Raw genomic sequence first — 72,089 nt, 5'->3', positions numbered from 1 at the left:
ACCCGAATGCTCAGCCACCACACTAGGTACAATAACTCAGCCAAAACATACGAGTCGGACACAATACCCACACGAGACAAATATACTTTAGAGTTAAGACCACCACCAATGTCACTTGCACATAAACGGGATGTCAGGACAACAGGTTCGATCCCAACAACACCAGGATCCACCTGAGGAGACATAAACGAAGGAGAAACAACACCCACCACCTCACCAGAAGCCACCAACTCCCAGAACAACGGTTAGTAGGGGATAGATCAGAATTAAGAACACCCAAATCACTTGCATTAATAGATTAGGTGGGACAAACCAAACCAACATTCGATCAACCAAAACAGGAGATGCCCCAACACCCTGAGACCAATACCCACCAAAGCCAAAGACTGCCCCACAGGCTCAGTAAAAGCTAAATCATCCCGAATAGACACAGGCACAATAGGATCAAAAATAGCATCAGCTAAAACAACAATACCATTATCCAACACTACAGGTCCTGTAGGGGGCAAGGAAATATGTAATTCGCTAACCAGCGACAAGAGAAACAACCACACGAGTCAACAAGGGATGAAGAAGAGGGCATTCATGCTTTGAATGACCCAAAGATTTACAGTGAGAGGAGAAGAATGGAAAAGGGTCCATAAAAACTAATTAATTGGATATAGCCTAAGCCCTCGGAGCCAACCCAAATCTTATCAGGATACGCTTTGGTTATATCCAATTCTACTAGCACACGTGCAATCGACGGCCGCCTCTCAGAGGAAGTAGCATGATAAAAAATTTTAAGGGGTCTACCAAACATGGAACCGAGATCATGGAGAACCCTCGGGGCAAAGAGATGCGGTCTCATATTAGAAAAAGAAACCCAAATAGAAATAATAGGAGATTCAAAATCAACATCAAAGGAAGGGGACCATTTGAAAATTTTCATGAAACAATTGTTCACAAAGTAGGAGCGATGGGAAAAAACACGGCAGTAATCCATATCATTCTCAAGCTTGACAAAAACATGCTTAGGGTTAGGAACAGTGACCGAAAATAAACCATTGAGTTTGAGATTAAAGAAAAATTTGCGAATCACCTCAAGCGAAGGCCTATGAGAAAAATTCACCAACAAGTGCAAGCTCGAAGGGAGCAGCAAGAGCCATAACTTCCTCATCCGAAATCCAAAGCAATGGCACGCCCGAAAAGACGAAATTTTAAGATCAGGAAAATTAGAGATCTAACAAGGAGAAGAACCTACTAAAGCCTCTCAAAAAGACCGAGATGAGGGATTGCCCGTCAAAAAACCAGGATCCCGAAGTCGTTTACCCTCCATAAAAATAAAAAACCAACAAAAACCACAAGATTTAGGGCACGAAACTTCCCTGATAGAATCAATTGGATCAGCTGATTGAATCAAAATTTCAAATATTTTAGTTAATTTGTTTAGGTAAGTTCAGTTTCTTAAAAATTACATTAGAATCAAACAATCAAATTAAGAAAAGTATATTTTCATTTTCGTCCATTCCTTCAAACAAAACGCCCTGATGCACTGATTGGTTTGAAGAAATTAAAAGAAGGGCAATACGTACGAACATTGAAATGAAAATGGTAGAGAAAATTAATTTGAATTAGGTTTTATTTGGGATGACTTTCTTACTATTTTTTGAAGTATTGTTTTAGTACAAAAAATTTAATTTTTGTACTAGAATGTTGCTTTAAGAAGAAGTAAGAAAACCATAAAAATGAAGACTTAGGTTTTGTTTGGGAAGGCTTTTTTGTTGCTTCTTAAAGCAGTTTTCTAGTACAAAAATTTTAAAAATTTATTTTAAGAAGCAGTAAAAAAGAAGAGAAATTGAGTGAGAAATTAAATTTTTTAACAGAAGTCTGCAAAAAAATTAAAAATTTCTCAAACGAAGCCTTAATTTCCACCCACTTATTTAATAGAAGAGAAATTGAGTGATCTTTTTTTATCATTTGGTCTGCAAAAAAATTAAAAGAAAAATTAATTTTTTGTACTAAAAACTGTTTTAAGAAGCAGTAAAAAAGCCGTCCAAACGAAGCCTTTCTTCCGCCCACTTATTTAATAGAAGAGAAATTGAGTGATCTTTTTTTCTCATTTGACAGCAAAAAATTAAAAAAAAAAAGTAAATAATTTATCTTTTAACTTAATTTTCATCAATGTTGTATATGAAATTATAGATAAAAATTATTTTTATTTATATTTTTAAATAAATTTAATTAACTTTTACTAATTACACTAAAACCACACACCTAATTTACAGTAATAAAATAAAAAAATGTATTTATATTCTCAATCTTTCATATTCTATTCTTTTGAGAATTGATGATTTGCTTATCATTTGTGTTTGTGTCGATAAATCCAAATTAATTAAGTCAGCATGCCAAATTTGATAATTTCATTTTTGGTAGGCTAACCTAAACAAACACATCTTGACATTTTTTTTAATGTAATCACATAGTCTTAGCACTCTTTTTCAAGCTTGATTTATATTGAAATATTCTACCATATTATTAAATGAACCAATTAAATGTATATTTATCAATCCAACTAAAACATTATAGACACTTATTGACCAAATTACTTTCTCATAGAAACACTAATGATATTGTTGTTCTTGGTTGCACGGCCATAAATAATATATATAATCATTCTTCTCACAAAAAATACGGGATATAATATGGAACTAAAAATTATCTAATTTATATATTTCACATATAAATTTTATTATTTACATCATCCGATCACACTATAGCTCATAGGCAAGAGCATTGATGAGACGGAGATAGGGGTGGATTTAGGGGAGGCCCAAGGGGGCAAGCACCCCCCATTTGGAGGAACAGTTATTAGGTCAAGTGACCTGACGTAGCTCTACGTTCGGACACCAATAACATGTCGCCACGTGGTCTTACTCAATACCGCGCGACCTGACGACTTGACCCGGGATTGCTGTTCGCGTATTGCTCGGTATTTCTCTAGGTATTGCTCATTATTGCTAAGTATTGCTCGATATTGCTATGCATTGCTTGGCAATAATGAAAAATATCGCTTTGTGAAGACCAATACCGAGAAGTATCGAGCAATACCGTAGGGATTTCTCGGTATTGCTCAGTATTGGTCTTCAAAGAATGATATTTCTCGTTATTGCAGAGCAAAATCGACCAATACCGAGCAAATACCGAGCAATAACTAGCAACACGCGAACATAGCAATCCCGTCTCTGTTTCGGGTCGGGGTTGTCGGGCCGTACGGTAAATAGTGAGAACACGTGGCACTATTTTACTGACGTCCGAACGTAGAGCTACGTCAGGTGACCGAACCAAATAAAAGTTCCATTTGGAGACAGGTTTTATGCAGGATTTGGTGACAAAAAAAAAAGAAGTGCGCGAATGAAAAAAAAAAAAAGGATGGCTACCTTCGCAACGAGCAAGCTCATGCCATCATCATTACTTCCAATCGAACAAACAAAAGGGGAGGAGGTGGGATTTTAGATCCACCAGGAAGGAATGTCGTCGAAGGAGGCGAAGAAGTTATTTAGCGACTAGTTCGGCGAAGGAGAAGAGCAACGAAACAATGGAGAATGAAAAAAGCAAACCTAGCCTATTCCTTTATTATTATTATTTTTTGAGAAAAACTTAATTTTTTATTCAAATAAATTAAAGTATTCATATTAGAATTATTATTTATTTTATAAATATATTACTGTATTATTAAAATATATTTATTTTATTTAATCATACTAGACGCTCTTGATTAATTTTTTCTATATAATTTAAAATTTTTTATATAAACATCTCTAATTTTCTTAAAGTGTTCATGTCAATTCGAAGTCTGAATAAAAAATGTTGAAAATATCTTTCAAATCAATAATTTGTGCCTCTCTTAAAAAAATTCTGACTTCACTGGATAGAGAGGAGTGGGAAGCTTGCAATTAGGTGGTAGAGAGCTTCATAGATAGACAATGCGAAGAGCCAGCAAGTAGACAGGAAAACCTCTTAAACAAATAGTGATACAGCTTGCAGGCGGGTGATGACGAGCTCCCTGGCAAATTATTAGGTTCGGTCACCAGACGTCTAGACATTCAATTCTGATGTGCCACATCACCCAAATACACTGGCCATGGGGCCCAATGTATTTGAGTGACGTGGCGCATCTGAATTGGTATCCGGAAGAATTCAAACACTGGACGTAATAATTTGCCCTGACGAGGACATAGACATCTCTGGCAACACGCACAACAAGATCGATGGCTAGTTGATAAGGTTATGGCTTTTAATAGAAGAGGAGTTATTTGAGTTTATTTTGATATTTTGAGTGTTATATATATAAATAGTGAAATTTATATGAGTAAAATATACAAATTAGATCATTTTGAGTGTTTTCTATATAAATCATACCCTTAAAAAATATTGAACTATAAATATGATGTGATTAATCTTAAATATGATTCTCATATAGTACATGCAATTTTATTCATTGATTTTAGAAAGAAAAGACATAAGATATCCCAAATTTAAAACAAAATTACAATAAAGACCCGACGACAAACGGCTTAGAAAATTAAAATGATCCCATCTAGTTTAGCTGAGTTGGTGGGTGAGTGTGGCTAGGAACCACCAAACTTATGTTTGATTCATCTCTCATGCGGCACGACTTCATAAATGGAGAGAAAATAATGTATTTGTGGGGCTGGTTGGTGGTAGGCTTATCGAGAAATTGACTATGCCGCAAAGTGCATCCTTTGAGAATGACAGCGGGTAGATACCCCTCTAAAAAAATAGAGAAATTAATATATTTCATGTGAGAAGGCGTGATTCATTATTTAAATAAATAATTGATCCAACCTGTGGGCAACCTATTGGCCTGAATATTAAAGTGACACAACTCTCCTTGGCCTATTGGTTGAGAGCTAAGGCTTTCAACTAAGAGGTCTAAGGTTCGAGTCTATGTGTATGCGTTGTATGTATGAGTTTGCCTTAAATGGCCTAAATGTCCCAAAAAAAAAAAATATATTAAAGTGTGCTAAATAAAAGTCATGGCCGCATTATTTTGTCCTCATTTGATTACATTATTTCCTGCGTTAATTTTTTTTTGGGTTCATCTGAATTATTTCAACGTGTAAGAATAGGTGCACTGCTAAATGCATCTACTATTTAGTCTAACTAAAAGACAATTAAGTAAAAAGGATTTCAGTTAAAAAAATTATAATAAGGAGAAAATACAGAATATTAATTTCTGTATTCATGAATACAAAAAATAATTTTCTGTATTTCATTATATATATTTATTTAGTTTTAACATATGAGTACATAATTTAGCTACTGTTATATTTTAATTAAAAGTTAATTAATTTTAATTAAACTTTAAAAAAACCTGTCATGCTTATATATTGCAAATAAAAATTTTATTCCATAACAAGTAAAAGGTAGTACAAGAAGCGCTAAAAATAAAAGTACATCCGATTAGACCTAGAAATCAGAAGAAGAACAAGAAACAACTGATAAGGAAGCAAGAGGCGATCCAAAAGCGGACTCAGGTTAGCAGCTCCCCGCAATGACCCCACAGCCATGCTCGGATCATCCATTGGTGGCAAACACAAAAGAAGAGCAGTCAAGGCAACCACCAAGCAACGGCTTACCACCAAGGTTGCCAACAAGCAATGGCCAACAAGGTGAAAAGCAAAAGGTTGGTTCATCATAGTCCAAAGAGCACAAAAGCTCATGGCAACTGAAACGAAGATGACAATCATATCCAAATGTTATTTCTTCTTAACTTTACTTTTACATTTTTTTACCCCCACCAACGAGAATAAATTCATCACCCACGTTGTCACCCATATCATCCGCAACAAACTCACAAGAAGTGGAATAATCCTCCTCCAAATCCCGCCAATTGTTTTGAACCAAAACGACTTATTTGAGGACCAATTTAGATGAGCATTTAATACAACACTAGGCAGCACAGTAATATGAATGTCCACACAATTTACAGCGATTCGAGCCAGGCAAACCCGAGAAAGTCACAGCCACACCAAAAGGACTACCAACCCCAGAACTAGATCCTGAATTTGCCTCAACATCCGCACAAAAATATCCTTTAGAAAGATCCTTACCACTATTATTAACATCACAAGCACCTAACACTAAGTCAGGCAACACCTGACCAGTCGGTTCAACAGCCAAGATATGAACCAGATTATTAGCAGCAAATGTCAGATCAACATTAGGACTACTCGTAACCTTAACCACAGGTAAGGAAGGGGAAGGCAAAGCATCAACATGTAAATTCACAACAAATAGGGGCGTCGGAGAGGCAAGCGGAACCACGACATAACCATTATCTAGACAATTAAAAGAAGGGGAGAGTGGAGCAACATGAGGAATAATACCCCCAACACAGAGGTCAACCCCATCCCCGACAATAGCATCATAAACTGATTGATTTTGCTAAATAGGTAAGGCAGTCGCAATAGGGTCCCCACCAAGAGCAGAAGAGCTACAGTTATTGGAGACAAGATTAGCATCACGTGGAAGTTGTGCAAATTCTCGGCGTTTCCTGAAAATCCGGCAGAGTTCCGGCGTCTTCAGGCGGCAGGAAGAGCTCCGGCGGTGGTCGAGGAGGTGAGGAATCTCCTTTTCCCCTTTCTCCTCTTCTTGTTCTCTCTCTTCACTTGAGCCTCTTTGGTGTAGAATGAAGGCTCTATTTATAGTTTTTCTGGAGTGGCATAGCCCGTAAATAGGATTGAGATCAAGAGCGAATTGGGAGTGTTTTGAATGGACGGCCGATATTAAATCCTTTGATCATGCACCGTTCGTTGGGCATTTGAAGGCCTTAATATGTCGGAATTCAGCGATCTTGGGATCGTTGGATTCGTCTCGTCGAGCCGTTCGATTCGAGTAAAAGATCGTCAAAATTGGAACCGTTTGGTAACTCAAATTGCGGTTTGAACCTTCCAACAGCGCTTTGAGCCCTTGATTCAGACTCATTTGGGTTCGGATTGGGTTGATATTGGTTTCGTTGGGTTCATATTTCCGAGACGCTCAGTTTGAATGTAAGTTTGCTGAAATCGGAGTTCATGTGTTCTCGAATTTAATTTTTGAAGTTTTCGAACTGATTTTGTCTCGAGATTCGTGCCCGATCAAGCTAATTTTGTGATGACGTATCAACTAAAAACATATTTTTTTATCTTCAAACAGCTTCCAAGAGTAGAATATCAAATTCAAATACCAAAAAAAGTAAATAAATATAAAAAAACATTATAATTAAGGCAAAGCTACAAACAAAAAAGTGATCAACTATTGATTAAAGGTCAAATGACCAAGCCCTCCCACTAATCTCTCCATTAACCGCAATGAATTATAAACACTCTCGGCCATAAATTCTCAGCATAACGCAATCATCAACACCATAACGACAATGGGCAAGCACGTCATGGATAAGGAAGACGACGAGACCATCTCCTTCGCCGGCATGGCATGCCACGTATCTCCCTCGCCGGAGACCAGCCGGAATCCTTCCCCACCGGGCGACCCCTTGTTCGAGTTCCGCCCCTCCCCTGAACTCTCCTACCCCTCATCGCCGGCAGATCTCCTCTTCTCAAATGGTCTCCTTCTTCCCCGTTCTCTACCGCCTGAAACCGGCGCGAACGACCGCCCGCGATGCCTCAAAGATCCCGCCGGCCACCGCGGTGGCAGTCGGAAGCTGACGATGTCTGCGTCGAAGAGAGTTTCTTTCCAACTGGTGATCACTACAACAATTTTATCTATAATCGCACTTTTGTTTTCTAAATTATGATTAAAGTTAATATATTAAAGTGGGATCTTTTCATCGAATACCTAAAGTATAATTTCGTAATGATGCAGGTGGATGCAGGATCGCCGCCGGCGATCACCGGAAGGTCAATCCAACAAGCTAGGAACGGTGGACGACATGTCCGGCCGGTGGCTCGACGACCAGGGAGGAAGGAAGCTGGGCGGCGGCGGGGTATGTTTGGGTTTCTTAGGACAGCTTGCAGGGAGTGTCAAGCATGTGAGCCTTCAAGCCAAGTCAGGGAGATGAAGCCATTACAGGCCTGCAGTATTAGCAGTTATAGTTATAATGGGCAAATAAATCGTATCGCTCGCCCGACCCTTATTACCATCCAGCGAGGAAATTCCAAAAAATAGTAAGGCATTAATCTCTTGGAACTTAAAGTAAGTTAAATTATGAGTTTCTCATTTAAAAAAAAAAGGTGCAGTATTATTATTTATAATTTTGTATCAGCGTGGAGATTAATACTTAGCTAGTTTTTTTGCTGATTTATTTTTTAAGAAGTAATCACAATATTATTTGGCTATTATTTTCTTGTCACTTTTTCATTATTTTTCACAATTATTTTGTGAAGGAAAGCTGATTTTTGCAAGTAGAGTAAGGCTTCGTTTGGGACGACTTTTTTATTGATTTTTTTTAAATATAGTTTTAGTACAAAAATAAAAAAATTTGTACTAAAACTTCGTTTTAGAAAGCAATAAAAAAGCCATCCCAAACGAAGCCTAAGATTTCCTTTGGGACGGCTTTCTAACTACTTATTAAAGCAGTTTTTAGTACAAAATTTTTAACTTTTTACTAGAAACTTGATATAAGTACTAAGAAAGCTATCTCAAATGAAACCTAATTAAAATTATTCTTCTAACATTAACTTTGTAATAAATTTATAAAATGATCTAGTAGTCCCAACAAATCCTAAATATTGTCTTCCTATTATGAATTGATTTTAGGAATGACTTGTAGTTAGGGATGTCAATATTTGACATGACCTGAAAATCTGACCCGAATCCAACTAAAAAATTTTGAGTTCGAGTTGACCTAGAAACCAGAAATCAAACCGGTTCGACCCGTTTTTAACTAATTTAGGAGGATTTTAAAAGATTGTTATGAAATAAATAAATACTATTTTCAAAAATAGTAAATAATGTTGCCCAAATTGAATCAAGCTTGATTTATTTTAAATTGATTGAAGTAATTAATCTTATCTTAATTTTATTTATGTTTAAATAAATTGAATTAAATAAAAAGAAAAAGTAAAACATACCCAAAGCGGGTCGGGTTTGTGTCCGAAAAACTGACTCGTTTGTAAAAACGGATCGGGTTCAGATCAGGTCGAACAGTGCCAGATCAGTTCCGGTTTGGACCCGAACCCGATCCGTTATCGGATTTTGATAGCCCTACTTGTAGTTCACATAACTATCTTATTTTTATGAATAATTTTTGCAAAAATGCCCTAATTTTTTTTTATGAGGAGCTCTTGATTTATTATTATTATTATCATTTTCATCATGAAATCATTTAAAAATATTAACTTTGCAATTAATGCTATTCTAATCTAATTAAAATTGACCAAATAGATTACAAATGGACCTTGCATGTTTCCAACTATACATCCCAATTGTGATTTATTTGACACAGTCAATTTCGAGCAGGAAATATTTTTCTTCAACTATGGCTTCAGAAATGTTATGAAACTTGCTGTGATTTCTAATATAAATATCAGGTTTTCTATTGTAAATTTATATTTTACTTCGTCATAATTTCTTAGAAAAAATTTTAAATGATTTATTTGCTCAAATGATGTCCAAATGGGCTAATTAAATTACTCAATTAATATTATTTTTTCGTTAAATTGAAATCAAAATAATATCGATCTATTTTATTTTTGTATCAATCCATTTGGCTGCTCATGAAAAAATATAAAATGATATTTATTTATTTATTTATTTATTTTGTGTTTGTTGGCTTGGTCCCTTTCATTGAAATGATATTGTACGATAGTTATTAAGAGCAATGGGGCCATAAATATTTGTTTTATTTTTTTCATTGTGCTTAAAAATCAAATAAATGTAGACGGTTGAAGGAAAGGGCAATTTTCTAGTCAGCAAAGTTAGCCACGTGGCTGGCCGAGTCAAAATATTACTTAATAGTTCTTGTTAGTAACGAAAATATATAATAATTAAATTTCTATTTATTTACGATTAAATTTTTATGTGATGAGTTTTTTTTAACTCTAATAGAGGCTTAGCTGGTTTTCAGAATATATATCATTTAAAGATAAATTTTAAAATACTGCTTCTTAAAGTGGCTTTCTAGTCATTCTTAGCTCGCCTCAGCTCTGGGTTTTTAGGGCTTCGCCCTAAAACCTCCTGTCGGCGCCTCCGGCGTTGTTTCTGCTCGGCTTCCGTCTGGCTGGAAAGTAATTTCTTCCCTTTTGTTTGTGGTTTTTCATTTTGATGGCTTCTTCTCGTCTCCGAGATCCTGGTTTTTTACCAGTTGCTTCGCCTCTGTCTTTTAAAGAAGCGCTTTTTGGTTCTTCTTCTGGTTCTGCGTGTTTTCCTGATCTTAAGGTTTCTTCTTTTAGAGGCATGCCTTCTTTGTGGATTTATGAGTTGGAAATTGAATTTTTAGCTGCTTCTTTTGAGTTTACCCTGGTCGGAAAGTTCCCTACGAATCGTCCTTCGCTGGAAGCCATTAGGAATTTTTTTTTTCAACCTAAAATTGAAAGGGAGGTGTCTGTCACAGTTCTAAACCAAAGGAATGTTCTGATTAAATTTTTCAATGAGTTGGACTATTGCCGGGTTTTTGCCCATCGATCGTATTTTGTTAATAACTGTTTCATGAAAATGATTAAGTGGTCTCATACATTAGATGTGGAACTCGAATCTCCTGTAGTTCCTGTTTGGATCTCCTTTCCTAATCTTAGGCCACATTTGTTTGCTTCACGGATCCTTGATGGTCTGGGTAGGATTTTTGGGAACCCTTTAAAAACTGATAACGCGACTTCTACTGGTTCGCGCCCCTCTGTAGCGAGAGTTTTGGTTGAAATGGATGTGTCTAAAAAGTTTCCTGAGAAAATCTGGGTTGGCCCGGAAGTTTCAGGCTATGTTCAGTCGGTTGTCTTTGAAGATTTGCTGGAATATTGTATTCATTGTTCTTCTTTAGGTCATTCGAAAACTGGTTGCAAAATTCTTCACCCTCATCTTTTTTCTTCCTCTGCTTTGGGGGTTGGAGGGATTTCGGGTGTTAGGAAGTTTGTTATTTGCGGTAATGAAGCTGGTGTTATTTTTGCCCCTTCTGTTCCTCTGGTTTTACCTGAGAATAATGTTGATTCTCTAATTGTTCCTCCTTCTAATTCTTGTGTGAATGTTGGGGGGATTCTGTTCTTGCGATTCATACCGATGCTTTGGTTATCGAGCGATCGGCATCCCCTGTTGCTAAGGTTGTTGATGTTACTTTGGATGGTGTTATCCCAAATGTTGCTGTGAATGATGGTACTGGGGCGGTCGTTGGGAGAAGTTCTGGTGGTGTCACTATGGTTTTGTCTCCTAATGCTATTCCTTTTACTCCTCTTGAGGTTTTGCCGGTGAACTCGTTGGTTGGTAATTGTATTTCGGAAGAGGTTGCTGGGCTTCCGTTTGTGGTTGTTCTGATTCATGTTCCTGCTTCCGATTCTGTTTCGCCGGGTGTGTTGGGTGCCTGTAATCCGGTTGCGAATGTGAATATTTCTGCTGATTGTGAGGATAGTGTGAAAATTAATTTGGTTTGCTCAAACAATTTTGTTAGTGTTCCTGTTAATGTGGTGAGTTCACAAACTATGCTTAATCGTTTGGGGGAATTTTCTGGTAGCGACTTGCGTTGCTAGATGAAATGGCTAGAAGCTTCATCTGATTATAAATCGGGATCTGAATTTTCGGACGCTGGTGTTGTTTCCCAAAATTTCTGTGGTGGGTCGGATCCTGGAAATGATTTTTCTTTGGTTACTGTTAGGCCGACTTCTGTGGCCTCTCGCGGTAGGGGAAGGCGTAGAAGATAATTTCTATTTTCTCTCTGTGATGGTGTTGTTTGATTTTATTGGTTTTGGTCGATTGCTGGTTGTTTTGGGAGGTGATGTGTCTAGGGCTCGCATCCCTTTGGTCTGCATGTGGCAACCATTGGTTCAGTCGCTGTTTCCTTTTGGATAGTCCGTGCCAGATTTCTGGGGTGCTGGTAGTCTCGGCAATTCTTATACTGAGCCCCGTATTTGGCTGTATTTTGTCTTCTCCTTTCTCTGTTGGGTTTTGTTATGTCATTTATTGTGTCTGTAACCGTGGACTTTTTATTAATATATTTTCAATTTATGTTAAAAAAAGAAGAAGATAAATTTAATAATTTTGAGACTCATCCTACTAAAAATTTTACTAAAATATTATAATATTATTATTTTTTTCTAATTACTATTTGTGATATTAAATTATGGATAATTTATTAAAAGATTGTTTTGGCTGAAAAAAAAAAATATAACAGCGCAAAGAAATGCAATGTAAAAGTAATGCAGTGTATTTGAAATTTTTGGAGTTGATTGAGTGAGTGTAAAATAAATACGATGAGTTATTTCTTTTATTTTGCTTGAAATAAAATAAATGCAATGTAAATTTGAAAGATAGTGGACGATGATAGTGGCAGCCAATGGCAATTGCTGGCAACGGGGGCTGCCAACGATGGGGGTTGCGGTGGTGGTGGTGGAGTCTGATAGAGGCACTGGCTGATGATATGTTTGAAGGTGGTGGTGATAAATGGTGGAACTTTAAATACACAAAAAATGAACCAGGAGATGAATTCCAAATACACCAAAATTTACAATGCATTTGGTTGCTTCAAACCTGATAAATTAGCTTGATCGGGCACGAATCTCGAGGCAAAAGCTAGTTGGAAACTTCAAAAATTAATTCCAGGGGCACCCGAACTCCGATTTCAGCGAGCTTATAGTCAAACAGAGCGTCTAGGAAATACGAACCCAACGGCATCAAGATCAACCCAATCCGAGCCCAAATGAGTCTGAATCAAGCACCCGAAGCGCTGTTGGAAGGTTCATACCGCAATTTGAGTTACCAAACGGTCTCTGATTTTAACAAGCTTATACTCGAATCGAGCGCCTCAACGATATGAATCCAACGAGCCCAAGATAGCCGAATTCCGATTTCATTAAGGCTTCCAAATGTCCAACGAACGGTGCACGATCGAAGGGTTCAATATCGGCCGCCTGAAGACGCCGGAACTCTGCAGGAATTTCGGGAAACGCCGGGAATTTGCAGAACTTTGTAAATTTGCTTCAAGTTGTAATCTGATCGTCCCGATTTGTGGGACGAATTAGTTTCTTGTAATTTATATAAACACTAGTAGAATTTTACAACTGGGCGAGGCCCCGTAGTATTTTCTCTTTTTGGGTTTTCCACGTAAATACTCTGGTGTTCATTCTCTTTTCGGTTTGCTTGCTGAATACTCGTGCAACGCTAAGACGAATTTACAAACTCTACCGCCGCGTATATTCTAGCACGCAACAAAACCAAACACAAATATTCTCCAAATCTTATATTTAGAATACTTTACACCCCTTTAACTTCAAACTAAACAACCTATTAGTTAAAACTAACAACCCTTTTCCCACCATTAGCCTGATATGTCTATTATTAATTTTCTTTGAAAACTACACTAAAATTATAGAATAAAACAAAATTAAGAGAGAATGTTTATTTTCGTTAAACTCATCTACTCATTTGCAAGCTTAGATCTAAAGAGATTTTACAAGAAATGAGGTATAACAGCCCAATGGTTAAATGGCCTGTCAGGGCCCGATATTCTTACCTAGAATTTTTTTTTTTTTGTTTAGAAGATTATTGGGCCCTAACAACCTTGAGTGATTCAGGATGCAGTGAGCTGAAATCCCAAGGCTAAGATTTTATTTTTGATAATTTTTTAACTAATTTTCGTTTAGATCATAATAAAGTTTTTATTTGAACATTATTTTTTATTACTTTTAAAAACAAAATTATGTTTGAAAGTTATTTTTTACAACAGCTTTCAAACAACTTAGGCTTCGCCTGAGATGACTTTCTTTTTGCTTCTTAAACCAGCTTATTGCTTCCAAACGAAGCCTTAGACTTCATTTGAGACAGTTTTCTTACTATTTTATAAAATAGCTTTTTAGGACAAAAATTTGTAATTCAAGAATTTTTTTAACTATAAAACAACTTTAAAATGCAGTAAGAAAGCTGTCCCAAATGAAGCCTTATTTTCTCCATAACAATTTTACAACGATATTTATAAAAAGTTGCAGTTGTCCTAAACGAGTTCTAAGACTTTGTTTAATATAATTGCAATGAAGTCATACTTTTATTGTGTTGAATCAATAAAAATAGCCATACTAAAAAATAGAAGAGTTACACAACTCTCCTTGACCTATTGGTTGAGAGCTTAGTCTTCCAACTAAGAGGTTCGGGGTTCGAGTCTATGTGTATGTGTTGTGTGTGTGAGTTTGCCTTAAATGGCCTAAATGTCCCAAAAAATAATAATAATAATAATAATTTAGTAAAAAACTTTTTAATTCAAAATTTTTGTACTAAAAATTATTTTAGAAAATAATAAGAAAGCTGTCCGAATCAAAATCTAAATTTAAGTCACAACGTGGCCTTCATAATAAGGAAATGCTTTCATTAATGGATTTTATAAACGAGAGTTTTCATGCAAGTATCATGGCATGTGGCAAACTATACCCCTAAAAGGCAACGCAAGCGATCAACTCGCTTTACAAACGTACGTTATAAACATTTAAAATTGGAAGGTTTTAAACGCAGCTTTTTAGCCACAAAGCGTTATAATATATTCTTCGTTTCATCGTCATTTGTTTCTGTTCTAAGTAGAAGAGTCCAGAACAAAAACTGCTGACTTTATCATAATTATCATTTACAGTTTTAGTATTATAACTCCTTGATAGTTAAGTCCTGCTATTGTGTTCAGTTTATTTGGTGGACAGTTTTTTAGGTGAGAAAACCTTAATACATGAGCTGCTTCTTATCTCAGCCAGAGAAAGTTGCCAGCTGAAAGAGAGCAAAAATAAAGTTACTTAGCTTAATCAAAGGTTTAAGTATAAATTTGCAAGAGAAATGATATTGGGGGAGGTCACTTCCCTCACTAATAGATATGAGTTTTAAGGAAAGGTCATGTATGTAATATTTCATTTAGGTTTATAGACAAATTGTTTTTGTATAATTCAAATATTTGAACTTCAAATCATGAAAAAGATAACTTTAATAATAGTTTATATATATACAATAGTCAACAAAAGAATACAAAATAGCATATGAAATCAAAAGCGAGAAATACAAACCTAAACTATAACCCACTGACATGCCTTACTCTGCATGATTTGGATCTCCTTGTTTACATGCAAATACATTCATACATCATTCTTATCATTTTCTCTATGAAGTTCAACATTCAATTTTATGTATAAAATACAATGTTCTATGAAATACAAGAAAAATTGTACATCACTCATTTACTTAAGAAAATTATAACTATCATTTTGCCCAATAAAAAAATTAATATTATAATCAAAATGCACATAAGAGATATATCTATCATATACCAAAATTTATACGGTGAAAGTTCAATAAATCAAAAAATAATATAGTTTTGATTTATTTAAGAGGAAGAGAAATCAAAGAGATTCAAATCATAAAAAACATGAGTAAGAGTATAACCACTGAAAACAATCAGAATAACTTTCGTAACAGGAGCGACTGATGCAAAAGCTCCGAAGAGCTCCCTCCCTCCCTCCCTCCCTCCCTCCTTTATTTTCTTTCCCGGCAAGCCAAATGAGATTGAGGGAGGGGTGGAGTGGCAAGGATATTTAAAGGAAAAATATTAAAATATCAATTTTAGTGCCTAGTGTCATGGCACACAAGATTCAATGTCGTTGCGTTGCATGCTGCCCCCAAGGTTATTGTATAACATAGATCTCAACGTCGTGGTGGTGCCGCTGCTCAAGCCTGCCCAACTCTGCCTATTGGATTAGATTTTCAAATTTTCAAATAAATTCATTTTAAACTTTTAGATTATTACATCTCCATAATTACTAGTGAGTGACTAAGAATATATTCTATTAATCTATTGGTAACAAATGAAATTGATCAATTCTACGTGTTATCAATGAATTCTTAACTTCATTATGAATGTCAACCAAACACTTTAGAAATGATTAGGAGCACGTGCCCAAAGTGTTGTATTTATAGATTTTATTAAAAAAATAAAGTGGATTACTCCCATTTTATTAAGGAGGATGAAAAATCAAAGTTGGGCTAAATGTTAGGCTTAATATCTCAGTGTTCATACAAATGTCAAACCAAAGGCTTATGCTTATAGGAGAGAGTTAATCACTTTTGGTATTGCTACAACATTTTTTTTTTAATTTGATGGTGTTCAAGAAATGGAGAAAGAGTGAGCTTTTAGTCAAAGAAAGTTCTTAGATATATGACAGAAAGAGACGGGAGACACAATAGAGGAGGAGCATATCACTTTATTTCATGCTATTTACATATCTAACATCTAAAATATTAATATTACATGCCTATCATCCAAAGAACAAATATTGGTGCATGGAATGCAATATTAAAGTTTATAGAATGGTATGAGTAGTAGAAATGAAATATATGAGTGTTATATTTGATATTAAAGTTATATATGATGGTAGATATGTAATATTAATAATTTTGGTATTAGATATGTAAATAACATGAAATAAAGTGGTACGTATGTAAATCCCCCAAAATATAATAAAAGTTGTTTATGTGGTTCATTTTTGAATCATACTATATTATGTTATGAAGCTAAAGGCATGACATCTCAAATTTGGAAAGAGCAGCTCCATAGGGGGGCAGAAATGATTGTCAAGACCATAGGTTGTACAATGAATGACTTCTTACAAACTTCTACGATGACACTCCTAAGATGAAAAAGGGAAAGAATGAACTAAATCCCACATATTAAGAAAATAAAATGCTATCGAGCTACAAAAGTAATGGTTAAATCAAAGTATATTGTACAATGAATAACTTCATAAAACAGTCCCAAAAAGGGTGGGTTGGCATTTTGAAGAATTATACAAAGAAGTATAAAATCTTGACACTATCAAAAAGTTAATATTTTTGCATCAATTTATAGTAGTTGTTTTAAAACCATTGCTATAGATAGATATAGACAACAATTTTACTCGCTGCTAAATTCACCGTAAAAAAATTGGAATTACCACAATATTTTGTAGCTGCAGTTTGCAAACCGTCAGCTAAGACATAGCTTCTCATATGCCATATTATAGATCCACTCCTTTCGTGCCTTAGCCGGCTCATTCTCCAACAACTTCGATAATCATCCACGCCGAAACAGCCAGCCTGATGCCAGTGACTTCGACGTTGAATACTACAATCCTGATTCCGAATCCACCCACCCCGATGCCCAATCTTGTCGTCCTGATGCCTAATCTAGCAAGTTTGAAATGACCATAAGAATGTTCTATTTTCGGATTTTGAGGAGGAGAAGAGGCGGTGGAGGGGGAGGAAAATGAGATGGAGAGGCTAACTACGAAATATTTCTTCTCTATTAATGTTTTAGATTCCTTGCTATTTATGCCCAATATTTTACATAAAATTACAAATTATTCTTTTAGATCTTCTTCTCATTTTTCCTTCCTACATTAGCACTCATAAAACCGTTGCTAAAGTCTTTCCATCGAACACAAATATGGTGGGTTTATAGCGGTTCTTATACTGTTGTAAATAAATTAGTAGGTGTTTGAACAGCTGCAGTAGATCCTAAAAAGTGTTGCGAAAGCCTAATTTATTAGTAGTGCATGAGATTCACTATGATATGAATGAGTTAGGTCAAAATAGAAAATATATGGCACAATATAGAATAGGCTATTTTAATTAGTAATAGACCTACTCTTTAGCATGATCTGTGATTTTTGGATGAACTAAGATGAAGCTATTGTGTTGATAAGCATAAATAAATTCATAATGATTTATGCATTAAAATTTTATATTAGTGTATTTCTATTTAGAAAAGTTAATATTAGTGGTATTCTTGATATAATTTAAAGATTTATGCGTTATAATTTATACTGTTGTAAATAAATATCAAAATTTATATGTTACATAAAACAAATAATGATTTTGTGATTTGCATGTAAATCTTCCTTTTAATTTAATTAGCCATTGAAAAGTAATTTTTCTTCGTCATAGAACAACTACCTAACTAATTAAATTACATTTCTCAAAAATAAATTGTATTATATATCACATAATAATTTAACAAAATAATTAAAATAATTAAAAAGCTTCGTCACACTTTCCTTGATTTTCGAAATTTATCATGAATGGGATCGATCGAAGTAATCTCCAGATGATCCAACTGCTATTAAATTTACTTAGATTGACTGTAATAGAATTAGAGATGCAAATGGAGATTTTTTTTTTCCTGAATTTTAAAATATCCTTCCGTTAGGGTCATATTGGTTTGTTCTTATAAGTTGTGAACAAAAATAATATATTCTAGTATATTGCCTACAAGTCATGTGAGTGTTAGTTAAGTGTGGAATCTGATTATATTGATCAATCGGGTTATATGTTGACTGAAACCTCAATTTTGTTGGTCCAGCTAATCGGGAGGTTGCAGGGGGGCCTCCCGCCCTCCCCTATTTTGGGCTTGGAGGCCTTGCCTATAAAATGTTTTTAACGCCCAACCATACAACACTACAAAGCTATACACTCGTTCTGATTTGGAGATAGAGAGTCGAGCTCCGTAGCACTCCAAACGCTATCATTTCCAGTTAGGCTGGAGACAGAGAGCTGAGCATCATAACACTGATAATCAGGTTAGAGATAGAGAGCGGAACATCATAACACTGATAATCATTTAACTTAAAGGATTGCACCCCTTGCGTAGTTTTAATATGTGTCTCTTTTTTTGTTCAGTACATAATGATACAAGTGTAAATTTGGCATGCTTATAATCGAATTGAGCTGCTCTACGAGACAAGTCTAATGTGTCGAATATCACTTAATTCTAATACCCTTAAGTCACTAAAATTCTAAAAAAAGCTTTTTTTGATCAAGAGACTCAATGTGGGATGTTCGACGGAGCGTTCCAGTTTTTCTCCATATTTATAGGTATGTCACTCTAAAAAATCTATAAATATGCCCCCACTTTCTAGATGAGTAGGGAGGAACTTTTGTTGAAACATAAACTCTGAGATTCAAGAAAGCTCTGAGATTCCAATGTGCCTAGAGCACAAGCCAAGCACCATTGTCAGGCTACTGCCCCACTGTCATTTTCGGGCCTTGCATTATCAAAATGTTAATGTTTTCACAGCATTTTATAGCAACAGTTTTAATTAAAACCACCATTATAAATAGATATAGCCAGTGGAAGCCTGATTTATTAGTAGTGTTGGCATGTGCTAACCACCACGGTCCTTCAACCAACTTTGCTAGACTACGATCATCGATCAACCATTACCCAACTACAATCCTTTCGACCTCCGTCGCTAATCGACAGCAGTCCTTCAATCACCATCGCCAGATTATGATAATTGAGACTTCCGTCATCCGCCGACTACGATCCTTAAACTTCCATTGCTCACCGATCCTCCAACCAGTATCGCCAAACTACAGTCCATCTGATCTCTATTGCCCGTCGACTATGATCCTATGACATATGTTGTCCGCCAACTATAGTCTTTCAACTTATGAACTTTTAGCTATTATCACCTGACTAGTCCAACATACTGGCTTCATTACCTACTAGGCTATCATTGTTAATACTGCCAAGGCACATCATCACTTTTAGGATCGATACACACCATCAACATTAACTGTGACTCCCAACTTCATTTATGTTGGATTCGTACCAAAAGGTTCTTCTAACTTTCAACCATATAATATATTCTTTGCATTTTTTAATGTCTTCCCTGATGGAAGGGCATCATTTGTAATTAATAATAATTACTAATATAATTATTTAGACAAGGTCAAATTCTATGGTTTTTACCTTTCTTGGGTTTTCCGCATAAAAAATCTGATGTCTCTTATATTTCTTGCACTCCTCTCTTTATTTGTGTTTGTGTTGGATTATCGTGGAAAACTAAATCGTTAAACTATATATATATATATATATATATATATTAGAGAGAGAGATGAACACAAAGCCTAAATGATTCAAACCTACTAAATTTATATATAATTAATATATACAAAGTTCATAATCTCAATAATTAATGTGAAGCTAGCATTATAGTTTATTAATTAATATTTATTCCTTAATAACTAATAAAATTTCATAACTTTCATGCCTGAAATTTAAAGAACTAAACATAAAGAACTTAATTATCGCATTATTATTTAGACATTATAATTCAAAATCAAATTAATTTGAAATGAATAAATTTGAATGATTGAGATAATATTAGTTAAATCAATAACTAAAATTTCATATGAGAAAAAAATACAAACTACTATAGAGAGAGAGAGATTAGCACAAAGCAACCGTGATTAAAAAATTAATAAACTAAGTGCTAGCCTACAACAATAAGTGAGGGCTTTCAACAACTGGGTCATGCCGTTTCACATACCTACAAAACTTCACATAAAACTATTAAATTGCGTCCCATTTTATTTAGATGTCCAAATAAAATTATGTGATCAAGCTACTTAATTAAATAAAAAAAATTATTCAATTTTTATGTTTTTATATGACTATTGAAGCTTTACTCATGCAGCCTTACTTGATCTAATAGTTGGGAGCTTCGACTCCCCCAATTAAATCATGAATTCAAAGCCTAACTAACGTATATGATGGTCTACATGATTAACAGTTAAATTTTCTTATGGGAAAAAAAAGGCTTTGCTGTGTTAAAGATTTTTTTTTTCTTTTCTTTTAGGAGTTAAGTATGAACATAAAATATTTTGGAGGAAAGCTAAGCCGTCAATCATGCTTAGTTATTTGAAAAGTATCTACCCTTAGGGTTCCGTGTCTTGTGGAGTTACAGTCACAAAAGTCTCCGACAAATGGAAGCTCCAACTTTTAATTAGATTTGTGTGTGTATTTTTTTTTTGAAGATATTTGAGCCCTAAAGAGCTTGACAAATGGGCTCCTCGGGAACTTGTAAAGCCGTATCGGCAGTGAATTGGTTGTTGTTATTCGCACGAAAAAATATTACATTCATGTGAAGACATGTGGAATTTTTCTCTCTTGTACACGGGCTGTATACAAACGAGAGAAAGTCTAAGTCTCTTCATGTTATTGGAGTCCAAACTAAAGCTGTGTTTGGACTTCGCATGTAATAATTTCATGCAATAAAGCATTCATCATCATCATCATCATCATCAAAATGATTGAAAATATAAAGAATGAAGATAATTACCAATAAGCATCACTAATAATAATAACTTTTTACAATTTTTTTTGGGTGTCGCTATGTTCCTTACTCTTTTAGCTCATGATAGCTTACAATTTTGCTTTTTCAGATCGAATCAGAGTTTTTATTTCGTCATTACTTTTTAGTGCTTTAAATAAATTTTTATACTATGAAGTTGCTTTCTACATCAACTTTATAAAAAATGTTTTCTCTATTACAACTATACAACCACCTTTATAAAAAACAAATGATATCCCAAATGAACCATTAATCTTATACTATTTGATAATGTTGATAACTTCTTGGATCCATATTGTAATTCGATTTCCTAAGTTATTAATTCATATCAAATTTACCTACAATTATGAACTTAAATTATAGTATGTTTAATTAATTAGTCCAAGTAAGGCCTAATAGAAACACCTCACAGCTAATGCTATTTTAGATAGTTCAACATGCCATTAGTAAGTACCTCATACTAACTACTAAGAAACTAACAACTCCAACAATTAAAACAACCTAACTAGTTGGACCAATCAAATGTAGAGGTCAAATTAAGATTTAATTAAGACGTCCAAAGGTTAAATTGATGAGAACGAGTCAAATTCAAATTAAATATCTATATTTACAAAACGGAGCCAAGTGCATTCAAATGTATCGTAGTTAGCATAAGGAAACAAACACATACAATTATGCTAAGCAATCCATCGATGCTTAGCTTGATTGGTGAGCGAGTACAACTGAGAATCCCCCAACCTATGTTCGATTCCCCTCGGGTCGCAGTGCCACTTAAGTGGGGTCCAAATAAGTGCGGGCCATGAGGTTATGTAGGAGTGGGTGCCTCTTCCAGGTCAGCCGAGGGATTAGTTACGTCGTCAAACGCCTCACAAACTAAAGTGGCAGCGAGTAGATACCCCATACAAAAAATACACAAAAACAATCTAAATAGTCGACTTCGTTTGAAGTTGGTGTGAAAGCTTAAATTCCATGTGATGATTCTCAAAGCTAAAACTTTTTAATGAAAGAGAAGTTGTCCAGCCAATAGCTAAGAAACAGGATAAGGGGGAATTAAGTAAAAGAAATTTGGCCAAGTCGCTCTCTTTCTCTCTCTTTTGTGACTCTTTTGGCTTTGGTGGGCTAAGAATATATGTGGGATCGTTTCCTAAAGGGTTGCGTGGCGTGTGCATTTATGGCAGTCACAAAAGTAAGGGACAGATGGAGGCCTAAGCATGCCGAGTTAGGGACATTTTAGCTATAGCATTTGTTGGGCTCCTGTTATTCTCTAAGAGTTGTCTTTTAGCTAGGTTTTTTTTTTTTCATTAAAAAAAATTTTCTGTTAAGAAAAAAATTATATACAATACAGGAAATATAAATATTTGATTTAATATATCCATAAAAAAATTTCTTAAGTAAAGAAAAATGCTAATCTAATTATTTTCTATTTATAAACATGAGACTTATATAAATTTTATTTAAGATTTTGAGAGTATAATATTACTCAAAATAGTTTGAGGTTTAAATAATGGTATAATAATGTTTCATATATGATAAATGGAATTTGACTTTATATAGCTCATAATAGCAAAAATCAAAGAAAAATATTTGAATTTGTTTTCTTGGAAAATTATATTTGAATGTTTATTTCAGATTAAAGCTCCCCAATTTTTTACAAAGAGTTAAAATCTTTGCTGGAAGAATGTGGCTATTCGATTGTATGAGCTCGTCAAACATTCTTCTTCCTAGCACGTCTATTTTTAATGATTGCATGTTTGAGCTATGGCTAGCTTTTATACCAACGATCTCTTCATTTATCATTTATGAATATTAGTGAGGCTAGCTATAAATTTTGGTTGTTTAGGATTGATTATGGTGTTTACACTCTAAACCATAAACCCAAAAAACCCTTAAATGATTAAATCTCATATTACATAATACAAACTTATTCAAAATTTTTTCAAGCCACCGTTCATATTTGAGCTATGATTAAACTACGATCAAACAATCTCCAAATCATGATTGAACACTCTTCTAATCATAGTCACATAATCTTCAAACAATAATGAAACAAAACATAAATGAAAATTTTACCATGGTCAAACTTTATTCGATATATATTTTGTAATGCTTTGAACAAACTTTAAATCACTATTAACTATGATCATATCATCTTCAAACCATCATATAAGATACTCAAAGATTTTTTGATCATGATCAAAGATATTTGAAGATTGTTTGATCATGGTTTGTAGATGGTTCAAAAATATATTTCAAGGAATGTTAGAACATGATTTGATTGTGGATCAAAGATTGATTGAAGATGGTTCGATCATGATTTGAAGATTATTCAAAGATGATTGGATCATGGTTCAAGTATGATTTGATTATGGTTTGATTATGGATTTATTCATATGAGATGATTTTGCTTTATATAGAGATGTTTGCTTTGATCGTATCAGAAGAGAGGTAGAGATTGGAGTGTGATAAAGAAACTAGTTAATTAGTATGACAAGGCTAAGAGATTCCCTTTTGATAGATTCTTCAAAACTATTGAAATGCCACCTTCTTGGATGACAATTCATCAATTGTTATTGAAGATGGTTAATGATGATGAGAAAAGAAATCTTCATTATGCACATGCTTCCCTAACTTACTTGAGCAATTAGGGTTATTTGATAACAAATAAGAATGTTTCCTCTCCAAATCTCCTTCAAACTGAAGGAATGCCACTATATATTATTAACAGATAAATCTCAGATTATTAAATGAATAAATTCTGTGGCAAATAAGTAATTAGCTTGTCCTTTGTACTTCTCTGTAAAGTCTATTTATAGGTTGTCTTGTAACCCGGTTAGGCATATATGAAAGTATTTTCTCTGATTTGTTTTCTGCACTTGCTTCGTTTCTCTTCTTTGTCCGAAGGAGCTTTCTCAAGAAACCAATTGGTTTTTACATGGTATCAGAGTATCGTGCCTTAGCAGCTCTTACAGCTGATGTTATTTTGATTCGAAAATTACTTACCGAATTTGGTGTTACCCAATCTCAACCAACGGACATCTACTGTGACAACATGTCGGCCATTGCCTTAGCAAATAATCCAGTCTTCCACGCTCGTACGAAGCACATTGAAATAGATCAAAGATTCGTGCGAGATCACATACAGAACAAAAACATTCGTATATTTCCTATCAGCACTACTGATCAGATAGCTGATATATTTACCAACTCTAAGATTTAAAACTCTACGACTCAAACTAACGGTTACCGAAAACCCGTCAGTTTGTGGGGGGCTATTAACAGATAAATCTCAGATTATTAAAAAAATAAATCCTATGGTAAATATGTAATTAGCTTGTCCTTTGTACTTCTCTGTAAAGTCTATTTATAGGTTGTCTTGTAACCTAGTTAGGCATATATGAAAGTATTTTCTCTGATTTGTTTTCTGCACTTGCTTCGTTTCTCTTCTTTGTCCGAAGGAGTTTTCTCAAGAAACCAATTGGTTTCTACATATATAAGATCTCTATGTTTATAGTAAGGTAAAGTATTTAAAAATTTAAAATAATTTAAATATTTTAAGTAGGTCTTACAAACATGATTTGAAGATCATTTTACATCTTATTTACAAAGGTGAATATAAAGTGTACGTATGTAATTTAGCATATCATATACCTAGTTTGAAAGAAAAATATTTGATAAGTTAGACTTAATTATATATAATTTTACAATGATGTAAATTTATATTCATAATAATGTATACTGAGAAATCACCAATAAGCTTGAGGTTAAAGAAAAATATTCTGATTGCATCAAGAGAGGGTCTACGACCAGGGAATGTCCCAACCAAAGTGAACCTAAAGGGGAAGCAAACGCAAGAATTTCATCTTCCGAAATCCACAGTAACGATAACCCACAGTGAGAGGTGATTTTGAGGTCAGGGAAGCTCGAAGATAGAGAAACACTCGATAAAGTATGTCTAAAAGAACGAGTAGAGGGCTTCCCATTCAAAAAATCGGGATAATTCAAATGGTTAATCGTCATCAACTGAAAAAGCCAGGCGAATGAGGAAAAATCGTGTGAGAATAAAACAAAAATACCCCACAAAAACACTTAGGGAAAGAAAAGGGGACTTCCCTGAAGTCTATTCAAGAGTCAAGGCGACGAGGAGGCCTTGGAAGAGGAGAGCGGCTAGGGCAGGAAAAACCCTAGCATAGCAAAACATCGAAGCCAATAATATCTTTTTTTTCGAAGCCAGTAATCTCATATCTTATATCCTTCTATGTTTAGGATTCATGTTGTAAATGTATGACATTAATTAATAACTTTCAATAACAATCACCGACTAGTTAGAGATAGAAACGAAATTATTGTATTAAAACTTTACCGAAGAATCATCACTCTCGAACAAGAATCATAAGAGAAGAAGAAGACGTCAGATATATGAGCAATTAATCAACATTTTGCATGATAGATTGCTTATATATACATAAGACATTTCAAATCAAAATGAATTAACTTCAAATTTAAATATATTAAATTCAAATGATTGTGAAATATTTTAACTTTCAATTTTTGAATATTATTATCAACCATAAAGGCAATATTGAAAACATGATAAAATAAGATCAATTCATGTGCCAAATTTCATGTTGACGTGGCATCCTGAGAGTAGCCAATTTCATGTTGATTTCCTGAAGAGAAGAGACAGAATTCTAACTTTTCCGGTGCTGGCTTACGTGTCTCACGCCGAACAAACTTTACCAGCGTGTTCATTGCCACATCATGCTAGACACACTTATTGTTACCATAAAGAAAAACTCTTAATTGGGACCATGAGCTACATAGCAAATATTCTTTTACGATGAATACAACACACCGGTCCATTTTCTTGGTCAAATTATAATGTTGCGCTAATTTTATTGCCGCTTTTGTGTAACTTTGCTTTTGTACCTTTACGGGACCACGTTGTGACGTGTCCAACTTCGGCCTTGAAATTTGCGTACTGAACCCGCTTTGCGGCGTTGGCAGGATTATTAGGCGTGACTTTGACTTAAAATAGTCTGATCAACATGGTCTGTAATATAAATTTAAACTACTTTGTTGAAAAGGGTTATTTTAAAATTTTTTATTAAATTTCCTATAGTCTCTTTTCTGAAAAAAAATAAATTATTTTTATGAATAAAAATAAAAGTTTACTATATTTTCCCAAACAAAAGCTTAATTTCAACATTAGTTGTTCATGAAATATGATAAATAATTATAACTTTATTATAATAATTTGTAAATTAAAATAACAAATAGGTAGAGTATATATATATATATATTATAATAGCCTTAATTTTTAGGGGGACAAACTTATAGGTGTAGATACTATAGAATTTAGCTTAACCCCTATTTGTTCATATCCTTGAATGTTGTGTTTCTAAGATGTGTTGGGAATTCAAGGGGGCAGTATATATATATATATAGTACTATTTAACACGGTTAAGACAAAAATACACTCACCGACGGTGTTCTTACTACACAATTGACAAATAAAGCAGAGGAAAAGTAACGAAAACGCAGAGAGAGAGAGAGAGGCAGATCATGGGCAGTCAAGCTAGTTCTTCAGCTGCTAGTGGCGGGGGCATCTCCTCCATCCTGTCCTTAGGGAATCGAGACTTCCTCATCTCTCCATCTGGAAGCAAGGTTTTAGTTCATTCCGAATCCCCTCGCCCTTCTTCTCCTACAGTACTCTTACTTGGATCTCGGCTTTATCTTCTTCTTCTTATCTCGAAGTTCTGATGCGCATTTTTTTCACTCGTTTGTGCATTTGATCTCAATTTTGGGTCATTTTCTTGGCTTTTATATGCTTCCAGTTGAGTCCCGTTGCTGTTTTCAATTGGGTGTTCTTTTCCAATAGGACTCTCGCCATCTCGCTATACATTCGAGTTTCGAAGTTATTTGAATTCTTTTTATTTTTTATTTTTTTAATGATCTATCTGATTTCTGACTTTTATCATTTAGGGTGGTTTTTTTTTTAACTTAAAACCTTGATTTTTCTTTCTTGCAGTGGGATTCTGTTTCTTCTATTTCAATCAAGAATGGTTTTGATTTCTCTGTTGGTGTATTTTTGGGGCAATTACATACCTAACAAATCTTAACTATGTATAAAACTAACAGCACCCTAGATCTATTTTTTTCAAATTAACAGTCAAATATCAAAATTTTCAATTAATCAACTTGCATTTTTTTTTTATTAAATTCCAAATTATGCAATTGTGGCAGGAACAAATACATGATTTTTTTTAATTTTAAAAAATGGATATTAGTTCTATAAATAGATAAGTTATACATGTTATATATATGGATGGATGGATGGATTTGGACACCAAAATTGATTTTAATCTTCACGATCTTTCCTAAAACTCCCTAAAATTTTGATTTTATTTTCATACTCAAAATGAGTGAAAACAAAATGACTTTTTTTTTTAAAATAAATATTCTATTTACAAGCATCCAATTTTTCTTTTTCAAAGTATCATAAGAGAACTTTTTGTAATTTTTTTGTTTTGTTGTGTGTGTTGATGGAGAAATTATTCTGTGTGGGTACCAGACGGTCCAGAGATCAACCAAAACGTGCCACATCACTTGGTACACAGCGATACCAAGCATCGGTACTGAGCAAAAAAGTGATGTGGCGCATTCTTATTGGTCTCCGGGCGCCGTCCGCTCTCCGCACATTAACCTTTCATGTTGAGGAGGGAGGGAGAGAGAGAGAGCAGAAAATTTATTATCCAATCAAAACCACCTATGACTAAAATCCTTGATTTTCACAATGCATAGTCAAATAATTTGGTATGCTCCCCTTTTTTAAGTTTTTAAAATGTCTTTCTCCTGCCTTCAAGTTGCCTTCATGATCTTGCGATTGATGAACATAAACTAGAAGTTTTAGTTGGAGCTTAATTAGCTTGAGCGTCAAAATATAACTGGCATAGTGCTTCCCCTTTCAAATGAAAATAGAAATGCTATTATAAACTTTAATCTTTAAGAAGAAGGATGGATAAGCAAGAAGCAGTTCACATATTGTAAACCTACTATTGTATTGTTAAGCAAAAAATGAAATAAAATCACAAGAAGATAACGTTTGACAATGATTTCTAATTGGTTTTGAAGTTGATCATCTTATATCAATGATCCCATTACATCTCTACAGTTGAAAGAATATGAGATGATGCTTCTTAGGTAAGAGAAAGTTAGGTTTACATAGAATATTCCAGTGAATCACAATATTCATAGTATTTTGTGTTAGGAACCTAAGCAGAGAGAATTTTTAGTAGGGAATGACTCATCACTGAGGAGTAGGCTCCTTAAACTTTCTACATGTATCACTCTTATTTTTAGAGGCATGATTGCATCTCATTTTAATTTATTCCTTCAGTTTTTTTTTTTTTTTTTTTATCATTCAAATCTCTAGCAAACTATCATGATTTATAGGTCTCCGTTGAAGAATTAGAAGGAAAAACCATCGGTTTGTACTTTGGTGCAAATTGGTATGCTAAATGTGAAAAGTTCACTCCATTGTTAACTGAAGTTTACCAGAAGTTGAAGGAACAGGGAACTGAATTTGAAGTTGTATTTGTATCATGTGATGAGGATCAGAGCTCCTTTGAGCAATTCCATGGTACAATGCCATGGGTTGCAATACCCTTTGGTGATCTGCAATCCAGGAAAATTTTGAACCAAAGATATGACATTGAGGGTATACCTTCCTTGGTTATTCTCAGTCCCAATGGGCAAGTTTTGCAAACAAATGGTGTTGAGCTTATCCGGCGGTACGGCTCACAAGCTTTCCCTTTTACTCCGTTAAGTATCAGGGAGTTGATAGCTGAAGAGAAAGCCAATCAGGATTCTCAGACCTTGGAAAAACTCCTAGCAACTAATGGTAGAGACTATGTGATTGATCATGGTAAACAGGTAAGTATGAAGCTCTGGAAGTTGTGCTTTATTTTGATACGATTTAGAAACTCACCATAGTGAAAGAAAGTTGCAGGTACCAATCTCGAATTTGGTAGGGAAAACCATTGGGTTGTTCTTTTCAGCTCTGTCTTACCCCCCGTGTGCAAAGTTTACTTCTCGATTGGCATCTATTTATAGGAACCTTAGAGAAAAACATGATCAGTTTGAGATCGTGTTTGTGTCAGTTGATAAAGATGAATCAAGCTATTCTCAAAGCTTTAGTGAGATGCCATGGATTGCATTGCCATACAACGTGGAATCGACAAAGCTGCTATCTCGATATTTCGACGTCCAGGGAATCCCAACTCTCATAATTATCGGTCCTGATGGGAAAACGATAACGAAAGAAGGAAGGAATCTGATAAACTTGCATATGGAGATGGCATATCCCTTCACTGAAGAACGTTTGAAATTGCTTCGAGAAAAGATGGATGAAGAGGCAAAGAACTACCCTAGCTCTTTAAACCATGCGGGCCATCGGCACGCACTCAACTTAGTTTCCGAGAACTCGGGAGGTGGCCCGTTCATTTGCTGCGAGTGCGACGAGCAGGGCTTAGGCTGGGCTTACCAATGCCTTGGATGTGGTTATGAGATTCATGGAAAATGTGTAAGGGAGGTTGAAGGAAAGGGCACATCAGAGAACTCTCCTTTGCCAAAAAGTAGCAGCGGGCTGTAAAATATGAAGACTTTAGTTTACGCATAACTGAAGAATCCATAAATACTGTTAAGTTTCTTCCTCTCTAAACAAACTGATATAATGGATCATAGTTGAATCAGATAAGGTACCTCTAAGCCATGATTGCAACACTAATGGCTCAGGACATTACATAGAAGTAAATGTATGGGATGTGAAGATTGTTTGTTAGTATCTGATTTATGATGGCAATGTGATTTGTCTTTTGATACTGAGAAGATAATGTTATCGTCTTTCTGTGACAATTAACATTCTTCTTCAGAAAAAGGTGAAGGGAATATGAAACTGGGATGGTTCTTAACGAGTGATGTGCAAGTAGGATGTCTGTAAATCTAGCTTTGTTCAGCTGATCAAAATGTTGTACTTTGCAACTTACCATTCTAATAATGTTTCATGAAAGTTTTTGTCCATAATACTTTGCAACTTACCATTCTAATAATGTTGCTACTTTTCTTATCATGTATGACTGTTAAAAAAGAAAAAGAAAAATTATGGGCGCCTTGTTTCTTTCTATGTATTATTGTGTCTATCACTGATGATGCTACTGAAATATACTATGATTGTATCAAATTCAACTGTGATTTGGATTCAACTGTGATATTCGTAAGAGATGCATCTTTTACTTGTCAAAATCGACTGCTCTTCATCATTGTTGGATATCTGGCAATCTTCTTTTGCTTTGTCACAAAATTTGGGCAAGGAAAATGTGAAGGTATTCATATTATCTAATGTCAAGATAGACTATGCAACACAAATATGATCAATCTAATCACATGAGGTATTCATATTATCTAATGCTTAAATTTATTATAAAATATTGTGTAACTTGGAAGCTAACTCTCCATTGTATCCCTAACATATACTGCCCTAATGTAGATGAAGAAATATATGTTATAGTATGTAAAGTTGCGCTTTACAAAAATGCAATTCTCTCATCTCCTATCTTGATGACAAAAATAGAAACCATATTGCGGATCTCATTTCATGGGAAACATATATCTTACATCATTTATGAAACCTAAAGATACGTGATTCACTCTCAGATATGATATACATCTCACCCTAACCAAAATCGTAGATACATTATCACATATCCTAATACAAATAATGTTTAAGTTTATAGTCTTACGCACGCTATTATGTCCCGCATTCATATGGCCATTATATAGCCTAAAGATAAAATCAATAACTTTTCATTACCTATGTGATAAAACATGTTAAATAGATGCCCATTAACCGCTACTATAAAAATTGTAGTCTTAAAAAGAAAATCAACATAATTTATATTCGTTGCGTTTGCATTTTCTATTTTATTTCTCTAATGGTTTTCACTTGTTCATTGCTTTATTTTATTCATAATTATATGATCTCCCTTGATATGCCCTTAGCTATTGCAGTAGAAATAAGTCATATTCTTGCCAATAAACTTGCTTCAAATGTAGATCTTTTCTCCATATGTCTACCCTCAAATAATCCTTTGCACTTCTTTTCTTCATCAATACCATGAGCTTAGAAATCAAATTTTTGAAAAAAAAAATTAAAATTTACATCCTCTAAACTTAAAATATCTCTTTCATAAAATATAATGACATGATAATACTTATAAAAGGGTGATAAAGAGTACAATAATAAAAAACTCCAATCATCATCCTTTAGTCACATCTGTTTTTCTCAAATCACAAATAATTGAATCAAAATGATTCATATGTGACTTGCTTAGCATATCTTCTTACAAGCACAATAAATATAATATTTTTTTAGATGAAATTTTATGGAGAGGCTTTTTGGTCATGAACAATTACTCTAACTTAATTCATAAACTTTTTGTAATTTTCTCGTCCAAGATTTTTATTAAGATCTCATCTACAAAATCAACTGGACTGTCATTAAAGCTTTTTCATCTATCTGTGTTTTCTTCTTTAGTTAACATTGTTCGCATTTTATAACACATTTTGAATGCTTTTACAAGTCCTTGAACAATAACACTATGCCTATTAGTTTTTCGAAGTCAAAATTCTTTGACCCATCAAATTTTTTAATCTCAAATTTTCTGATCATCGATTAAAAAATATACTTCAATACCAATCTGTTGTAACAAGTGTCTTGAATAGATGATTATTGCAAAATAAATGCACCAAAGGGTTGTAACACACGAATTTTTATTAGGTTTGGACACCTGACGTAGCTCTACATTCGGACGTCAATAAAATATCGCCACGTGATCTTACTCTTTACCGCGCGGCCCGACGACTTGACCCGGACCGGAACCCAATATTGCAATGTATTAGCTGATTTATACAGACCAGGGTATTGTTATGTTTTGCTCGGTAACGAGATATTGTTATGTTTTGCTCGGTAACGAGAAATATCATTCTGTCAAGAAAATACCTAGCAATACCGAGCAATACCCAGATTTTGCTAGGTATTGCTCGGTATTGGTCTTGACAGAGCGGTATTTCTCATTATTGTCAAGCAATACCTAGCAATACCGAGCAATATCTAGCAATACACGAACATAGCAATACCGGGTTTTCGTTCCGGGTCGGATCGTCGGGCCGCGCGGTAAAGAGTAAGAGCACGTGTTGATATTTTATTGACGTCCAGATGTAGAGCTATGTCAGGTGTCCGGACCTAATAAAAATTCATAACACACAGAAGTGAAAGAGACGACACGATAACAGAGAAGTTAAGATTTATGTAATTTCATTTTACCAAATTTATTTTTACGGGAAATGAGAGAAGATTTTCCACTAAACAAATAATGCAACAAAAACTACAATCATAGATTTAGAAATAAAAAAGCACCCATTAAGTATTTTCTCAATTCTCAAGTACACCACAAACAATACAATCAAGATATCGATTTGTCCACAAAAATAAAAGATAAAAAAACTAGTCAAATGCACCAACAAATTCTTCATAATCTCTAGGCACGTATCCATCTGTGTGGAACTAAAAAAATACTAGAAAAATCTGAGTCAGTTATATTACTTCGAAGAAGCCAAATATAAATTTTGCCTACTATGGTGATTCATCCATTGAACTAAAGACTAATTAGATAGAGGCACGACTCTTATGCTACATCATCTGCTGATTAATGTGGATGGTCAATGGTTTATTTTCTTTGACAGTACTTTTTATGACATAATCTATTGGAAAATGTAAAACGTGTCGCAGCTACTACAATAATGAATTGTAGACTACATATTCAATTCGGCTGAAGTCCTACTATAAAATGTGAAAAAAGAACTGCAAATAAGATTGGAAATCCAAGATGAATGATTGGAGAATTCACATTATTTACTAAGGTTGAGGAAGGATGACCTAAATTTAACAGTCTGAGTGAAATAAATTAACAATTTATAGTCAACATAGACCATCCTTTTCAGGTTGATTTCTCACTTGAATTCAATGAACTATCTCTGCTTGTTTCACTATAAAATTTTAGCTATTCTACCTCAGAAATGAATCCTGTTCATATTTCTTTTCTTTTACTGTCCTTAAGTGTAGGTTAATGGCCTGCTGCAACTCAAAGTAAGTATCTTATCTGTGTAACTGACTTTGATGTTGGAGCAATACTGGATATGAGTACATGTGTTGGGAAGATCAGCTGGAGCTGCATCTTAATGGCGACTGATGACTTCAATGAGATTTATAGCAATGAGAGCACCAAATTGGTCAGGATTCACAAGGAGATGCTGTTTCTGCTGCGTTATTAGTTACTCTGCTCATTTTCCTTCCCCTTTAAATCTAATCTTATTCTTCCAAACTTAATTCAATGATCTGTTGGTGATTAAGCTTTCGAGTAGAGAAGTTGAGTTAGGAAAAAAAAAAAGAATAGAAAAAGAGAACATGCAACTGTTCCTTCTAAACTTATGCCGCCAAGTTTATGTTTTCACTAACTGTACAAGCATCCTATTTTTGCAAATTTGCTTTGTTAAAATTTTTTGGACTTGAATAGGTCACCCCTGTATGAGATGCAAGTTTGGCGCATATTGATGGAACCTAATAGCTTAGATGTGCAGTGATTGGAAGTACATGAAAAAGCCCTAATAAGATTCAATTAAAGTTGAAATTTGAGCTTGATTGGCCCATCATCCATTCCCCCACCATCCGCTTTAAGAGCAACATGGTGAAATTTCTAATTATAAATGTTAAATATTCAACTACCAAACCTATGCGGCTACTATACCTCAAATAACACATCTCTACGAATCTGATCAACGACTAGCCTTAATAGAAAGTTCTCTCGCTACCGGAAGGGGTAATTGACTATAGGGATTTGGGCCTATAGGAAACCAGAACTATGATCATAAAGTCCTCAAAAAATGAGGGTGAAAACTCTATGAGGGTCTAGTTTACAAACCCAATCTGACTTTGGAACTTAATCCGTTAAAACTCTCCTGATAGAGGGCAGGCCGGGACGCGAATTTTTGGAGCCCGCATCTGTTAAAGAATAAATCCTCTTAATAGCATAATTAACAAACAACAATTTCCGTGGAGGATCAAGAATAATTGCAACTGCATTTAACAAACTACATTCAGACCAATACTAGTCAAGCTTCTATTTCATGACCAAAACATTTGTCTAACAAATTCTTTCCATCCCATGATCCTTTATCTGTAGCTTCCTTGATAGCTACAATTATTATGCTATTAAAAGCCTATAAATGCTCTTTATTTTAGAAAACGCCTCGCAATCAAAATCATCAAGACTCCAAACCAATCCTTAGTCCTTTCTGAAAAAACTTATGCAAAACATACCTGTATTGGAAAGTACAATCTAGCATCTGATATGTGGACTTCCACGTTCTGACATCAGAAGAAAGCCATTTAGACATAAATACACCTAATAGCTTCGCATGATTACCAAATGCTTTTAGTTAATTTGGAGACTTATTGGTGTAAAGTTTCCCTAACAGCTATTACACTCCAGTCAATGTGCTCAAGTCCTTGTATTACAAGTTTCAACACATGAGAGAGATTATTTTATCCGGACACCAGATGGGAGAACCGTCCGGTTCACGTTCAAGTACCGAGAGCTACCGAGTACCATTCAGTATAAGCTCGGTACCGAACGTGGAGGCGGAAATCCGGACAGAATAATTTTTTCAACACGAGCACAATTGGCTTCTCTATTTGTTACAGCCTACTCTACTTGAATTGTAAGTGCGACAACTGTATTAGCAGGTATATCTAGGCCAACTTCAATTTCATTACCTAATTCACTAGATTGACCTAAGGCATTTACATCATCATAAGGGAGATCTGAAAGCTGGCAAAAGGTACACATTACTATTCGTAGCTTTTGATTCTCCTAAGAAAAACTACTTAAATCGTTTAATTCTTCCTTGATCACATCCATATTGCTTTTTTTCACATAGAGGTTAAAACACCAATCGCTCTGATTTTCTAACTAAATGAAGAGTCCTTTTCATATTTTCCTTTTTTTAATAAATTCTCTTTGCACACTGATTGGGAATTTAGGGAGAAAAATCAATTTTTTAAGAGGACAGAAAATAAAGTAAAAGAGAGAATGTATTTTCCTTCATTTTTTGTTGAAAAATTTAAGAGAAAAGAAACTATTTATTCGTTTCCTTATTAAGAGGTGAAAGAAGGTAAAAAACATTATAATTAATTTGAAATATAAATATATATTAGGATTCATTTATTAGAATTAGGTTACTTTGAATATCGTCAAAATTTACTTCCAATGAATTCCCCGGTGTCTTTGGGCTATATGGGCATATGACACAGTTTGGGCACTTTATGCATGGAAGGCAGAACTCCAGCTTCCCAGGTTCAAATGGTGCAGAAGTGCAGAACTTTATGATTTGTTGCTGATCAATACATTAAATCATAGTGGAATCAGAGGAAATTTTCGTTTTTTCAACAGATCATAGAATCAACGGCAGTTGAGATGGTAAATGTGATAGGATACCGGAAAAAGAGAATTGGATTTTGGACATTGACACAAAGAATATCAAAAACCTTAAATTACAAGGCATCTCTCCCTGGTGATTCCATTCACACACCTACGTGTTCAGAAAAGCAAGGAAATAGAAAGAAGCAAAGGATCGGAATACCAATAAAAAATGGATTTCGTGAGCTAGTGAATTATGACTGGAATCCCTACACTTTCAGAAATGGCAGTGGATTCTGCATAAGTTTTTGACATGGTCATGGCATCATTGCCATATACTATTGAGTACGAATACCTTCCATATATGAATGGTAAAGGCCAGATCAAGGGAAGTTATGATGATCTAATACATGAAAGTCTACCTTCAGTTTAGCATGCCATTTTCTCTTTTATCTTGTTTCATTCAAATAAAATATGGCTTCTTTTGATTCTTGATGCTGTGATGGAGCAGAACTTTGATGCAGCAGTCGGTGATATTTCAATCACACAGGACCGGTCACTTTATGTGGACTTTACAGTACCATATGGTGACCTGTCAATGGTGGTTCCAATAGATAATGAAAGGGAGAGGAATGCATGGATCTTTTTGAAGCCATTGACTTCAAATCTATGGCTGGTCAGTGGAACATTCTTAATCTTCACAGTAGAAACCGAAGATCATGAGCAGAAACCTGAAGACAGGATGACAGGGATACAAGAAGAAACAAAGAAGAGAAGATAGGAATGAGAGAGAACAAAGAGATAAGAGTCTTTGTCTATTACAGGAATAAAGCTAAGTATAAAAGGAGAGCATGAATCGTGGTCCCTATACATGATAACCAATAAACTAATGCCACCTCATTGCACAAGACATTACACAAGAACATAAACAGCATAAGTTAAATAGGACAGATGTCATTTGTCTGTGTGCACTAATACGCCCCTGCAAACTGATGGGTCATGAATGACTGTCAGTTTGGTCCGGAGCTGATGAAACCGAGGTGTAGAGAGAGAATTAGTGAAGATATCAACTACTTGATCAATTGTGCTTATTGGACAGAGACGAATGTTATGGTTGTGAATATGATCCCTGATAAATTTCTGATCACTTTCAATATGCTTCGTGCGGGCGTGGAAAACTGATTTATTTGCTAGTGCAATAGCGGTGGTATTGTCGCAGTACATATCTATTGGATGATCCTGCGGCACACCAAAGTCAGTCAGAAGCCTTCGAAGCCAAATGGTATTCGATGTAAGTGCGGCCAGTGCACGGTACTCCGAAACCGTTGATGATCTGGCAATGGTATGTTGCTTTTTAACCGTCCAGGATATACGGTGTTGCCGAGGAAAGAACAATAACCCGAAGTTCATTTGCAAGAGATTGGGTCTCCAGCCCAGTCTGCATCTGAAAAAGACTTAAGCACAAGATTAGTTTTTGTAATGGGTATTCCATAGTCAAGCGTATCTTTGATATAACGTAGAAGTCTTTAAGAAGATAAATATGTTGAGGAAGAGGATTATGCATGTGTTGAGATAGCACGTTGACGTTGTATGCAATGTCATGACGAGTAAGCGTCAAATATTGAAGAGATCCGGTGAGTTTCCCCGAACCCACGTCCATAGCTTTCTTCTCTTTCTCAATGGTAGTGAACCTCTCTCTGCTGTGCTTCTTGGTATGGGAAGAAAGGTCGTTTCCTGTAAAGAGTTGGATCGGAGAGTGTAGAGTCTGCAGGAAAAATCGAAGGGAGCTTCGTACATGTGGGGTTGGATAGAAGGTTGCAGTGCGTAAGTTGAGCTTGTTGTAATATCGAGTATGTGTACTGCTTTTGAGAGAAGAAGAAATGTTGTGTGTGATGATCTATCTTGATACCGAGAAATTCACTTGCTCTCCCAAGTTTTGCATAGAGAACTTGTTGTTGAGTTGACCAAGAATTTTTGTGATAGCATCTTGATCATTACCAGTTAGAAGTATATCATTTACATACATAATTAGAAAATTTTGAACATGTAGATGTCGAAATATTAGGAGGGATGGATCGGAGCTTCAGTGCGAGAAGCCAAGCAACACCAAGTAGGATGTGAATGTATTGTACCACTGTCTTGGGGCTTGTTTGAGACCATAGAGCGCTTTGTGTAGGAGACACACGTAGTCTGGATGAGAGTCTTCAAACCCTTTCAGTTGGACCATATAAATAGTTTCTGAAAGATTTCCATGCAGAAAAGCATTTGCCACATCAAGTTGTTGAACGGGCCAGCCTTGGTAAAGGGAGAGGACTAAATGTCTTTGTGTAATCTATACCATATTATTGGTGATTTCCAAGAGCGACCAGCCTTGCTTTATGTTAGGCCACCGAGCCATCTGCATGATGTTTGGTTCGGTAAGTCCATTTGCATCCAAGAACCGATGCCTCAGAGGGTGGCCTAACCAGGTTCCAAGTTCCTTGCTTTTGCAGAGCCAGGAATTCTGCAACCATTGCTTGACGCCGTTTGAATGATTTTACAACGTCAGTTTATGTTGTTGGATCATAAGGGGGTTCTTGTAGATTTTGTTAATGAATAAGATTTAGTCTGACATGAGGTTTGAGCAAACCGGTTTGCCGCCGAGTGACCATTGGGTGAAGAGGGAAAATAGATTTAGAAGTGGTCAGAGAGTTCTCGGGTTGAGCAGCCTGAGTGTTGGGACGGGGTGTGATAGAAGATTTTTGAGCCGGAAGAGATGATTGATTCATAGTGGGATGAGTTTGGTGCTGGCTGATAGTCTGAGCCGAGGATTGCACAGATGTGGGAGTTAGAAGGAATGGGGAGGTGTCAACAACAGGAGTGCTGTGAGAGAAAGTAACCTTAGTAAACGGAAAAGATTGTTCGTCAAAGCTAATGTGTCTGGACATGATGATTTTATTAGTAGTAATGTTCAGACATTTATATCCTTTGTAAGTTTCAGAGTAACCTAGGAAGACACAGGGATTAGCTTTCGGTTGTAATTTGTGACAAAAGTGAGATAGAGTAAGAGGAAAACATTAGCATCTAAATTTGTGAAGATAACTGTAGTCGGGTTTGGTGTTGTGTAAGATTTGAAAAGGTGAGATGTTGGTAGTAGTGAGGGATGGCATTCTGTTGATGAGATAAACCATGGTTAAGACCGTATCAGGCCAGTATCTGTAGGGAACCGATGCCGTTAGAAGCAGATTTCTAGTAGTCTCAATTATATGTATGTGCTTTCGTTCAACAACACCATTTTGTTCGGGTGTGTACGGACATGATATTTGATGAGAGATATCATGAATCTGAAGAAATTGATTTAGTGAGTGGTTAATGTATTCAGCACCTCCATCGGTGGCAAACTTTTAATTTGATGGGAGGTATATTTTTTAATTTGAGCTTTAAAGGCAATAAAAATGTTAGTAACCTCAAATTTGTGCCTCATTGGAAATAACCACGTAAATCTACAGAAATCATCTACATATATAACATAATACATATACCCTTGAATCGAAATAACTAGGGCAAGACCCCAAACATCCGAATGAATTAGAGAAAGAAGATACTTCTGACAATTTACATATTTGTCAAAGGCAAGTTTATGACATTTAGACTCGTTACACGACTGACACGAAGAAGAACTAACAGTTATATGAAGGTGATGATTACATGTTGATATAAGATCAAGAACTCTCTAATGAGGATGACCCAGCCTATTATGCCAAGGAATGGATAGAGTTGTGGTAGCTGAGAGTGCCTGCAAGTGAGAGTTGGATGATCGAGTCCGAATGGAGTATAAGCCATCATTGCACGGTCCTTGAAGAAGAACCTGATGCTTCTTCAGATCCTTAAAAGTAAAACTAGAGGGATCGGTATAAGCCATTTTTGTCGCCGTAGAATCAAGATTAACGACGTATGGTAAAACTGAGGAAGAAATGGTAGAGCATATCGCATCAGCCAAATTCTGATCAGTTAAAATCCATTGAGCATATAGATGGTTTGGAATGGAGGATCCGTCTGATAGTTGAAGCATCCGCACTCGGGAAGATAGCGTCGAATCAAGAAACTTGTTAAAACCATTAGCGCGAAAATTTTTGTTAATCTGAGATCGCCAAAGTGAGTAGTTATCTGTGGCTAATTGGGTGGGCATGATGGTCTTGAGATTTGATACAACAAATTTCAAGGTCGAGGGAATGAATATTTCTTCGGAAGTTGTCGGATCTATGTGTTTGCCTATATGAGACGTGACTGAGTTCACCATAGGACAGGTGTCATTTATCTGTGTGCACTAATATTCACAACTCTCGTCATCTGGATCCTGGAGCATCACATCAACAAAGAGTTCAACGGTTCATTGGCCAACCGTTGGCCAAACAACTCGGCACCACACTGTACTCCTTTTCAACCTTGGTCTTCGCACAAAGTTCAGTAGTTCTCTTCCACCTCCAGCTTACTTTGAGTTGCATTATGAAATTTGGTTAGACATGTTTTGATGCTTGAAAATCAATGAATTGAAGTAAAAATTAGTTCAATGAATCAAAACAGTCGTTATTGATCCATTATCAAACGGAAAATCCAAACTTTTTTAATTTCCATTGGTCACTTTCGCCAATGAGCATTCCATAGTCAAATGATAATACAATGGAAATAACAGATTTATTTGTGAAACTGATTATCCCTTTTGGTAGTGTTATACATCAGCAATTTCGTTGGGCAACATAAAGTTTAAGCAATGCAATTGGTCTATAAATATATAAAGCACTAGTCACGTCTTTGTTATGCTAAATATATTTCAAAATACATATAAACCCTGAAATAGATTAGAAACCCATCACCACCCAATGCTAATGCTCGTTACCTTGCCTTGTAATTCCACATCCTTTAACAAGGAAGAAGAATGCACTGTCGCAAATTCTTTTGCACAATATTGTGCCGCTGTTTCTACTAGATTAGGGCCCATAAATTTAAGTTTCTTTCGAAATAATTTTCTTACTATTTTCTACAACTTCCTAACATAAATTTTTTAAAAAAAATGTTAACTAAAAACTATCCCATACAAAACCTTAATCTTTCAATTTCTTTTTAATCGATGTGTTTCAACCAGATAACATCCACTGAATTTGAATAATCTTTTAGAACTCATGTTATTTATCTGTACAAAAATATATAATTTTCTTTCTTTCTTTCATCTAATCTCTAAAAAATTTTTCTTTTTTTTATCAAATTTTCTAAGCAATAGATTTTTTTTTTAATGATGACTATTAAATTATAAATATCTATTATACAAGAAAAAAAATTAAAATCCTAAAAACCAAAGTAGAATGACAGTAAACTCAACTTGATATATTGGTTACGAGTTTTGATCATCAACCAAAAAGTCTTGGGTTCATAGCTAGTATAAATGAGTATATGAGTTTGCCTTAAATTGGCACAAAATATTAAAAAAAAAATAGTAAGAAAACTGTCCCTAACGAAGCCTAAATTATCAATTCAACCAGCAAATAGATATGTCTCAATCCTAACTCTGAAAGATAGATTTCGATATGATCAAATAAAAGATTGCAAATCGAGTACCCCAATCACTTAAATTAAAGCCTTACTTACAAAAAAATTATCTTCTGGCTAAGTAGAAATACTACGTTGATCAAAATCACAGCGTCTTACATTTTACATCAGCTACAATATGACGAATGTGAGGTCCATAAGACTTCACTCGCTCCACATGTTGCAGTGAAACAGCCCAAAGCAAACCTAAAATTAATATTAGTAGAGACATATCAGCATTGTTTCGCTCCTAATAAAATACACATCAGAAATTAAATTGAAGTCCACTTTGTTTATGAGGTTCGATAAAAGTGAAAAACTGAAATATATATTTTTGTTTAAGAAAAATTTTTAAACGATCGTATTAAAATGATACCTTCAGTTTCTGCAATGCAAACTATTGATTCAACAATGTAATCTAACCATGATTTCTCCTCAGAGTCCTTGACATTGCCATGGATGTGCAGTAAACCACCTTGAGGTCTACAAAACAGTGCATGATGTGCAATTATTAGTTATTTACTATGTCTTTATATTAATTCCAATGCATCAGTGCCTAATAGGGCAGAGCAGATGTACGGTGTAATATACAAAGGTGAGAAATCACCTTAGGGCTCGCACAGCAGTCCTCCAACTACTCTCGCTTGATGGAAGGAGGCCAAGGCATACTCGATCAGCAACACCCTAAAAATTATGGATTTCACATTAGCATTCATATATGTGTCAGTGCAGATTCTAGGCATGATTCCCAATAGCTACAAAATAAAATTAAATAATAGAGCAACCTGAAATGATTCATTGCAAATTTGAAAGCATTCTCAATCACTTAATCATTGGAGACAGTAAAGATCAATAACATCACGGGTAATGCCATGAAATAAATCAAACGATAAAAAAACCAATGGAAGTAGTAACCATTGTTGTGTTTAAGCATTCATAGATAAAAATTTCCAAGTAATTGTTGTTGACATGTAAACCTTCGGCCAACCACCCACTACCCACAACTCAAACTGTCGGCAAAACCACCCATGATCTTGCACAATTGTCGGACTCCTCACGACAAAACTCAATAAAAATATATAAGATTTCATCATCAAAACGGTGCAAGAACATCTCCAAAAAGGAAGCATAACATGTAGAACTGGCAAAACCCCATAAAAATAGCAAACTTGCAGAGAACACATTCCACTGGCAATAGCAAGCTTGCAACACAAGAACGAGCATATTCGCACATCAATATATCCATAGCAAAACACATTCACCATAGCATAAAGTAACGTTAAACTTCTAAATAATTAAAAAAGACAGTAGCATCCATCATCAATGTAATATACCAAGATTTTGAAGCAAATATATAAGAATTCATCATCCACGAAAGTATGGATACTTGAGATGGAATCGAGTATAGAAAGTTCATCAACAAAGAGGAAACATATGCAAAAGCATGAAGGGTTAACAGAAAAATATGGATAATAAAGTCAAGCGCATTATATATATATATATATATAGAAAATAGACCATACTTTAGGTGCTGTCACACGATTATCTCCCTCGAGTATGATGCACCTATCTTCCATAAAGTTCGCATGAATGTTGTGCCGAAGAGCCTTAATAGCATGCGAATTCCACTCACATGCATATACTAGTTTAGCTTTTGCCCTGCCCAAAAAATGATAATTGCATGAACACTAAAAATGGTCAGTATCAGTTGCAGATTAGTTTGGAAAATAATTTAGATTGAAACGAAAGAACTAAGGCATACTTGACAAGAAATGGTAATACAAAATATCCAATCCCAGCAAATAAATCCACAACAACCTCATCCCTACAATCCTGACAGGCCATTCGAAGCTTCTCAGAAAGGTTCCCTGAGGAAAACATGCACTTCGTTGCATCAAATGAATAAAGGATTCCGTTCTCTTGATGAGTAACCCACCCACTACCACCCACAAGAATTTCCAAAGTGCTGTCCCTTGTTCCAGTAGGTAAGATACGCCCCTGAAAGGCAAATGCATTTACATAATGATTAAGAGGAAGAATATATTGAGAAAATGCACAAATCTTCAAAAATATCACGCAAACTCTAAATATCACCAACTGGCTCTATTATACGAGTTATAATCCGAGTATGGATAAAGCACTATCAAAAAATTGTGCCCTAAAAAAGAATTCATATTCCTGGATTAAGGCTTCACATGGATGCAAGTCTGATGGACCTTAAGGAGAGGGGAAGATCATGATGTGGAAATGTTGGGGGAAGAAGAGGAGATGCCACCTTTGGAGCCACTTCCAAGGAGGGAAAAGGGTGAAAGAGTGGGATTTTTGACGAAGCTATAGAGTTTGGAGGGAGAAAAATATGAGGAGAAGATAGAATCATAGAAGCACTAGACATGGTTCAGCCACTCCTACAACAATATCGAGGGGTGTTCCAACCAGTTCAGGGGGGGTGCCTCCTCCGCGGAAATGCGAGCATACTATCATCTTGAAGGAATGAGTCTCACCAATCAATGTTGGTCTGTACTGTCATCCCCAAATCTAGAATGAAGAGACTGAGAGATTGATCAGGGAGATGCTCGAGGCAGAGATCATTTGACATAGTGTCATTCCATTTTCAAGTCCAATGCTTCAGCAACAGTTTCCTTTGTTCCACCAACAACAATTTCTAAACCGGTGAGCCCCACTAAGGTGAGCAGTAGGCAAGAAGAGATGGGGAATTGTTTAGGCAAGTTTTAACTATAATTGGGAGAAAATTAATTAGGGAAAGAGATCTAATTTTAATTCAAATCTGAAAGGGAGTTATTAAGAAAAATGGGGATGATTTAGGAGGGAATTAGGGGAGCCTATTTAAGGCTTATTATGGGTGATTTTAGATTATATTTGATTTTGCTGTAATTAGTTTTGTTTAGGTTGAGTGGGCTCTAGCCGACAACTAGGGATTTGAAAGAGTTTGATCTTCCTCTCCAATTAAAGATCCAACTGTATCTTGTATTTTTCTTCTTAGTTCTTTCAGTAGTTCTTATGTGCTCTTCTTTTTAAATTTCTTGTGTTATTCTCTTGTTTTGCTGAAATTGCCTCTTTTGTTTGGACAACCTGTGGGCTGTGGACATCACTGTGGTCGAGACCACCCATCCCTTAGTAACATCAGGGTTATTTTCCCACCCTGTAGGTATTCACTTAGCCTTGATGGCCGACCCTCTATTGGGTCTTCTGTTGGATTGATCACATATGACTCCCCACTTGGACCGACTTCTAGCCATCCCAGTCAACCTTTAGTCTCCCCAGTCCTTGACCCTGCAAGTTAATTTTAATAAAGAAATGCATTAAAAAGAAAAGGTCCCCTGAACCTGAGACTGGGTGCATCCATTTCGTGGATGCTAATGGTATCACTGATAACGAAAAATTCTTTGAGGATGAGACTGAAGTGATTACATTAGACTCCCTACATGATTTAAATCCTAATTTAGGAGATCTAGAACCTTTAAACCTTGATACCTTAGTCCTTTATGATCCTAGTCTCCTCAAGGGTTTCCCTTTGGATAAGGTTTGCCTGGATGATATTAAGTTGATCTCGAAAGAAACTTATCTGACCTTGAACACATTGAAATTATATTCGGAAGATTCTGATTTAATCATATCTCCTACTGAGATAACTCCGAACAATTCAGATTCAATTTTAGATAATTCTGATGGTGACGTGGATAATCTCGAGTTGGAAGTGAGTCAATTGAATTTACCACCTGAGTTAAACCCTGATTTAATTGGCCCCGAATCCATTGACCTTAGGGTTATGACCAAAATAGATCCTATTAAGAATAGTAATATGAGTTCGAAAAACAGTAATTTGAATTTGAAAGGTTATGAGGCTCAGTTGGATAATGAGCCTCCTCTTATTTTATTGGAGTCTATTTTAGGAGTTGTTCCTCTAGATTTACATTTGAGCGAGTGTATCTTTCTTGATTGGACTTATATCTCCATTCCTCGTACCGACTTTAATGCTAGAGAAAGTCTTAGCCCACTTTCATGTTCGCACACTAACTGTTGTTCCCACTTCTGTTATGGATACCCATCCCCATTTTTTGAGTCTCATACATAATGGTGACTCTTTGAGCTATCCAATTATGGTTGTGAGTCAGGACCCATCGTCTTATCATTTTTCTGATTCCTCCATCATGCCCTATATAGTCTTGTCCTCCCCCGTTAAAGACCGTCCCTCTCTTAGTTGGATAAATTTGCTAAATTACCCTGCTGCCCCTAGGAGACTACCTGTGACTCTAGCCGAAACTCCATATAGAAATACCCTTATAGCTAAGGATGTCTTCATTGCTCCTTCTACATCAGTTCTTTTAAACATGAAAACTTTATGTCCTCGCATTTGGTGACTGATCCATCTTTATTCCTATCTGTGTGCTTGTGATTTAGTATGTTTGTGTGAGTTTTGTAGTCTGTTGTCTTCCAAAACTTTCCTCTATTTAAAATTTGCGTGAGTCTACAATTCATTTCATCCATCATGCATATCAAATCTCTTGCATTACATCATTTCAATATTTATTTTGTTGAGTCTTGAACTTTGGACACATGAGGTCGCATAAAACATGCCGCATTTACACCGCATCGTCATGGATTACTTAAGAAAATTGCACGCCTAATTGAACAGAACGATGATAATTATAGACTTCATGCTGAATTTAAACGACGATTTAAAACTTTTGAGGTTGGTGATTCAGTGATGGTGCAGATTCATCCGGCGTGTTCCCATAATGAATTGTAAAGCAATTACATGCTAAAAGTGTAGGATTAGTTAAAATAGTCAATAAAATCAATGACAATGCTTACGTGGTGGATCTGCTTGCAGAGTTGAACATTCATTCCTTTTCTAACATAGAAGATTTAGTAGCCTATGAAGGTCTAGAGTTTAAACCCCAAATCCACTTCAAATTAAGCCTTGTGTGACCCCCACCTTGTGAGAACCCCAAAGCCTACCTCCACTCCCAAAATTATTCCCAAAATACCTATAGCGAAGAAAGTTGACTTGATTCCGAGTGACGACATTATTTCCATAAACGAGGGTGGACAAAGAAGATATCTCATAAGGTGAAAAGGTAAACCAGAGTAAGAGGATATGTGGTCAGAGCGCGAGTAGCTACAGCAGGTCGACCCAGATGCAAGAGATGTTCTCGAAACACCCACTCGACGGAGTCGAGTTTTCTCCCACCCAGAGAGAATAATGAGGACATCAGAAAACAAATGACTACGATCTAGAGTTTATTTTATTTTTTATGTGTCTTATGTATTAGTTTATTTTATATTCATGTTTTTTTCCCATTTTACCCCTAGAGGTGATCATGTGATGTCGTAGCCCGAAAGGCATTTTAGTCTTTATTTCTTTTCTTGTCATAAGGTCTATTTATAGGCGAGCTCTCTTGAAATTTGGGATGATGATTGATTAATGAAAATTTTCCTGTGTTTCTTCTTCTTCTTGTGTGAGCACTATAGAGAAGGGAGAGAGAGCTCAAGATGAGCAAGCGCAATACCCACCAATCGTTGGAAGGGTCCACGGCTCATGATTAGTTAGTTTATTTCTATTTTATTTGTGTTTTTCTCTTCTTCCTTCACCCACTCCACCCGTCGGCCCCTTCTTGCCCCTCCACCACCGGTTGCTTAATCCCCTCCACCCAATTCCTCCCCTAGTTCCACCACTTCAAGTCCACCCGCTAGCCAAGCCCACCCAATCCGACGCCTAACCGCCCCTTCCCCATTGTAGTCGTCCCTTACATGGCTCCCCATCATGATGATGACTCCAAACATCATCATGGCTCCCTAGGTTGAATCAAGCAAGATAGGAAGGTTCACAATTATTTGAAATTCAAATTTGAATTTCAAAAACATTCCTAATTTGTAAAACTCCAAATAAGGAAAGTCTTAAATTTCAATCTAATCTAATTTTAAATTAGAGAGGGACATTTATTCCCTTTCCTATTTGGCAAAACCTTGTTTGGAAACTTATTAAAATCCTCCACATACCCTCCTCTCTTGATATAGCCGGCCTCCCCATTAATGGGCTATTTTCTATTGCTTCCAATTAAGGCTCTATCCCAATTTAATTTGAATTCAAAATTCAAATTTAATCCCGCCAAATCCACTTAAGATCTAAAATTAATTTCAAATTTGGCTAAAATATTCTCTCTTACCCGCCCCCTTCCCTATTGCTCACTCAATTAATTCCCATCAAAAGTGCCGCCCCTATTTAGTCCATTCAGTGGAAAATTCTCAACTCCTCTTGCAGCCACCAAATTCCTGCACAAGAGTTCCACGTTCCAGCTATCCTAGATGTCCAATTTGCTAGTATGCTCCTTCACATCTTGTTGCCAAGAAGAACCAACCCAGTTTCCTCACTGTTCTGCCACCTGAAGTCACCCTGATAGTTGTCTCGAAGCCCTCCAAGGGCTGTTACAGGTTTTTTCTGCCATTACAACTGCTATCCAGTGAATTAGAGAGATCACCATTGCTGTCCACTGTCCACTAATATCAAAATCAGCAAGCATAATTGTCTGGGATGATGTCGTAGCTGCTGTTCAGCAATTCGGCAGGCTTCCTTGCACCACACCCTCGCCCGGGAGGCCCCAACCTCTGTCCAGAATTCCATACTTATTCCATACGGCTGTGCAGATCTCTTAGACTAAAGAGGTAGCTGATTTGAGGTCATCCACCGCTGGTTACTGCTTGAAATTGGTGAACTCTTTTCCTAATCCTTTATTTCCTTAGTCACTCTATTTTGTGGTTTAATTGATTCCTAAGAAATCTTGTTAATTGTTATCCGCTTAATCCTAGAGTTTAATGAGTTGAGTGAGAGGATTTCATCAGAGTGACTAATATTATTATTAGCATTGGGATTTATTGTTGAAACCATTCATGAATGCAACGTTAGATTAAATTGATTGTTTTACGATCTTAACTCCTATGCATGTAATTTAGCCTAAGCTTGTTTTGCCGCTCTTTGTATTTTATCTTGTCGTTTAAATTCAATATAAAGAATATAATTATTGTGGCTCCTAAAATTAAGCATGCAACTTCCTTAATCTAATCATCCTTTCGTGTACGTTTCACATCACTTTTTGGGAGTTATTTGTGTGCTTTATGTAAGAGGTTGGAATTAGGGTTAGGGTTATCTTGAGTTTTCTTAATTTTGGCAGTACTTTGGTGTTCTTGGGCTCTAGCTACGTCTAGAGATTTTAGAGAGAAAGATCCTCCTCTTGAATTGAGGATCAATTGTACCTTGCTATTTACTTTCATCTATTGTTCAATCAAGAGTTTTTTCTTGTTTTTTACTCCATTAAATCCTCAAAACCTGCTTGGCGAGTTTCCGAAAATTCTGATTTCAGCAATAGTTTTCTAGTTCTACAACTATTTCCAATCAAACTCCCTTCCTTCTAGGTTTGTTTTTCAAGATAAAGCTTGCTTAAAAAAGAATTAAGAAATTTTTTCAAGTTCAAATAAAAATGCATGATTTTGGGTCAACCCAAAAAATTGAAATGGTTCAAAATGGAATAATTTCAAGCTAAACTAGCTCAACTCAAACTTTTTTTTTTCAAATTTAAATCAAAATTAAGTCAAGTTAAACTAAGATATTTCAACTTTTCAAGTTCAAGTTAAGCTTAGCTCCATCTAACATGACTTGATGCTGCCCCTATCTTTCATTTTAGTTTTAGCATCCCAACCACTTGACATATTAATAAGTTTGTGGTGCATAATTTATCATTAATAAACATTATAATACCTTTCCACAAACTCTTAGAAGGCTAGTGGTCAGGCAGGGTCTTTCTATACAGCAAGTTCAAGATCAAACGATAAACATGATTAAAAAAGAGGTTGGCTCAAAGTTCGGGAAAAAAAAAAGAATATATATTAAAGTACAGTCCTAGCTTCCATTTTTTTCATCATGTCATTTGAAATTTATTTTGGACCCTTGCACCACGACCATGAAATCAAATCTGAATGAACAAAACATCAAAATAATTGGGTCCTTGTGCATCACAAACAATGAATCACTAAAGGCAAAGCAGAAGTGGCCAGTAGCACTAGTGGATAAGTTTGGTGATGATGAAAAAGAATTGTTGAGGAAATTTTGGTCATCCACCATCAAAGATTTCCTTACTGATTAGGAATCTGTCAGGAAATGGAAAATTTTATCGGGCTGCATGAAGAAAAAAACAGATACCCAATCATTAGCAGGCAAAAGTTTGAGGACCAAGATGTAATTTACCAGATAAATCATATAAAAATATTGGGTTAAATATTTGGTAAAGTTGAAGCAAATGAAACAAAAAGGAAAGAAAGAGTTAAATATACCATCTAGATGACCAAGCAAGTCAAGCAATAGCTACCTGGCGAGCGAGGCGCAAAGCCCCGAGTGATTTTGCAACCACTGGCCAAAGCTCCTCCGCAATGGAATCCCATCTTGGGTCTCTAAATGATGTAACTGGAAGCACAGTAATATCACCAAGTCGATCCCACCTAAAAGCCAAAAATTTCACTACATGAAGCTGTTTATATCTCAAAAGTACAATGCCAATTAACTCAATACCCAAGGAAAATGCAACAACTAAAAATAGAATACAAAAGAAGCACATCAGCCATCAAGTGCGGTGCAGGGATCATACAGATATTCATGTAAATGAGGAAAAAAACCGATCTAGTAACAAGCATTTCAATGAGATGTAAAACAGACCTAACAGGCAACTCCTCTAACATTCCCAGTGGCAACCGTTTTTCTGTCAACAGAGAACAGACCATTTCTCTCATAATTTTTTGAGGACTGCTAGGGATCTTTTTATCACATGAAGCACCATCAATAATTACGGAAGCATTAAATAATGAAAATATGTGCAACGCCATTGGAATTGAAACCTTATTTACTGAAAATTCTTCCATAAAATCGTTCTCTTCACATAAATCGGTAGCTCTATCATTAGAATTAAGAGATTCTTTTAGATAGATGTCAAAGAACTCTCCAGAGATTGGTAAGCATATATGAATCCCATCAAGACTCTGGTAAACCTTCTTAGTGAGATCCAACCATCCAAATTTCTTCAATACATCCTTCACAAGCTTTGCATGTTTTTTCTTGATTTGTAAAGCATGTTGCTTAGCATCTGACTGAATTCCACGCTTACTAGCAGATAAGTCAGCCTTTAAATAAGACCCAGAAACAGGATAGCAATCCTGCAATTCGTCTCCATTAAGTTGTGAGATATTGCGCCCTTCCATTGCAAGAAAGGTAACTGATTCTTCATTTAACCTGCTAGAATAAGTATCCTCTACGGAGGACAAGTTCAAACTCATTTTCATCGGGTAACTAAACCTTGTGCCAAATGCATAACAAGAAGCTCCACCCCCAACAATAATAAGTTCATCACCAATAACAATTGTTGAACTACGAATCCAAAAATCCCTGCCAACAGTGTTGATGGACACGTTAATCCACCTGTTGTTGATTAGATTTAGCAAAGCCAGCTCTTCACTATGTTGCGTGAGAGGGCATCCACCAATGATGCCAATAAAGTTTTTATATATGAACATAGAATGAGAAAACCTAGGAGAAGGAGCTCTTCCAGTAGTCTTCTCCTTTTTCCATAAAGATGTTCTAGTATCAAAACTATAAAGATCACCTAGTACTTTCTGACCATCATAGCCTCCAAACATAAGCAAAAGAGGACCATATGCAACCATGGAATGAGAATGTCGAGCACATGGTGATTCCCCGAGAACGTTGACATTATTCCAATCCAAACTTTCAGAATTCAGAACATTCATGCAGGAGTAAATGGTTTCATTATTTAGACCACCAAAAACATATATATTTGAGCCTACAGAAGCAGTTGCATGTCGGTGCCTGAATAGTCAAGGAAAATTAAAGTAAAGAAGAAGAAGAAGAGTAAAAGACCAGACACCTCAACTTTAAATTTAAAGTTTAATTAGCACCTGAACGAATAAATTATCAACTGTTTCTGTGGCTTTGAATTAAGATAGATTAATTTCATCTTTCTTGTTCTAGCTCATGATTCTATTAACCTTCATATTGGAGGGAGACTCATTACTATATATTATTCACTAGAAAACCAATCAAATTAAAATAAAGGAATGAGTACAATGTCTAAAGAACAATCAAATAATCATACACTACTCACTAAATATAAATCATTTTCCCAACTCAACATTTTCCTATGATAACAACTCCCTTAGACTAGAAAATATATATATATAATAGATCCAGATGGTTTGAAAAAAAAGGTCCTAGAGCCTTAGTGAAGAAAACCAATTATTCTTTACTAGCAAAATAAAGAGTGATCTTCTTTGACAGAACAACATTCCTGATAAAGTGAATCAACTTTGATATGTTTAGTTCTTTCATAGAAGACCGGATTGTTGACAATAATAGTTGCATGATTATCCATTTTAGAAGTATAGATTGGGTAACAGAAAAATTAAACGTCTAAAGGAGGGTATTACCTACATGATTCCGCAGGCATGATGAGCCATGGGCTCTTTGTTTCTTTCTCAGAATATCACCCCAAAAATTACAACATTCAAAAGTTTACTTCAAATTCTCAATAAAGCCAACAAAATCAACAATTGCATAAGCTTCAATCCTTAGGTGATTATTTCGTTAATAAGCCAGTCATTTTCCATAAGATCTATTGACATATTTCAAAATCCTTAGGACAACCGGCCAATGTTTCTTTTTTGAATTTACATATCCACACCAACAAAAAGAAATATGAAGTATCATGGTAACAACAAGACAACTATAGCAAGAGGTGTCTTTAAAGATTTCCTCATTTGAAATTGTTTGCTAAGTATGCATAAGAGAGTCAACAGGTTCGCATCCAAGAATATATATCTTCAAAAATATTTGTACATATTTTTTATTAGAAAAACCATCTAATTTATTGTATGTAAGCTGAATACCAAGAAAACATTTTTGCCACCCAAGATCGTCAATTATAAACAATTTATGAAGACAAAGCTATATTTCGGCAATACTCAAAGTGTCACTTCTAGTAAGAAGAATATCAACATACACGAGAAGAATCATCGTGGCAAAGGAACTGTCAAATAAAGATATAATGATCAGCAGTACTTTGTAGTCCAACATCAGCTAAACTATTACTTAGTTTGTTGAACCATATATGAGCACATTGTTTATATATATATATATATGAGCACATTGTTTCAACCCCATATATAGCCTTTTTCTATATATTGATCTCGCCACAAGCAAAATACATAGGAGGTTGCTTCATATAAACAACTTCGATGAGATTCCAATATAGAAGAGCAATGTTTTAAAATTCAAAACAAACATTGAACAAGAAGAACGAGAGGTTCAAAGTTCAAAAATTTCAATTAAGATTAAACTAAAAGTTGAACTGTATGAAATAATAAATATTAAAATTATTTTAACAAGACTTAAAAAAACAAATTCATGCTCAGCTCACATGAACGCACTGTATATTAGCAAGAAAGAAACACAAACCAGATCCCCAAAAGGTTGAGATAATACTGCACCTTATATATGGCATGCAAGGGAAGATGCAAAAAAAAAAATAACAAGTAATAGACATTCAAATGATGGGCCAAGTTACCTTGGGTGAAAGATGTGTCCAGTACATTTTAACGATGTCCATCTTTTTTCAGTTGTGTTTAGAGCCCAAACATCATTAAAAATTTGCATAGGACCACCCCTACCTCCAATCACATAAATAATATTTTCCACTGCTGTGGAAGTATGGCCAACACGAGGCGATGGAGATCCAATAGCATCAATTTGCTTCAAGTGTCCCGATTTTGTATCAAGCAACAAAGTATAATTTCTTCGTGCATGATGACCAACACCACCAAAACCTCCAAATATAAGAACTTCTTTAACTCCATTAATCATTAAGGGACTTGTTGAATGACCCCATAGAAAAAGCCTCTCAATAGGTTCCCCCAGAATAGCCAATGCATCAACAGAAAGAGACAACTTGTGCATTCCTGGCATCTTTGTTTATTAATTTCAACTTAATCTATAAAAAAGGAAATGGTTTTTGCCAAATCAGCCAAAAACAGCATGCTAAAAACATTATTACTATAACTAATTGATTTAGCTTCCTAACATTTCAACAAAAGATCATACAATCCAACAAGTTAATTTTATGTGCAAACAGGAATAATATTCATAATTATATGATGACATAATACCTTTAACTAATCAAGATTTAACTTCAAGTTGAACTGCCGACATCAAACTTCAACTTCTCATGATCTTCATGAAGCTACACTCACAGCAGCATCATGTATATGCATCTAAATTAACCACAACTTAAAAAAACCACATACCAGCCCGCCTCTCACTAGTTCATGACCGCATTTAGCAAAACCTCCCATAGTTTTCTATTTCTTTTCCTTAAATTCCTTGTAGGCCCTTCCAATTCCTCAAAATCATAGTTCTACCTCATTAGTTCTCTTCCTTCACTTTCCTATGCTATTGCTTAAAGTTATCTCTGTTTAACTAACAAGATTGTTCAGACCTGCCATGTTTTCAAATAAAAACCATGGCAAATTATTGAATGTAAACAGATTACAAACTATTGTAGCCGTATACTTGTGATATAGCTCATTTTTTCTTCACAAACACTTATATGATGTTTTCTAATGTGGGAGCATGTTCAGCCATCGAAAATAAATTTTTGAGCAGCTAAATACAAGCAATAAAGCACCAAGAAATCCAAAATCATCTATTTTTTATCATTAATTAAAGCACTTCTGCATGCTATTCAGTCAACTTGATAAATAACAGAAGAATAATACTCCTTAAAAGACAGGCATATGATTGACCCTGTTAAAATCCAAAAGGAAAAGAAACATGGTTTGCTCTAAGAAAACCAGTAAAAAGAATGAATATAAGGGGCAGAACATGGCATTCCGTTCCAACTTTTCATGCCAAGCATACAAAAGCGTATAACCTAATAAAATTAAATAAGAAAAGCAAATGACTAATATATGAAAATCATTAAATAGAAATTACATAAAGGGAAATCTTTGAATTCCAATCAATAATCTTTTTTTTTTTCTTTTCTTTAATTGTTAAGTAAAACACAAGACATATGAAAGGTTGATGGTGAATTCAGTCTAGGTCAAAAGTAAAATAATAGAGAATTTGACTGAACATTAATTTCGATTTGTTTAAGTTGATTTCAAGGGGGCTTTTTTTATGTAAGTTAGCATAGCCGCATGACTTGCTGTTTCAGTTTATGTGAGGTTATAGCATGATTCAGATGATTTGGTTGTCATTACTTGAGGGGCGAAAGGGGTAATAATTCAGCTTTTTAACCTATTCTAAATGTCATATAATATTTATTAATTTATAGTGGGAAAAGCCTCAATTGGTATGTGGTTTTTAAATAATAGTATTTCCTTCTAGTTCATGAGGGATTTGTGTTAAAAAAAGTTGGCCTCATTTTTCGCACGATGCCCCTTGGGTGTATTTTCATTCATCCGATCAAGTGGATATGATCCCAATCGGGCTCGATCAACCTGATTGAATCCCGTCGAGCCAAATTTGAATCAGATCGAATTGAATCAATTCAAATTAGACCCAACTAGGTTCAATCAAGCTTGATTGATTCATTCCATCCTCGTCAACCCCAATTCAAATCAAATCAATGTCAATTTGGGTTCAATTTCACTAAATTAATTCGATTGGACTAAATTGAACTCAAATAGACTCAATTAGATTCAAATTGAGTTCAATTCAAACTCAAATTTGAACCAAATCAAGAAATGCAATCAATGGAGTTGATCTCTTTGAAATTCTAAATCTGAACCCCAGTGTTACACACAGGCACGTGATCAACTTTAGCAAAGATCAAGAGCAGGCTTTGCTCGAGATAAAACGACCAGGGGCGGCATCAAACAAAAGGGAGAACTTTCTTTTGTGGCTTAGTCTTTCTTGAACCCCTCTCCCTCCAATTTCTCTCTCACAAACGACCCAAGCTCCCCTTCATTTCTCCCAACCGTGCACGCAAGGTCGAACCCCCTCCTCTCTTCATCTTTTGCGATCGCAAGAAGGAGACCAGTCTTCTCCGACTTCACCCGCACAAACGCGTCGTCGACCCAATGCCTAGCTACACCATCTCTCCCTCGTTCAAACAAAGCCAAGCGAAGGAGCCAAAGAAAAAAAAATAGTATTCCTAATCGAGAGTATTATTAAGTCAAGGCTTAAGATGTAATTAAACATGGGAACTTGCGCCCATGGGAAACCAACACCCATATTAAATAAACATCACTCGAGCTTATATATCGAATGGGGGGACATCTCATGACTATCGAGTTATATAAATTATTATACATCGAGATGTGTAGGTGAAAGCCGCTATTTTTCATAAATAATCATATGTATAATTTTATCTGCTCTTTCCTTAGCCTGCTTGTCAAGGTCAAGGTTTACGACCGTTTTGCCCTACGGGATAGTGCAATTGCACTCTTTACATTCTAACCCCCGCTAGAAGTATCCTTTCGAAGACCCATAGAAGCGCTAAGTGATTTGCAAACCAATCAGTATGAGATACATAATCTTTCTGCTCATTTTCCTTCTTCCTTTTTACTCAACCTATTTCTTTAGCTTCTTTTTTCTATTTAAGCGTGTTATTTTTCTCTTTTAGCCTTTTACAACAATTAATCTACACTTGGCTTTCAAACGTCCTAGAAAAAATAAAGCCAACTACTTCAAAGCTAAATCACCAAACCCTATAAACGATTTGAAATCAGCTCTAGTATTGAAATCCATGTTTCTATTCATTGAATTGAAAAGTTTCCAATCAAGTTGTGACTTGGTATACTCAAAAACAATCTTCAAGCATTGTTATAGCATTTAATGTTGGTTCTAACAAATGCTTCATGTAGGAAGATTACATAGCAGTTTAATTTCTTGACCTTCATTCTTAAATACTTAATTACTAGTCTTTCTTAGATTTCCAGGGTTTATAACTTGTAATTGGGCCATCATCTCTACATTATATATAAGTCATTCAATCAAATATCTAATCGAGTCTTATCTTAGATTCCCATATGGTTGTCTCGTCACTAGGATAGGAAAAGAGGTGCAAATGCTATGGAAAGGGAGATTTGATTATAATTAGTAAAGGACAGGCATCGCATGCATTAACCATAAAAAACTTTTTTGCCATTATTAAAAGACATATGAGTTGTTGATGTAGGACTATGTATGATTTAAATGATTGAAATAAGATTTGCACGCTTTTAAGCAAGAGTAATAAGAATTAGAACGTTATCCACTTAAAAACAATAGAAAACAAGAGGGGTGCCTCTGCTTAGGCCAAATCACACGATAATAGTTAGGATCTAAAAACAATTAGAACTTCAACATAAGCAAATTTAGGGGATTTTCAATAACATCCCTAGATTAACAATGAGAGTAGATGCATATGAAGTCATAACTCATTCCCTACATTTACTAAGCTTAGGCAGATAGCTTTGCACAATGCCTTATGCTTGATTCACAACTTACAAGTGAAGAAGATCAGGAAGGAAATTGAAGAGGGAAAAAGTTCACCCTTGTCGAGGCACGGCGGTGATTTTCCACTGGACGGTGGAAAGTTTTTCTTCGATGGCTTCAAAAAGGGTGAATATGATTCGCTCCAAGTATTCCTCGACGGAATTATCTACCTCCAGATTGACGTCGAAGAAAGTTGATCCGAGGATGTCGACGAAACGTTGTTCATTGTAGACGAATCCGGAGTCGAGTTCAGGATCGGCCATGCATCGATTTCGTAGTGTTGAAGTGTTGTAGAAGACGTCCCTTAGCTATTCTTGGGGATTCCCCTTGAGAGAAAGAAGTTTCTCTAAGGAATCTGATGTAGGCAAAGGAGGGAGGGGGGAAGGGGGGCTATTGATGTGCCTTGTTACTTGGGTTGATTTGGTTCCTTGTTTGGGCTTGGTTGTCTCGGGTTATGCTGCCCCTTTTGGTGTGTTGTTGCGTCCTTCTACTAAAATCAGCTCATTATGATGTTTAAATGCCCTTTTTGCTCATAAATGGGTGGTCCAAGTTCATCCCCCCCCCCCCCCCTCTGTTTAGCCTTCGGTTTCTCCGCCTGTCTCCTGTCCCGTGGCTGGCTGTTCCTGTTCCCTGTGGTTGCCCGTTCATGTCCCCCGTGTGGTCCCTTCGAGTGCTGCTCCAGGAGCCGCCTGTTGGCCTTTTCTCCCTTCTTCTAGTTGGTTCGGCTGGAGGTGGTTGGGGATGTTTGGCTTCCTCTTTATATATATATATATATATATATAAGTTGTTTTGGAGTAGAAAAGATGATGTTATGGAGAGATTTTTGGAAACTTAAACCTGAGGGTTTTTCTGATAACTTGCGAGCTATGCCTCTTCGTCTTCCCCTTCTTCTATGAATTCGTCTCGGGCTTCTTATCTAATTCTTATCACCGCAAGTGCCCACCTCATTTGTATCTTTCTTCTCGACCAAAGAAAACTTTTTTAGGTGTTTTATGTTATAACCTTGTATGTGTCGTCTTTTTAATATGAAAGTTAAATTGTGTTTTGTTTAAGTTGTTTTTTCATGATATATTGTTAAATTTTGATGTTTATGAAAGAAGGACGTAGATTTTGTTTGCAATCGTAGTTTTCCTATATTTTTTGTTGCATCAGAATCTAAGGAGAAGAAAGGGTGAGAGGGTGGCAGAACAAGGTAGGGGCTTGGGGGAAGTTTAGGTTCAAATTTTAGAGGAGGGAGGATGGAGGGAATTTAAGAAATTGTTTCCCTAATTAATCCTTTAATGGAAAGGATTTAAGGGGGATTTGGAAAGAGGAGGGGGCAGGTAAGAGAGAGGGAGAGGCTTTGCATCCTTTCGAAGGAGAGAGACTTTAAATTTGGAAAGCATTTAGGGTGGGGGTGTCAAGAGGGAAAGAGAGTGGTTTGGGGGAAAGAAATCAAGCTTACTTAAATTGGAATATTAAATTAGGAAGGAGGGATCTCATTCCAATCTACATTAAAATTCAAATAGGTTTTATTTTGGAAACTTTCCTAAAATAGAACTTCATATTTTAGGAAACAAATTCATGTTCAAATAGATTTGATTTATGAATTAATTGTGTTACCTAAAATATAAAGACCCAATTAGGAAGGGCTTTGATTGCATGCATTGATGGGGAAATTAAAAGGAGGCCGATGTCTAGGGTTGGATGGGCCGCCGGTTTGGTGTGTGGGGGATGTGGTCGATTGGGAGATGGGGAGGTTGGGGGTGTTCGCCGAAGAGGAAGGGATGGGGATATATCGTTGGCTGGTGGTGGGGAACTTCGGAGGTGGCCGACTGTTTTGGAAGGGGTGGTTGGACCGGGTGGTGGAAGGGAAGGGAGGGAGGAGAAGAGAGAATAGGGAAGAAAATAGCCACGAACCCTGATGCTTCCAAGGTTGGTGGGTGATCCGATTCCCTCTCCTAGGGATTTCTCTCCAAAGACTCTCAAGCTCTCACAAGAACTCAATTTGCAGAAATTTGATTATAATTCATTCATTCATTAACTTCAAAAGAAACATAAGAGGCCAATATATAGCCTCATACAACGAAAGGGAAATAAAAGATGACATTGCCCCTAGGGCTTACATATGACAAAACCATTAAGAGTAAAACGGGAAATGCTACTAAAACAAATACATAAAGTAAATAAATAAAACAAATACATATGAAGACTCAAAAATAGATCGGCGCGATCATGGTCGTAGATCGTCGGCCACGTCTCTGATATACTTTCCATGATTATATGTCCCCATTAGTTGCCCAAGCAAACAACGGTACAATCGAGAAATGTATTTGTTAAAAGGTCAACATCACCCATGCAAACAACATGGCAATCCCTCAATGAGTTTAAAGGAGAAAAAAAATAAAGCAAGCTAGTATATGATATTACCATATTCATTTACTTTATTAAGTTACACGATATTAAGCAGACTAAAATCAAGGTGAAACGGGATAGTTTCTCAAAAGGAGACAACCCAATCCAGAATATTTCTTCCTTTCAGCAGATATCAACAATAGTTGTAAGTTCTATCAACTGAGTCGGAAGAAGGTTTAACGATCCAGTTTTAAAGGGTAGGCTTAACTCGCCTCAAATTAAAGATTGACAAAAACTTCATAAATTTCACTGATATATAATAGTATTAGAAGCCCATATGCAATATCATGCTCCCGCCCAGCCAAATCACTCCTAGTGCCTAAGAGGCTCAAACATCTGGTTACATACAAGCTGCTTAAAAGCTGTACTTTAAAGATAATTAAACAATAAACGTGCAAGAAGAGGCAGACATCCACACGATTTGATAAGCCAATTGACCTTTTTTTTTGTCAGATCGTTTTAGATAATTAACCATGTTAAACAAAAGATTACTTAAAGTAAGAAAAAATTTTGCTGTTTTTTATTTCTTTTGCATTCCTTGACAGAGAGTGAAAAGATTCTAGAACAATTTTTCATTGGGTAACGGCTAGAAAATACTCTATTTGCGCTACTTGTAATTTCATCAATCTTACAGATTTGACTATCTGCGCCCTTTGCATCTTCTAAGCTGGTCAACTGATAAAAGGAGTATTATCTAGTGCATCATTATGGCGGACTATTCTTTCTAGTGGCAATCCTAAATTCTCTCATCTGTTGAGCATCTTTAGAATTTCCCCAATCATAGACATTGGTTCCATTCATACTATTACTATCCTTTTAGTCGAATAATGATATACTAAACTAATTTATGTCTTTGCTATGTAGTAAATTGTCCTGACTTTTGAATTGATCCATATAGCACTAGTAGACTATGCTAATAGAGTTCATATTTCACATAGCAGTGCCTAATTCAACGAGGAATCTATTTATTGCAAAATGGAACCACAAAAAAAAGTGACGATCACAAAAGAGAACATAATCCAATGTATGCTTGGCTTTTTTTGTTATTAACTTGATCAGGCTCTAGTTATTACCTTTTCTTTTTTTTTTTTGAAATATCTAAACTACAACACAAAAGCTTATAAACTCATTTGGGGATTATTGCAAGAAGTAAGATTACCTTTATCTTCGACAGAATATGAAACATTATCTTGGTTATGAGACTGCATCTCTTCGTGTTCATGTTGTGATTTCTTTAATGCCATCTTCCTCTGTTTAGCTTCAAAACCAAGTAAATTTCTTTCAACAGCTAAGCAAGCTTGAGCTTTTTTAGCAGAGTGGATTAGCTTCTTTGCAGAACTAGGGTGAACCTATAAGTTTATAGCAGTTTATAGCAGATAAATTTAGACAATAACATATAATAAAACCAAGGAAAAAGGTGCTGGTTTTACAAAAAAATACCACATCAATATGATGTTAATTATTGTGTTTAGGATATTCACGGTGATAGTGGGATGGTTTAATGCTTTAGCTTTGAACGAAAATTTAATACACAGATGAAAAAAAAATTGTAAGAGACCAGAGGTTTTATGTGAAAAACTAAAAAAAATTAAAAAAAAAAATCATAAGCCAATGCCCACTTGAAATGATTCCATTAGTGTATGTCATTAATGAAAAATGATGCCCTTCCAAAGATATATAGTAAAGTCATGCATGCAACACTGGATGAAACAGAAGCACCATAAGAAGATTCCTATACAAAAACCACACAAACAACATACATTAAATTCAAGATCATTTCAAAACTTCAGAAGAGCATTTTTTTTCTTGTTTTGAAAACTTCAGAAGAGCATGAAAATCTTAATAGTATATATCACCAAGAAAGAACCAATTTGATTCAAAGAAACTGGTCCGACAAAATTAGCTATGCAAAAAGAAAAAAAGAAATCTAAACTGATAGTGAAGCATACCTTATCTTGTAAAACTCGAAAGAAATTATCTGTTCTCCTTCTATTGGCCTCCATCTTCTCATTGGCAACCCCAATCAAATACCGAACATACTCTGGTGATACCATAATCAAGCCAACTTGGCCTAGAGGCACCTCCAAACGTATAGAGCAACGTATGGCAACCATAACACGCTTATTCATACTTGTAATACCTGTAAATATGGCACACAAATCGCCAGTCATTAAAAGCAAGCATTTCCTAAGTTTAATTTAGACAATAGACAAATGTACGTCCAAATCTCCAAAAAAAAAAAAAAAATCCAACACTATTTAGTGTTGAAATGAAAAAAATCAAACAAAATGGAGAGAAGATGAACAGAAAGAGCACAGTAATGCAAATTACTCATTTAAATATAAAGTATTTTTTATAATGATTACAGCAAATATAAGTTACTAACACATGATGCATTAATCAATAAAGCTTCAGTCTTCAGATTTTTTTATATTATAAAACAAAAATAGTGCCCATACTTCTTTGAAGCATTGTAAGAAGAACCCTTTATGTGCAATCCCCAATAAGAACAACATGAATCGAAAGAGAGTAGTGGATGTCAAACTCCAACCATCCATCCCTACTATTTTGGATGCTTTTGTTATTTTATTGTTTCTTGAAAATTGTTGCTAATCAGGTCCTTCAGTTCTCAACAACACGTATCTAATGGTTTCCTTGAAATCTAGTTATAGTATTTCCTATTTGCTGCAATTTGATTCTGTTGTCCGTAAATTGCAATTCTAACAGTTTTTGTGGCATGAATTTTTAACCTGGGATTTTGATATCCCACAGGTTTCTTAGTTTGGGATGATTTCTAACTCCTAAGCCAATTTTCTAGTACTTTGTTAATTATAACTATGGAGGCTCTATGATATAAATATGGCGCGTTAAGTAATCTAAAAATATTCTACATGATTTTTATTTTGACAAATCAATTTTTTTATAGATGGTTTCTAATCTTTTCACATTATTATAATCTCATTTTAGTAATTGGTTTGACTGCATTTTTCAGTCTTTCCAAATTCAGTGAAACTAGGTTTTGTGCAATTTTCAAAATAACTTGTAACTTTTTTTTGCCTGAATTTTTATGTGAAATTTCTATTACACGACTATTAATTTATCATTTATGAATATTTTTGGAACTTGCTTAGGGCTTGCCTCAAGTAGAGTAAAGCAAAATTAATCAGGAAAGAAATTCAACCTTCAAGATGTATGCCTTGCAGGACAAGGTATCACCCCACGCAGTGTGTACTCGCTTTTCCACCTAGCTAATGGGATGATAGCCCCCAAAATAAAACTAAAATTAAATTAAATTACCAAATTATTAAATTTTAAACTATTATAATAAAATTTAGGTTATTTAAATAACAATAGTAATGAAAATACCACTTGACTTTTAATCTCTTAAAATTTAAGTTCTATCAAGCACATAGAAACAATGAAGCCATAAGCCCGATTCACATCATCTCCTACATGTCGCACCTATCATAGGATCTCTACCCACTTCTCACTAGATTCTTCGATGTTCCTTGTTTCTCTTATTGACTCATCACTGGTCTTTGCTAAAACCATATGCCAACTCTCCCTCGACATATTTCATTTTTAAGTCATATTTTTTATTTTTTATTTATAAATTTGAGTCGATCATATTTTCGACTTATAATATGAATCTTGTGATTGAAAACTTTATATTTTGAAATTTAGTGAAGTTTTTTTATTATATTTGATTTTTTTTCATGATATTTATTTATTAAATATTAAATATATAAATTCATAAGAATTACACTCCATGCCTCGAGGCTTACACATCAACCTTACGACAAGTGTTTTCCCTTGCACCATTGGATTTTGAAATTTTGATAAATAATTGTCTTAATTGAAAGCTTATGAACTACAAAGGTGAACTTGTGCGCCTAATTTTGTTCATCGCATCCTAAAAAACCTAAATGTGCAATTGGAATATTACTTAAGCAAATCAGTTTCCCAGAGTGGTGAGTTTGATAAAGCAACATAGGGCATAACCAGTATTATCGGCGAAGAAATGTTATTAAATATACCTGATTGGAAATAAAATATAAACTTAAAGAACAATTTATTTCATTCAATGAATACATGAGACAACTGCAAAATCAATTTAAGAATTAGAAATAAATTGACCATGATATGTTAAAATATGTTAGAGTTTTCACATCTCGAACAAAAAATTATTTCCACCAACATTGTAATATTAACGTTAATTGTTTCAATAGAGATCATAGCAAGGCATTAACAAGCTACAATTTACCAAGAAAGTGAACAAGATCTCACAGTTGCACTCAAAACAAGAACACACAATAATAAACTCATGTAAACCCATAAACAGTGAAAATGAACTAACCCTTCCCTTCCCTCATATTTATAAGAGAAAAATGAACTCTGAGGGGACCAACGACATTAAAATTAGCATATTAAATGATAAAAAGGATGACATGTACATGTGTGTGTTGACATTCCCATTCATCCCAAATAAATCATCTTTGACGTCTGATCCATAATATTTTCGCTCAAGCGATAGAAAGTGATTGATTAAAAATCTAAATCCTAGTGACAAAATATACATGCAACCATAAAAAATTTTGGATAATTTCAATACTTACATGAGTTTCACAAGACAATCTCCAACTCTGATATAATGTCTTAAAATTCATGCAAAGCATCATAAAGGCAATCAAAATAATTAAATCAGAACATTTTCAAGCTATATACAGGTATCGCAAGGTGACTGTTGTATTCTATCAAAATACAAATGTGCCAATGCATCAAACGTACAAAAAACTATGCAATTGTTATGCAAGCACATTGAAAAATTTGCAAGTACTTGATGGAGGAGCACTGAAAATTGTGCAATAAAATCAAATCTTTTGAGATGAAATCTCTGCATGTGCCCCAACAAACGTGCTAAGCACCTGAATTTAAAATCCAAGAATTTGCACAAACAGAAAATAGTGTGAATACAATTTTTATTATAGAAATGTGTGGCTGCCTCAAGAAATATGTGCAACTCCTCCGAGAAGCATGCCACCATTCTAGAAACACAAGTAAAATGCATTGAAAAAATGTGCAAAAATGCTATGCAAATGCATGCAATTACATTGTCTAGGAGCATCGAAATGCGTGCATATACATTACAAAGAATGTAATTATATTTTAGAAATGCATTGAAAAGCATACAAATGTGTCTTATATGTGCATCGAAGAATGTGTAAGCATTTCACACAAATGCACTAAATATGTGAAAAAGCTTCAAAAGTATAGACTCCATGTCAAATTATCAAAATCAAAACTCCACGTCAAATTATCAAAATCAAAACTCCACCTATGTGTCTCGATCAAAGTATGCCAAAATTTTGAATTTGAGGTCCCATAGCTACCGAGAAAAAAAAATTTCGATTAGGTTGGGTCAATTACCTCTTCTGACTATATAGACTATGTATCATGATAACCAAAAACAACGAACCATGATATCTTGATTGGATTTATCATCATCCTCCCTACCATCCAATTTAAATTCATGGTAATAAATTTTAAATTAAAAAGTAAATTGCTACTATATATACGAAGCATATAGTGTTTATCTGATAACTAGCTTTAATCGAAACTCCTCTCACATTATTGGGAGAGATAATTAGCCATAAGAATTTATGCTAATGGGAACCAAAACTAGGTCATAAAGTCTTCACAAAATGAAAGCAAAATCTATTGGCAGTATATTATCTTAAATCTAAAATGTCTTTTGAAATTTTGACCAGAAACATCTTTAAAATTGCCAACCAAAGGTTGGGGCGTAAATTCTCGAAACCCACTGTTATCTTGGGTGTTCATTAAATCATTGTATTTGTTCCTCAATCTCCTTTTCCATGTTGCTCACACCATCCCCACCCCTCCGCGAGCAGCCACACATGTTCATCTATATTCCCTACTTATTGCCCCCCATCCCATCTCTTAGTGTCCTTGCCCATGCACACAACTCTACACTCAATGTTGCTCACTTGCAACCTTAAGGCTTGACCACTTCATGGCTCAAAAGTGTTTATGATATAAGTTGTCTCTTAAATTCTTCTTTCCTTTCAACATGATTTCATGGCTTCTCAATCTTATCTCCAATGAATTGAAACCAATGCTGCAATATCAAAACAATATAAAATTGAATGGTACAAATTATCTCCCATGATCGAGGGCCTCTCGGTTCCTCGTTGATTCTCATGACATGCTTCATAATCTTGATGCCTCTCCTCCAAACAACACTAATATCAACAAATCTTTCAAGTGGAAAGCATTTGACTGTGTTGATTTTACCTTACTACTCAATAGCATAGAACCTTTTATCACCTTAAATTTCATGTTTTAGCATTTTACCCAAAAAATACAAAATTTTCTATGATCCACGTATATTTAGAAAAGTGATAACTCTCGTGCCTACACTCTTTATTCTGAAATTTTTTTTTTTTCAAAAGCAAAATGATATGTAGATCAAGAGTATTATAGCATATTGAGAGAATAAGATAAATTACTTAAATACCCTCTCTTTTACAACTATTCATACTATTTAGTAAAAGTATGATAAAGAATTCCTTATTGATAATTTTATCTTCAGCATATATATTTCTCTACAAGGTGTGCAATCTCAATTGATGGATGACTGCACCTACCTAAAAATATGATTGATATGCGTTGGTTTTAGGGGTGGTCGAGGGAACCATGCACATGATTGTTGAGATAGTGGTGATCTTATCCGTAATATCTTTATAGATTTCCCACATTTTAGCAAAATAAATATCCTCATGAATGTTACTAGGAAGAAATTATGTTCTTCTTTAATTGTTCAACATAATTCAACAATTAGCCCAAACTTGCTACTTGGTCATATGGATTTGCTATCATTTCTCAAGAAGACTATCCTATTTCAATAATCAAACATCAATACCAGAGTCTCATGCAATCCCTTCCTCTAAATACAATGTAACTATCTCTACTAATATGACATTGGTTTTAGATTCAAGTGTCTCTTCCTATGATAAGTCATCGCCAACTTTTTCATGTCCATCAAATTTCTCTATTACATATCATTGTTCACGTATCATTTATCTAAACAGGATATTATACATCCCCTGAAATATTTCCTTCTCAGAATTTTGTGGAATATTTCTTCTCAAAATTTTATATGTTCCACAAAATTCTATTAACCTATTATTTACTCATTACCTTAAGAAAACTCATATTATTCTGCAATATTTTATCCCATTCATCGTCTTTTAAGACCTCAATGCAAAGAAATCAATTAAAAAAGTGATGAAGCTGGTTGGGTCGCTTGACCCATGTATCTTCAACCCTCTCTGCAACTATTTATTTATTTCAATGGCATTATCAAATGGACCCTCCTCCTCCTAATGAACTTAGATATTTTATTTTCATATCCAAGTTTGATTTTCATGCCTCTCCATTTGAAAAAAAAAACATCTTGTGTCATTTCCTTCTTCTACCAGAGGTTGTCAACCTCTTTCTTTTGAGTTAATCAACTTGAATATAAAGGAGCTTTTTCGTTGGGGGAGGGGCGGAGGTGCGAAAGCTATAGAATTATTCATTAATTTACTTCACAGAGCGACTGCATTAAAGCAACATGAACATCTCTTCTTCCTCCAATGACGATGGTCATGCCATTCCTTCTCTAGTGAGCTCCCTCCACGACTTCCTCTTCTTCTCCAAAGTATTGTCTCGTCCATACCTTCTCCTACAAGACCTTGTCGTGAGCTACTTTGTTGGAATCATCGATCCTTCTTCTCCAAAAAGCTAATTTACTTACTATCAAGAATATGAACTCCAATTTCAATATCAAATATTTATTACCTAATTGAGGTACATTAAACCTCCTATATTTCCTACAATTGCATCTTTTAATGAAGTTACAACATCCCCAAAGCCTTTATTTTTTCCTCTGCTATCATCAGTCAAGCAACATCTAAAATTGAGCAAATAATTACAAATTAGGTGATGAGGTCATCGACAGACATTTTAGGCAGGTCTACCGACAAAGGAATCGTAAATCGACGGCTACGATTAGGAGCTTATATTTCTGATGTTTTTCCATGTATATTCTGATGTTTTCCATGTATCTTTTAATTTCAGTTTACTATTTTGCACTTATAGATGTTTAGTCATTGTTGTAGCCCTTTGGGCATTTGAGTCATGTTATTTTTCTTTTGATGAGACCTATATAAAGAGGTCTTCTACTTTGTATGAGGTTAATGTTTGATTAATAAAATTTCTGAGATTTTCATTCTTCTTCTTGCTTGAGAGCTTGAGAGAAAGAGATGAGACCTAGGAGAGGCTCCACCCGAAATACCCAACAGCCCACATAGGTGAGCTCTTGGCCTTATTTTATCTTTTTTGTTTTCGTCTTCCCCCACCAACCCCACACACACACAACCTTTTTTTCTTCTCCTTCAAACAGTCCACGATCACCACACAAATAACCAGGCAGCCAAAAAACCCTCCCGATTGCTGCCAAAGTTGTGCTAGCAGCCGCTCAAGCCAGCCCGCCTTTTTCCCCCCTTGCCCAGCTCCTCCACCCCGTGAACCATCCCGCCGGCCCTCTTCTTTTTTTTTCTATTTTGAATTTTGAATTTCAACATTTATTCCCTCATTAACACTTTCCTAAATTACCTCACCACAAATAGGAAAGGGATTTAATTGAGGCCCAATCTATTTTGAATTCAAATTCAAATTCCCTCTCTTCTCTCCCCTCATTTGGAAACTTTCCTAAATTAAATTAAATCTGAAATTAATCATATTTGACTTAATTTCCTTTGCCCCACCAATTAATCTCAATTCCCCTTTTTCCCTCCTTGCATGGCCGGCCACCCCCCTTAGCCGTTTCTCTCTCCACTCGCCACCTAAGCCTCCATTAATTAGCCAATTAATCCCCCCCTAACAGCCGCCCCTCTCTCTAGCCTAATTTAGGGAGATTTTAATTACAAATAATCTCTCCCTCTAATCAAAGAAAATCTGAAATTCAAATTCATATTTTCTCCAAACAAGATCTCCCCCCCAAATCCCAACTCATCCGCCCCCTTCTCCTCCCCACCCCACCGACGACATTCCCCTTCCTCTTCCAAGGTCACAGCGCCATCACCCGTCCCTCTCCCTAGCTCACGGCAAGCTCCTCCGTCTGTCTATTTCTTCTTCCCATTCAATCCCCCTATGAATGGCGAATCCAGAATTTGAAGGTGGACTCGTATTCGACGCCTACGGAAACATCCACGTTCTTCGATCTCCATTCTTCGACGTGGGGTTTGACCGTGAAAACACAGTGGAAGATTACTTGGATCGAATCCTCCCCACACTAGTGCACGTCATCGACGGCCAATTCCAAGACTACGTTTGGACAATCACCGGACGCCATCCACCACCACCTCCACCGGCGGTTACCTCTCTGGTAACAAAGTCCTTCGTCTCCTTCTCCGTAGTGGTGCTCTCCATCCTTGTATGGTTCTTTCTCCTCCGCTAAAGCCAAGAGTGAATGAGTGAGAAGGTGCTCGAGGTGAATTTTCTCATTATTAAGCGTAGGATTTTGTTATGAGCATTTAAGTATTTCTTTTATCATTGGATGTTGTTTGAATTGTTTGGTTATCTCAAAGCAGCTCTTCGCCTAAGCAAGTTGATTACCTAGAACTTATTTAATCCTTTACTTTATCGGTGATAACTTTGTGGTGGTAACGCTTTATTTAATTATCATTTTAATTTCTGTAAGCAACTCCTTCTAGATTCACATCATTAGGTCACTATGAACCCTTATAGCAAGCAGAAATGGCTAATTTGATGGTTTGATCATCCAAATTATTGAGAGTACCATAATTATTGTTGAGAAAAGAGTCATGGCTGCCCCAAGAGAATTGATGGAGACCATCTACTAGCATCTACAGCATCATCACACTGACATCACTACTAAGTAAAACTTAAGGAGCATATAGATGCCCACATATAGGACCTTAAACTCAAGAACAATAGAGTTAAATGAGATTTTATGATATCATTTTTTTTTTTTTGCCTGATATTTTGCCCTGCACATCCCTCTCTATTGTCTAGAATTCACATTTTCTCTTAATATGTTGCTTCCTCTCACCATTGGGATTCTCAAGATTGTGTACCTGCTCATCAATTTTGATCTGCGGCATCCTCAGCCAAATAAATTCCTTTCTCTTTTCTATCACAAGCTATTTGTAGCCTATACGAACCCTATCTCTCCCAACCAAACCACCTCTCTCTAACCCTAGACCCATGCTTTCTCTAGTGACAACCAGTCTCTCCTTCTTACATAAGTTCTTAGAAAAAAAAAACAGTCTCTCCTTGTTTCAACCCAATGGTACTCATGCACTTCTTTCTCTTTTCTATCACAAGATATTTGTAGCCTATGTCAACCCTATCTCTCCCAGCCAAACCAACTCTCTCTAACCCAAAACCCATGCTTTCTCCAGTTACAAACAGTCTCTCCTTCTTTTAACAACCTGCGCAAACACCCCCCCCCCCCCCCCCCCACCCCCCCCCCGCACACACACACACACACACTCACTCTATCAAAACAAAAGAGAATAACAACTCTTCTTCCTATACTAACCCATCTATTAAACCGTAAACCTTCTCCAAACACTAGCCCAAGTCATCCGCATCTCTATAGCCATCAAAAAAAGAATATGCCTATGATTGCTCGCCTCCAAAAGCACAGAAAATTTCTAGAATCAAGAACAATTGCAGTGAATCATCCACCTTTGTTTCCACGCTATGCACACTTGCATTGAAAGTATTGCCCTATAATCCAATTCATCTGTAAAAACTACATTCCAGGCTAAGTTGCTGGTTGCCAGAGGATAACGCTCGACTTACAGTAATCAAGGAAAAAAAAGCAAAATTTAGAAATGCAAATGCAAGGAGTTTAGCTCACCGGATTCCCTGAAGCCACATGCGATAGCAGTTGCGACGAGCTCTTGCGCTGCCATAACGTCCTTACACTCCACTGCAACAATAAGCGGTTCAAACCGAAAAACCAATGTGCCACCTTCCACTTCTTCCATCTCCACTGTACTCAGCGTTGCCGGCGATTTGAATAGAAGGTCGACTACGACTTCGGGATCCACAGGCTCGTGCGAGACAAAAATCCAACCGCCGCCTCCAGCCTTCTTCTTACTCTTCCTTGGGTTTATTTTATCCTCGTTATGCTTAGGTTTAGGGCTCTCTCCAGGTTGGCGGAGTATGGAGATTCGGCCGGAGCAGGAGCTGGTTGTGAAAAAGGAAGAGTGGAGGTTGATCACATCCAGAAGGGGTGCAATGGCGGCATCGACACTTCCCTTCGGAGATTTGTCCGGCCACGGCGCCACCAAGGACGCTAGGGTTTCGGCTTTCCGCCGTTCGAAGTCCATGGACAGCAAGTCTGCGACCTTTGCCATTTTTTTTTCCTTTTATACCCTCCTCGTTTAGGAGATTTATATAACAGGCACAGTGATAGTAGATGAACTCAGGTCCTTGGCTTGATGTATTACAGTATTAGCATCCGCTTTTTAATTAGGGGGATTTACTTGCATATCATTTTATTTAATGTTATTTACATATGTAATACATAAAATTTTAAGAAAATTTACATGTATATCATTATAACATTCTATTTATATATCTAACACTTAAAATTTTAATATTACATACATACCATTCTATACTATTTTAATATCAAATATGACACTCATATTTCCTTCCTACCACTCATATATTTAATTTCTACCGCTCATATTTGATATAAAAATGAACTATGGGTGGTATGTATGTAATATTAAAGATTTAAGTGTTAAATATGTAAATAGAATAGTAGTAGAGTGGTTTGTATGTAAATCTCAATATGGGTGTATTGCATGATATATTAAAGCTTATACAATAGTATGGGTGGTAAGAATAAATTATATGAGTGATATATTTAATATTAAAAAATTTTATGAATGGTAGGAATGTAATATTAAAATTTTAAATATTAAATATGTAAATAGTATGAAATAAAATGATATGTATGTAAATCCCTCTTTTTAATTAACTCAGGACCTTGGTTTGTTTTTCAATACAATAATCTGACAACAATATAACTCATGTTCATTATTAAAAAATAAATAAATGAATAAAAATAAAAAATTGTTCATTCTTGTGGCCTGAAGCATTTTTTTTTTTTTAATTAGAATATGGGAAGCACTTTTCAGATTATGGTAAAGAGAATAAAATTTAATATGTATGTACATCACATCATATCATATTTGCTCTAGAACAAGCGGCATGCTCTTTAGTGCAATCATAACATGACATTTGTCATATGGGTACTACATGAAGCTACCATGTATGTCATCATACATTCATTGTTCTCTTCGATTCAACCATAATATGACACATATTACTCTACTTATTACACACAACATATCATAGCATTTATTTTGATCTATCTCTAAAGAATGAAGTTACTATAAAATATCACCAAATAATTCTCTAAGGACTTCATCTAATACTAACATTGTCATATATCGAGACAACCACTGTCACGACCCAACCCGATCCTGGACGGATCCCGCTCGCACCGGGTCGCGACCGGAACGAACGAACTGACTTACTGACCAGGATCTGGTTATGGAATTTGGTTCGGAACTGAATCTTCCAAATAACTTAACTCAAGCAGACACACACAGACACAGAGCTACTATGAATCATCAAACACAGCGGAACAAAACA

At 35.5% G+C, this 72,089-nt stretch overlaps 2 protein-coding genes across 2 annotated transcripts; one reads left to right on the top strand and one right to left on the bottom strand.

The window, feature by feature from the left end:
• The first annotated feature begins 26,793 nt into the window (after nucleotides 1-26,793).
• On the top strand, nucleotides 26,794-30,459 carry LOC110092075 (probable nucleoredoxin 2). Its single transcript, XM_020816433.2, has 3 exons — nucleotides 26,794-26,942; nucleotides 28,731-29,210; nucleotides 29,287-30,459. The coding sequence occupies exons 1-3, from the start codon at nucleotides 26,841-26,843 to the stop codon at nucleotides 29,926-29,928; spliced, it is 1,224 nt and encodes a 407-aa protein (XP_020672092.1). The 5' UTR covers nucleotides 26,794-26,840; the 3' UTR covers nucleotides 29,929-30,459.
• A 10,876-nt stretch (nucleotides 30,460-41,335) lies between these two features.
• LOC110092071 (tRNA wybutosine-synthesizing protein 2/3/4) lies at nucleotides 41,336-70,804 on the bottom strand. Its single transcript, XM_020816427.2, has 11 exons — nucleotides 70,276-70,804; nucleotides 61,271-61,461; nucleotides 60,481-60,670; nucleotides 53,014-53,404; nucleotides 50,097-51,260; nucleotides 49,753-49,882; nucleotides 43,134-43,369; nucleotides 42,895-43,030; nucleotides 41,979-42,055; nucleotides 41,748-41,854; nucleotides 41,336-41,578 (listed from the first exon to the last, which is right to left on the bottom strand). The coding sequence occupies exons 1-11, from the start codon at nucleotides 70,775-70,777 to the stop codon at nucleotides 41,478-41,480; spliced, it is 3,225 nt and encodes a 1,074-aa protein (XP_020672086.2). The 5' UTR covers nucleotides 70,778-70,804; the 3' UTR covers nucleotides 41,336-41,477.
• Nucleotides 70,805-72,089: the final 1,285 nt, after the last annotated feature.

Source organism: Dendrobium catenatum, unplaced genomic scaffold (genome assembly GCF_001605985.2).
Source record: "Dendrobium catenatum unplaced genomic scaffold, ASM160598v2 original_scaffold_43371, whole genome shotgun sequence".
Lineage (NCBI taxonomy): Eukaryota > Viridiplantae > Streptophyta > Magnoliopsida > Asparagales > Orchidaceae > Dendrobium > Dendrobium catenatum.
This window is presented reverse-complemented; position numbering and strand designations above follow the sequence as displayed.

Excerpts from the sequence above, each read along its gene's own strand:
- LOC110092075 (XM_020816433.2), top strand. The coding sequence starts at position 26,841 with ATGGGCAGTCAAGCTAGTTCTTCAGCTGCTAGTGGCGGGGGCATCTCC. Across the intron at positions 26,943-28,730 it reads TCTCTCCATCTGGAAGCAAG|GTCTCCGTTGAAGAATTAGA; the intron begins GTTTTAGTTCAT and ends CATGATTTATAG. Across the intron at positions 29,211-29,286 it reads TGATTGATCATGGTAAACAG|GTACCAATCTCGAATTTGGT; the intron begins GTAAGTATGAAG and ends AGAAAGTTGCAG.
- LOC110092071 (XM_020816427.2), bottom strand. The coding sequence starts at position 70,777 with ATGGCAAAGGTCGCAGACTTGCTGTCCATGGACTTCGAACGGCGGAAA. Across the intron at positions 42,056-42,894 it reads ATCGTGTGACAGCACCTAAA|GGTGTTGCTGATCGAGTATG; the intron begins GTATGGTCTATT and ends CATAATTTTTAG. Across the intron at positions 41,579-41,747 it reads TTGCATTGCAGAAACTGAAG|GTTTGCTTTGGGCTGTTTCA; the intron begins GTATCATTTTAA and ends TATTAATTTTAG.